The sequence below is a fragment of the Lathyrus oleraceus genome, chromosome 2 (assembly GCF_024323335.1).
Source record: "Lathyrus oleraceus cultivar Zhongwan6 chromosome 2, CAAS_Psat_ZW6_1.0, whole genome shotgun sequence".
Lineage (NCBI taxonomy): Eukaryota > Viridiplantae > Streptophyta > Magnoliopsida > Fabales > Fabaceae > Lathyrus > Lathyrus oleraceus.
This window is the reverse complement of record NC_066580.1, coordinates 408,009,302-408,081,390: the sequence shown is the minus strand read 5'-3', so window position 1 is coordinate 408,081,390 and position 72,089 is coordinate 408,009,302. Positions and strand designations below refer to the sequence as shown.

Below are 72,089 nucleotides of genomic sequence, written 5' to 3'. Positions count from 1 at the left end.
CATGGTAGCTTGCTTCATAAGAAAAGAGAAAAGAGGAACGAGTATCAACAATAATTTCCCGAGTGTTGATGCGTATCCAACTCCAATTTTCCAATTTCCAAAGTCCTATGAGTTTTTGGTGTATTTGGTGCCCAAAGTTGGTGTCTAATCGTTGTCGCGCCACGAAAAATACAGAGTTGCCACCAGATTTTATTTATTCCAAAGGAAAGGGAAAATAACGATAAACCCACAAAAGAATGGTCTTCGCAACCAAGAGCGGATTCTGGAGTCGGTTATGCAAGGGAAAGGTATTAGCACCTCTTACATATGTTGTACTCAACATGAACCACTTTGCTTGTTCTTCGTGTGTATGGATGTTGTTATCTGAAGGTTAGTACTTTTATAAATAAAAATGGAAGAAAGCGTATGAATAACATGACTATATTTTAGAAGAAGAAGAAAGATAAAGAAGAAACAACATTGAACTTGATTATCTTTTAGTGTGAAGAAGAAGAAAAACAAGTTATGTGAAAGAAGAAGAGAAACAAGTACACTAGATGTGGAAGAGAGAGATGTTAGGGTTTTGTGTTTTGAACGGGGCGAGTATTCTTTGCTGACAACTTGATAACTTCGTTTATATATATATATATATATATATATATATATATATATATATATATATATATATATATTATATATATATATATATATATATATATATATATATATATATATATATATATATATATATATATATAAAAGAAAAACTGTGATAAAATGTTAGTACTATTCACAACGATTTTTGATACTAACCTTGATGATAGGTATTTAAATTTTAATATATTTATAAGAGTATATAGACAAACCCTTTTGATAACGAAAAAAAATGTTGGTGTTGGGATTCAAAACATATAACATTTATTACTACGGTTTCTTAAACGACTGTAGTAATATGTTATCACTACGGTTGTTTAAACGGCCGTAGTAACATGATGTTACCAAAGATATATTTTGTAGTAGTCTATGAGACTACTCTGACATGGTGGTTGTTAAAACAACATAAACGCAAGCAAACATAATAATAATAATAATAATAATAATAATAATAATAATAATAATAATAATAATAATAATAATAATAATGATAAATTAAAACTTGAATAAGTAGAAAATTATTTGAATATAAGGATATGTGGAGTCTTTGATTCGATATTGCAACAACACGAAATCGAAAGCAAAATGCAGGAAGATAAAGTACTAAAATTATAATACTAAATTCTAAGATGATGTATGTTGATTATCTCCAAACCCTAAGCCTTTATAGGCCTTCAAGCATACCGGGAACCTTCAATTCGAGTTATTTTCATTCAATAATCATTTCCTTAAGCATTTGGACATTTTGAATGGGAAAATGCAGCAAAAACATTTCAGAAACAGTAAAGTTCGTAACAACTACTGGGAAGGAAAGTATCTTTTGGATGTGCCATCTCAATTAAAGTTTTACCACTTCTCAGATGCATAAACACTCCGACATTGAAAGTGTTTTATGTACAAAGAACAAAAGTTTAATAAAAAATGCACAACTTTTCTTCAAAAATTTTAAATTTCTTGCTGAAAGGGCTCCCATTATGCGTTCAAATTTGTTTGCCTTTATTTTTGGTAAATTAACTCATAAATTTTTGTTCACTTACATGATTAAACTCGAAAAAATCTTAGGACATATTGTACAAAAGTTTTGAGAAAAAAATTTTGTGTTTTGAATATTGATTTTTGAATGTTGAAAGTTTGAATATAAACTCTAACTAAAAATGATGCATAATTGCTTTGAAATAAAAAATAAACAAGGAACATAAAAGATCATTCAAGTAAAAAATACTTCAAATTTAAAGATTAAGAGAAAAGGACACAAATCCTCACATCTTTTCACAAACTATTTTCTCTATATAACTTGGATACTTAAGTTATATAGAGAGTGGATAATGAATTTTGCAACCCTTGTTTACATGAATGAACATATCTTATATACTATTACAATATTAACCATTGATAGCAGTTATTTTCATAACATTCAACACATACTCCCTTAGGTGGGCTTCAACCTTCTAATCTACTTCCATGTGCCTTCTTGAATTATTTTAAAATGATCTTTTAAATCTTCTAACCACTCATGTCGAAAGTGTCTTCTGTCGAACCTTGAGCGTAACGTCGAAATGCTCAGTTAATTGTACTTAGCCAAAGAATTTATCTCATTTCTACTTCTATCAAATATGCTAAATCACCATAACCTTTTTCGAGGTTCTGGATATCTTTTGAAGAAAGAGTGATCATAATTTCGTGGATCTGTTTCTGAGACTCTTCCAAACCAAGTTGGACAAGTTTCTAGGTTATCTAACCCTTGAACCCAAAATAGACTAAGTCCCAAACATTTGATAAATGAACCAAACTCACATTTTCAATCAAAGTTGGGTAAAATGTCGTAACCATTACTAATTTAGTTATACTTAGCAATCTCAGAGAAATATTAAACCAAAATTCTCAAGTTAACACCATTTGACTCCACATCTATAATATCTTCATTGTAGTCTTGCAAGAGAATATGAAATTGAGACAAGTAAATATGTTTTTAAGACTTATTAGATAGTTGATTTGATGAAGCTTTACTAGATGATCTCTTGGTCGTTTGACTTCCTGATGAGGCATCAACATACTCCCAACGTGAAGGATCATGATACACATCAATCTCTTTCCCAATTTTACTTTTCTTAACTCTGTCTTCTTGCCTTGTACTTATTGGTGATGTACAAATAAAAGTTGTGAATGGATGTGTAAGTTCATGTACCTTTTTCTTCATCTCCCCTGACCAAAATTATCCAAGGTAATGAAATACCTCTTCAACTCTTCACATTCTTTGTCTAAGCCCAATCATGTGTAACTCCCTTCTTCAATGACTTCATACTCTTCAATGTGTAATTTCCTTTAAAACAAATGAATGCATTCCAATTGAATAAAATAATCTTGTGTTTGAAGATTTGCAAGTTCACACACATAAGGTAACTCATGTGTTGTCCTAATGAAACATACATATACAACTTTGTCAGCATCAATTCTCTTTACTCTTTTTAACTCAGTCTTGATATGTTGTATACATTATTTTGAGACAAAGTCGTGCAATCTTGAGTAAAATGGAGTGTTATATCGATGTTTAACATTGACAATACTTTTTGAAACGATGCTCTAATTACACCTAGTTGTAGCTTCAACATGGTGTTGACTACACCTCAACATCTGCACAAATCTCATAGACTAATATGCAACATGTTATTGAGTCTTCAATAAGAAGATTGTACCCTATAAAATAACATTAGAGAAAAAATCAATAAATAAATAGATTAAATTTTGTAGTTTCCTTCCTTCTCACAACCCATTATCAATTTGTCCCTCCCGCCTCTTTGTTGTACTAGAACGAATGGTAACAACAATAATACTATGTTGTCTCCTAATAGATTATGCTCATTAATAATACTTCGTCTGAGAGGGAAATATTTGTCAATTAAAACATATACTAAATTACTCATAAATTCCATAACTCGATTAAAAAATTTAAAATTCATATTAAATCAATGGTAAAGAACAATATAAAATCTGTAGGAGAATTATCCATCTCGTATATTTTTTTTTGTTGAGAAATTATACATATAAATACCCATTTCAAGTGCATTTTTGGAGAGCCTTTTATGCAATTTAACAAAAATGTAAATTTTGAGTGAGATAAATATTACTTCCTCCTTTTTAAAATGACTGTTGTTTTAGTAAATTAATTTTGTTTCAAAATATATGTGATTCTCACTTTTTAATGTAGATTTTTTTTAATTATGACATTTAATTATTATTCTGTACACTATATATTTATTGTAAAATTAATTTAATAAAAATGTAATATCTTATAACAATATTATTATAATTCTTACTAATTTATATGTAAAAACTTTAAACAAAAGTCAATTTGAAAGTAAAATAGATACTTTTGGTATTAGTGAATTAAGTAAGAATGCCCCGTACGTATAAAAGGGTATTTGGTAAAAAATTGTAGAAAAACTCAAATTTTGCACAGACAAGGATTTACTACATTTGAATTTGCTAGCGACCTTCTCTCTAGCATTCCCGGTCAATTATCAAAATTGTATATTTTAATCACTCATTTTTCTTAGATACCCCTGCATCCATATGGTTAAATTTATTTAATACCGTATAAAATATATTTTGATACATAATTATTAAGTGATATTTTGATACATAATTATTAAGTGATGTTTAATTTGATATAATATAAAATGTTTTTAGATATAAATGTCAATTTATAATGTGTTACTTAATTGTAAAATGAATAAGGATTATATAAGTTTAATTTTATTAAATAATCATATAAAAAAATAGATCTGTGAAATTGAGAAAGAACAAAATATCACATTTAAAAATAAAAAAAAAACATTTTTTAAATAAAGATAATTGTTGATTAAAATAAAATATATATTGTCCTGATAGTGATATGTGAAATTGAAAGTTAGTTATGTGTAATATTATTGAGTGATATCCAATTTAATACAATATAAAATATATTTAAATACACATTTTAATATTATATGAATTATTTAATTATAAAACAAATATAAAATATAAATTAATTTGAAAATTGTGTTCTTTTTAATTAAATTAAAAAGAGGTACAAATTTTGTTATTTATACCTTAAAAAAATAAAATAAAGAAAATGGAGAAGAATGAACGTAAAAAAAATGCGAGTAAAAGAAATGTTGAAGAAATTTGAAATTTGAATTAAGAAAAGAAAAAAAAAGTAAGAAACTTAAAAAATAAAAATGAATGAATGTGGTGATAAAAGGATGTAATTTCAAATTTTTAATATTTATTAATTATAAATATGTCTAGTACAATTTAAAAAAAATGAGAAAAAAAAGACTGTACAATAAAAGTGTAAAATATTTTTACACTATCAACCAATCAAATACGTGTATCTTGTCAAATCATACGTTTAATTTTAAAATACGCACGTAACTAAACCTTATAATTCTAATGGATGATGATGTAAAAAAAGTTTACATTATGCACTATCTTTAATCTCAAAAAATATATTAAAAAATTTGATATAATATACACCAAAAATACCAAAGACACCAAATAGTAAAGTTAGCTAATCCTCTACCTTCAGGTACACCCAAACTTGTCATTCCCTATCGTATGTCGGAGCGAACACGTGTGTTGTGGGTCCATGCAAACGTGGCGGCAAGGAGTGAAAACGAAGCTAAAAGTGTTCTTTCATCCCCGGTACGGTACGCATGCAACACCACCCTCACTCGATCGTCTTCACCATCACTACCAACTTTCTCTCTTTCCTCAATTTCCGATACTTCCAATTTCATCAAATTTCCGATTCCTCTTTCCACCCCCAAACTTCCTTATCCAATCACCAACTTCCCTTCTCTCTCTCTCTCTCGCCGATATTCTCGTGTAAGTTAGGGATACGCTCACATCAGAATGAGTTTTCAAGACTTAGAATCCGGCCGGCGCAACCTAATCAACGGCAAACAAAACCCGACGCAGGCAGTTGCTTCCGGCGTATTTCAGATCAACACCGCCGTCTCCACTTTTCAGAGACTCGTCAACACACTCGGAACCCCCAAAGACACGCCAGAACTCCGCGAGAAACTGTGAGAGATCACTGCACCACTCTCTCACTATATGAATCGGAAATTTTGTTTGTTACTTCTATTTTAAGATACTGATTGTATTGATTCCTTCTCTGTTTTTGTAACTTACAGACACAAGACCAGACTCCACATTGGACAATTGGTGAAGGATACGTCGGATAAACTTAAACAAGCTAGTGAAATTGATCATCATGTTGATGTTAATGTGAGTTTGAAGTTCTATTATCTATTTCGATTGCATGCGCAAACAAATCAGTTTATTGGTATTTTATGATCTATTTTTAAAAACCATGAGTTTCTTTAAATGAATCTTATGATCGAGTTTTTTATTTACTGTTACAGTAGTGGTTGCATTTGCATTGTAATTCTAGTCTTATGAACAATTGTGGATAAAATATGGCTGAGACTGCAAATGCAATTAAGATGTAATCGTGCTGATTGCCATTGCGGTTTTAAACTGCAATAATACCAAAACCATGCTTGTATTATGAATGTTTGTTGTATGGTTATCAAATCAAATAGTGAATTGGAGACCTATTGAATCGGAATCAAATCTTGTTATGAATCATAAGATGTACTAACAATAAAAATGACATTTTAAAGTTAAAACAAGTGACGTAGAAAAATTATAAGATGATATATCATATATGAAACTAAATATTCGGTTCATAAACTAAATGATGAATAACAGTGGCTCACTATACAAAGTTGAGAAAAAGAGCTGTGCACTATGCTTAGTTTAGGAAGCAATTCATTATCATAGACCATGATTTATATTAGCAAATCTAATTGATCATGATGAATCAGAATTCAGGAAGAGATTCGTGTCCATAATAGATACACACTAGAGCTTTGTATCGATTGGGTAAAGTTTTGTATTGAATTGAGATACGATTTGTATGTATGACAAGATACTAATAACCATGTTTGCTGTAGTTATTTATTGATGTACTAGTGACTTGATCTCAAACTCTTTTTACTTGAAATTAAATAAGAAGAGATTTTCAAAAAAATTTTTGTATCTGCAGGCAACCAAGAAGATAGCAGATGCTAAATTGGCCAAAGATTTTCAGGCAGTGTTGAAAGAATTTCAGAAGGCACAGCGTCTTGCAGCCGAGAGGGAGACAGCTTACACTCCTTTTGTTCCGCAAGATGCTCAGCCATCCAGGTGACTGACCAATGTCATTGGAGTTTTAGTTGAAGGGGCATAATTGCTAATGTGCTGTTGTTATTGAATTCTATTATGCACACAACTGTACAATACTTATAGCATGGGCTTTTCTTTCTGCCCTGCAGCTATACAGTCAGTGGAGTAGGTGTCAGTTCTGATAAAAGTCAAGAACAGCGTGCCCTTGTGGAATCCAAAAGGTAATTTCTTGTATTTTATTTTCTAGTAAATGATTTGCAGTATTTCTTTTTTGTGCTTCAAGAGGGCCAAAGCCCAAAGAGAAAACTAAACAACCAACCTACTCACAGTTTTACCTCTAATATCATCTAGAAATAAATTATACATAAAATTTGGGCACCTTATAGTAAAGAATTCCTCCACGAAGACTGATGCCAACCTTTGCAAGAGTGTCCGCCGCACACTTGTTTGCTCACGATAAACATTCATAAATCTGATTTCCGGAACTTGCGTGATAATGATTTTGATTTTTCGAATTATGCTCAGCCCCGTCCCTTTTCTGAAGTTTGTATTCATTATAGCATCAACTACTTCTTTATTTTGCGTCATAATGATTTACAGTATTTATATACTCCGTGTAAGTTATATTAAACTGGAATGGAATTGATCCAAAAGGCGTGTCTTCTTCTTTGTAAGTTTTCTGGGTGGTGCCAAATCTTTGTGAAATGATCACCGGCGACATTCTTCCATGGGAAATTAAATTGTTGAAAAATTGAACTTGCATCTATATTATCCTAAGGCTACTTTTCAAATTTAGCCATTTGCATCTTTTTTGTTGCTTAGCTCTTAAATTATTCATGCTGCAGACAGGAGGTAATATCCTTAGATAATGAGATTTCCTTCAATGAGGCTATCATCGAGGAAAGAGAACAAGGTATTCAAGAAGTCCAGCAGCAGATTGGGGAAGTAAATGAGATCTTCAAAGATCTTGCCGTGCTTGTTCATGAGCAAGGAGCAATGATTGGTAACTAGTTCCCCCTAACCCCCACCCTTCATTTACTTTTGTTATTTATGCATCCTCTATCAAGTCGTTTTATATGTCTAGACTGGTTTATAGTAGTTGATGTTGAGAATTTCCATTTTGCAGATGATATTGGATCCAACATTGAGCATTCCCATGAAGCCACTGTCCAAGCAAAATCAGAACTTGTGAAAGCTTCTAAGACACAACGATCAAGTTCATCTTTGGTATATAGTATAAGTTTTTATTTTATGATTGAATTGTTGATTTTGAAGTGTCCTCTTCGTCCTGTCACTTTAATTTAGATGTGGCAATTTTTGATTAAATATAAATGCCATGGCTTAGTGGATTTAAACCTTCCTCACATTTTATTGTTAACACCAACGAGATTCAAACCTTCCTCACATATTGTACTGAACTTAACTTAATATTACCGTGTCTTGTTCTTTTATCTCTTAAAACATCATGTAACTTTTCTCTGTCAATCTCAAATGTTCACACATCTATGTAGGTGTGCTTGCTTTTGGTGATATTTGGAATCGTGCTTCTCATCATCATCATTGTTGTTGCTGCTTAGTCCATTATAAATCAAAAGTAGTATTTACTGAGCTGCAGAATCTCTCTTGCTAATACTTCCACTGAATGGTGTTTTACCTGATCTCATGCATGACTGGGTTTTGTCACTGGCTCATCTGGTTTCAGTACATGGCGCTGAAATTGCTTACTCTATCGTGTCTTTGTTGTTTAAGGTGGTATGTTCTCCTCTTTATGTTGGTGTTTGGAATTTTAAGGATATGTCACAACCTGCGTGTTGTGTAAGTCATGTTCATGTTTATATTTAATAAAATAAATATTTAATTCATTCTTTACCTGTAAATATGCAATTCAAAAAGGGGCATTTCCAATTCTTAGCAATATCTCGATTTAGGAATGTCAGTTTTCCTCCTCTTGAATTTGTGATCATCTTTTCCAAAAACTGAATGAGTCTGCCTGTGTAGGTCTTACCTAGTAAAGATCCCCTGCAAGTTTGCATGTATGTAAGCAGGACTGAGTCAAAAAAATTTAGAATGGGGGGCAAATATAATATTAAATATAAGTTTAAGATAAGTAAATTCTTTAATACCCATAAATATTGATTATGGACCGGTATCTTTAGTGTAAATAAATTTTAAAATATAATTTTTTAAAATAAAATAATATTAAAAATATAATATATCATTAAATTTCATAATTTATTAGATGAAGATACTAATATTCAATAAAATTCAAAGGTAAGTGTTCATCTTTAAGGTATATGTGTTTTTAATGTAAAATAATTTTATATTTATTAAATTAATTCTCATCATTATGTCACTTTGTTATAATATTTCTAAAAGAAATTATCAACCATCTATATTGTGAGACATAATTAAATGTATATATAATTGTTTTTACTATAATAATATACATATCAACTTAATTATATATTTAAAATATAATAAATTATTTTTTAATATAAAATATTTATTACTTTAATAGTAGTCTAATTAGATGTTCAGTTTAATAGTAATGGCGGATCTTGATCTCTCTCAGGATATTTGATTTTGGGGGTATTTAGATTAGATGATAAAGAGAATGAATTTTTCATCTAAATGGAAGAAATGAATTATGGAGTGTGTTAGTTCGGGGAGCTGGTGCGTTAGTACTTGTTATAAGAAGTCATGCTGGCAAATTTCTTTGCTGAAAGGATTATGATATGAGTTCCTCTTTCTATTTCTGTATTATTAGGTCTTAGTTACATGTTGCTGTAGAAGGTGGCAGTTTCTTGGAGTTTTCCATTTGTAATGCAAGAGGTACCTTCAATATCTAATTCAAGTGTTCATTTTGATGTATAGATGTCAACCAATTAAATCCTCTTCTAGTAGTATATTTACCATTAAGATTTTCACTCCACATTTAGAAATCTTAGTAAAGAAAATTGAAGTAACAACTTTTAGGACAACAAAAGATTTAAGACTCTCAATTCATAGGTCTTTGATCTTCAACTATATAAGTTGAGGAGGGATGTCCTGAATATTCTCAAAGAAATGATTTTTTTTCTTAGAGTTAGTGGTTGAAACTAAACATTCCTTTTTTTGAATTTTTTTTTTAGAGTTGTGTTTGAAATCAAACATTAATATCCTGGGAAACCACATTTCAACATATCATGAATCTTAATAACTTTTCCACGTAAGTGAGCCATTTTTCTTCTTCTTATTTAGAATCATATTACATTCAAAGAGATATTTGTCTTTTAAAAGTGAAACTCAAATTTTCTTTCTGGTTGCAATAAGTTCCAAACAAACTTGCCTAATAAAGAAGTGTTTTGCTATATGGCAAGACGAATCCCTAAGTCACTTAAAAGGCTTAATAATCTTGTTCCAATTGACCATATGCATGACCTATCCGTCTTAAAACATTCTTCAAAATTTTATCCAAGGACTTACAAAAACATATTGAAAAAATAACGCAAACTAAATTCTTCAAAGTTTTATCGAAGGACTTACAAAACATATTGAGAAAATCAACAAACCTACACACTATAAGTAGGTAAAAGAAGTAATAAAGATATTGGCAAGAGTGACATGTCCTTACTTGTTTCAAGAGTATACATTTCTAAGATTTTTTTTTTAAAGTTACCTTATCATAGATTTTCAAGAAATCAGTTTTTCGCGTGCGTATTACTTATTTTTCTAACTAATACTAGTGAGTTGCATCATATCATATTTAGTGGCTTAACTGACACTTGTAAAGGTACAAACTCCTGACATTTTATACTCATTTTTGTGACTTGAAAAAGAACAAAAATTATTCAAAAGACTAACAATGAACTGTGCTTGATAGTACTTTGTCTTTGCAAACAGTAACACGTCATCCACAAAGAACAAGTGAGACATTTTAAGACCATCTTAATGATATGTAAAGGAGAAATTAAATAATCTCTTTGTATGAGACCACAAAAAGGTTTAAAGTGTTCCTTCTACTCCTCAACAAATTGACACGAGACATTGCTCATGATCAAAGAGAGGATTTATGTTCTGGGCCGACCTGAAGGACCCCGACAAATCAAAGTCAATCATGACTTTATAACCTCCAGATTCATTAAAGGTTTTAGACCTTCAAGAATCTTCCCGATCGTTGAAACAAGTCACTCTCAAGGTCCTAAAAGATATCAATCGTAAAGCACATCTAACAGTCACTCGCGAAGAGCGACACATAAATAACTAATTCGTTGTTTTTCCCCTCTCTATAAATATAAAGTAGACGTTAATCGAGGTGAAATTTTGAAACACAATCTCAATTCACTCTTATTCTTCATATACTGATTTGAACGTTGAAGTGTTAACTTTATAGGTACCCCTACTCCATCCCATCGGAGGTCGTGATCCACCGTCACCTCTGGTCAAACATTCAATTCCTAGTTTCAGGAAGGAACAATGGCACCTTCTGTGAGAATCGATTCTTAATTTTTACGGTTTTGAGGAATTCACGTTTGTTATTCAACTTCCTCAATTCATAACTCCTTTTGATTACCGAAACGAGTAATCATAATCGAACGCGAAGATCTATCAGGTTCCGATTCGAGTTATCGCAACTTCAATGTCACTTCTTTAAAAAAATTGGATCACCAATTTTTATCCTCAACAGATATGGATGAATCCAAGACTACCAGATCCACCGGCGCACGAAAAGTTGTCGTTGTTGCCTTAGCAGCAAGTAATCAAACATCTCTTCCCCCGCAACAGAATGTCATAAATCCTACATCGTTAGTTCGTTCACATATGGATCAAGTTCGAGCTTCACAAGTGGCAAGATCAATTCCGATCAATCTGATGGCGACTCCTGTTTCGATTCCAATATGTAACATGAAACCTTACCTGGATTCCACATGCTGCAACTAAGCTTCGGCGTACAAGGTATCAATGAGTTAATGAGCAGTGTGTTCAATATTGTTCGACAATAAAATTCAAATGTTGTTGAATGAAGGCTCCAATGCATTGAAGAGAGCCTCTACAATGCTCCTTCCTGCTAGAACATGATTCAAGAATCTGTTTCATGAAAAACTCGTGCCGCGATCCTAGAACCAGCCAGAGAAAAAGGACACAAGATGCCCCGGTCAAAGGAGAAGTGTAGAAGTAAAAAACATCAGACTCCACCTCCGAGTCCCGAAGGAGACTGAGGAGTTTATGCTCCAACTCCAATTCAAGCGGAAATTCACTCGGATATAGTGCAGCTGGAACACCCAATGTTTATACGAATTTTGGAAATTAGGATCCCAAAGTCTATGGAGAAACCGCCAAAGCTAACCGATTATGACAGAAAGGGAGTTCCTGACGAACATGTGCAGCTGGTAGACGGATAATTGAGCTACTTTGGTGCCAACGACCCTTCAAAATGCATGTTGTTCGCGCTAACCTTGGTCGGACCAACTCGGTTATGGTTCAACGACTTACTTAATGGATGCATTAATTCTTGGATGGAATTTTGTAAGAGTTATTCCAACACAATTCACAACTCGGAAGCAACGCCCTACCATTGAGGCGTCTCTAACAGGAACAATTCAAAGGAATCAAATAAAGCTTCCGACTGTATATCGATCAATTTACTCAAGTCTCGATTGAAGTAGATAGAGTTCAAGAAGGTTTATAATGTTGAATTTTTTAGAACAAGCTTCTGACTGATCATTCTTTTAGGAAAAATCTGGGGAAAAGGAAGGTCAAATTTATTCAAGATATGTTGACCATGGTCGAAACTTTTATGACTTTAGAAGAAAATTTGACCACATGTTTTGGTAACTCCACGTCTAGCGATTCTCACTTCAGTCGTCTGTTGAGAAAAGAACCTTACAAACGTTGGGATGACTCTAACCGGAACATACAAGGGAAGTATGCCCCTTTGGAGGTCTCTCATGAGATGATCTATCAAGAATGTATGAATATTGGATTTCGAAAGGCAGGAACACAACCATCATATCCGATCAGAGAGACATCTCCGACTGACAGATTAAAATATTGTCGATTTCATAAAAGTCACGGCTACAACACTGATGTTGGATGCCATCGAACAATTGATAAAGAGAGGTCTTCTAAATGAATACGTGAAGGGAGGAAAGCGATAAAGGGAAGAATCTTCTAGTGGTAAATCTCCCATAAATACCGTCACAGTTAGGACAAGTGAGGAGAACAACAAAGGAAAACACTCTTATATTGTCACTATTACAATAGAGGCATCTTGGGCGAACCTCCCTTCCAAAGGGACGATGAAGAGGAAGATTGTAAAAATGATGGTTGTCTACCATAAAGAAGGAAATGTGTCTGTGAAAATATAGGCCATCCTATGATGGAGTTCTGGGACTCAATAAAATTCAGAGGTATTCTGAATGAGATTTCACTTAGTGATCATCACCATAATTGGGAAATTTGATGTGTCTCAGATCTTCATCGATGGCAGCAGTTCCTACGACATCATTTATACAAAGTTATTCAATAAAGTAAACCTGGATCAAAGCAGATTGTTGGCATACGAAGGCTCTGATCTCCAAGTGTTCAATGGAAACACAACTCATCCCTATAGATATGTGGAACTAATAGTTTCCATCAACATCGAAGAAGACATTTGGGAAATAAATTCTCAATTTGATGTTGTTCCTTGCTAGAGCATGTGCATGTACATCTTGGAACAACCCTTTGTGTACATGCTAGACGATGTTACTTCACCGGTCTATCTTAAACTTAAATACCATAATCTATAGGGAGAATCGACTACCAATCATACTGATCTTGATTGAGCAAATGGAATATACCAAGCTCTCCAAAAATAATAAGGATAATACATAACCATGGAGCTCAACGTCACTTCCCTCATCGGACAAATCAACAGGATGGGTATCAACCCCTAAGAAATGGCTAAAAAAGCCATAAATAGCTAATGAATAAGCGGCGGTCACCCTGCATGGTTATGTTTTTTATTTCTCCATCATACAAAATGTTATGTTTAAGTCATTTACAATTTATATGTTTGCATTGATGTACAATCGCAAGATAAATGATGTTTTCAAAGATATTTTTTTCCCTACAAATGTGCATAGAAACACGTCATCTAGGGTACAACCAAAGAAATTGATACTCATCACACGTAAATTATATGGTGCTGTCGGAGACACTTTGTACGCTCGGTTAAAGTAATAAAGCCCCACATAAAGCCAGAGACACTATCGAAGACGCTTTATACACCCGACTAAAGTAATCAATCCCAACCATGAAGTCATGGGTTTCGTCAGATACGTTTTATACACTCGGCTAAAGCAATCAATATCCACCTAAAGTTAGGGGTGTTGTCGGAGACAATTTGTACATCTGGATAAATCAATTAATCCCCCATAGGCAATAACAGCCCACTCCCCTTTTGTAGCTAGCCACTCCTGATGTTGTGGTGGGTTGTCATACGTCTACCTCTAACTGAGTTATTATATGGTATGGGGAAGGGGAACCGACCCGACCCTAGTGACATCCAATAAATTTTGGGGGAAGACCTCGCAAGTTCATAAGGATATGAAGCCGCGCACTCGGGATCACGTCGAATACCTCAAAACAGGTACTAAAAAGTAATAAAATTTAAATTCCTTCTTTGTAATAGTGGCGGCCAATAAACTTAGAAGATCTCATAAGTTCATAAATACCCATAGTTGTGCACCCGAGATAGTGACAAACTCCATAGAAAGCGACATCCAATACAATTCAATAAAAAAAATCATAGCTATGCATTCAGAGTCATACAAAAATACTTTAAACAGGTAACAAAGGCATTTCATTCAAAAAAGAAGTATCTCATATATACTTTTCCATTACAAAGTACTAAAAAAACTCACCAGACTAGTGACCCATCAGACTTACTTCCGTAGGAAAAATGATCTCCTCGTTCAAAATGGATCAATCCGACCGAATTTGTTTCCTGGAAAGGGAAATTGGGTGGTGGAAATACTCTACTTGATCCAGAGCATTTTCAAATGATTGTGGAACCTCCTCGGGGGTGGAGCTCGTACAGTCAGCCAGTTTCCTAGCTAATAAATAATTTTGGGAACATAAAGACTTTATTTCCTTATGAGAAGCCCCGTGACTTCCCCCGAACAATAGCTAAAGCTCGATGATTCATGACCATGGTCCTCACTAGTTAAGCCATCTGGTCGGAAAGAGAATCGACGAGCTTCAAGGGAAGCAAAACATCCTTAACTCATGAGAGAGAGGTAAAAGCTTCCTTTGCCTCATGCAGGTATCTGTCTCGCTGAAGCTCTAAGTCACAAATGATATCCTTTATCTTATTTTTTCAATACATTATTAGTCATACCATAAATCATCTCAATGGTAGGATGCACCTAAGGATAGAGCATCTAAGGCATGCCGAGCATACTTGACATGTTTACCCATTTATTCCTCCAAAACGGCCTCAGAGAGGCCAACCAAGTAAGCACAATCCTCGTCTAGAGGAGGGAGTTGATGAATTTCAGCAGAATAAGAGCCATATCCCATCAGTAAGGGGCAAGCAGTCTGAACCAAGACATTCGGTAAAGACGACGGGTTTTCCGCGAAAACATTATTTAAGGTCAGCCATTCTCTCCACCTTAGAAGTTAGAACTTCTCTTCATTTCCCATTCACTATGCACAAAAATAAAATAAATAGTATATATTAGAGGCCTCTAGAGTAAAAATCTTATAGAACTCAAAAATTTCAAAGTTTACTAAAAATAATCATTCTAACTTCCCGAGAGCGGGCTTTCGCCAACAGCAGGATGTCGATGAGACGATTTAAACGCTTATTATCCAATTCTGTCATTGGGGAATATCTCTACATATATCCCATTTTATTTATGAACTTCACCAACCGACTTTTTTGAAATTGAGACTCTTCAGAAAGACCGTTCTCACTGTATGCAAAATAGCTACTCCCTAGCAAAAAAAATGACCTTCAGTCTAATACTTGGGAATCGGGTGAGTGTACCAGCCTTTCACCCAATACTAATATTACAAGTCATATAGTGAGCTTCCGGGCGGATGGGAGTCACCAAGAAAAAGCGGTCCAAAAAAGGTGAGAGCTCTAGAAGAGGTTCGAAACCATGAATGATCGGCTTGAAGCGGAGCAATCCTATACCCATAGACGGAGATATCGGGTCGCGAAGATATCTAAAAAGGTGGAGAAAAAGGAACACCCAGGGTCATCCTTTCATATACTCACACAAATGCTGGTAGAATCTCATATTAGCCTAGCATGACGAGTGAAGTTGCGAAGGAGTCATGACCAGATGATTCAATACTTTTACTTCGAAAGTAGTAAATGGAAGACAAAAACCCATGGTATAAAAATCACATTCGTGAAAAGGAATAATTCAGGCGCCATACTTGTCACGCACCCTTTCGTCTTCAGAAAGAAGCTGTTATACATCGACAAGAGCTTGGAGGGAAACTGTTATGGAACGACCTGAAGGACCCCGAAAAATCTAAGTCGATCATTACCGTATAACCTAGTGATTCATTAGAGGTACCTAAACTTCAAGAATCTTTTAGATCATTGAAGGAAGTCACTCTCAATGTCCCAAGAGATCTCATCCACAAAAGGCATCCAACGATCACTTGCGAATAGAGACGCATAAATAGTTAATTCGTTATTTTTCCTCTCTCTAAAAATATAGAGTAAGCCTAATCGAGGTAAAGATTTGAAACACAATCTCTATTCACTCTTATTCTTCATATACTGACTTGAAAGTTGGAGTGCTAACCTTACAGTTACCCCCCACTCCATGACCTCAGAGGTAGTGATCCACCGTAATATTCGATCAGGCATTCCATTTTTAGTTCCAGGAAGGAAAATTGTAAAAAGGAAATCCAAATAAATGAAGGGTGTCACCGAGCAAATTCCAACCTACTTTGTTACAAGCCTTCTCAAGATCAAAATTATATATAACATCACCTTATTTCTTAGACTTACACATATGGTAAATGAATTCTTGGAGAATAATATCATAATTAAATCTACATCTACTTTGAATGAAGCTACTATGTAAATTGCTCATGATATCACTAAGAATTGACCTACCATAACTCATAGACCAACTTACAAGTCACGTTACACAAGATAATATGTCGAAATTCCTTGAAAGTGGGCGGGTTATCAACTTTGGAATCAGAATAATAAGAGGTTTAGTCACCTGAGAATCCATATAACCTTTGTAAAAAGTAGTCCTCTCAAAATTCTAAATAGCATCCCCAATATCCTCCAAACCCTTTAAAGCAAATGGGTTAGAATCAACCTGAACCAAGGGCTTTATAAGGGCTTTATAAGATTTCATGTCTATAAGAGCATGACAGACTTCTTGAAATTGCTTCTAGGGTAACTTGTGCAATTAGGGTGTTTTGTTATTTGTCTTTTATGTTTGTTTTATTGAAATTGAGTCTCTCACAACAAAATGACCCTTCCCCCTCTTTTGATTTATATTTTACATGCATAAAACAAAATTTTGACCAAAGTCAACGTAGTTGACTCGAGTCATAAAGAAGCTTGAATTGAATCATGGAATTGTAGTAAGTTTGACTCAACTCATGAAAAGCTTGAATCGATTTATTTTTAAAAAAAAATCGAGTTTTGTGACTCGATTCACGACTTCATTTTTGTGTGAAATAAAGAGGTGTTGCATCTAACCAATCTAACCCATTTATCTCTAGATTTTTTTTACAAAAGGGTTTATTCCTGGAAGAAAACTTCTTCATATTCTTAAGAACTTTACTTTGAAGGACAAGAAGTGAAATTGGATCAACATACTCAAACGAATTTTGGACTCCTTTGAGCCTAACTTCATATTCTCTTTCTGTTTTGAATATATTACAAAAAATATCATTTATTGAAAACAAGAGATAAATAGACACTTCAACTTTCTTTTTCCAATTTGTCTTCAAAGTTGTAGGATAAGCCTCATGGGCACACCAGGTTGTTCAAAACATAAGTGGTCTACCTACTCTGGATGCAATTCCAGTACTACATCATTGTAAAATGAGAATGTGATCAGATGGGTGTCGAACTAGGTGTTCAAGTGAGGTGTTTAGAAACTACTTACGTAAATCTATCATCTTTGCGACATTAAGTGACCATCGAGCTTGCCAAATGATTCTCTTCCAAAGAAATTCATATCCATCAAGTTACATTTGACTATCATCTCAACAAACTTACTTGTTAAAGGTTGAAAAAAGTTGTCTCCTCGTTGGTCTGAAGAGATTAAAATATCATTAAAATCACCTAATAACATCAATATTTTAACAATATAACTAAATTTTCAAGGACAAACTCACAAGTATTATTTTATCGAAGGTGCGAGACTCACATGAACTCCTGAACAAATCCAAGACATATTGCCTTATGTCACTTTAAAAGTAATACATAGAGTTACATTCTCGATCACTGAAAAGAGAGTATGATCTAAAGCCGTTATTTAAGATCCACATACCACATGAGTGTACCCGACGCTCCTTCCATTAACTATAACATAACCTCCATTCTCCCAATATTTGTTAGAAGAATTAAAATTTTATGATTTTCATATACAACACACTCATCAGTCTTAAAATGACTAAGAATTTATCGCATATGGTAGTGTGGCTTTTGCAACTATCAAAGCCCCTCACGTTCCACACTGAAATTTTAAAGTCGTAAAAACAAGACATGAGAACAAAAAGAGTGATACACAACCAAAGGAAAGGCCTTAATCATGAGGTGTCTTAGCAACAAAGTCTATCATATCTTCTTCCATATCTTTACTATTCTTTTGAGAGGATTTATTCATATTCATATTGATATTTCTTATATTAGCCATGTCGTAGGATGGATCAAGATGATTAGGTCGTAATACTCTAGATGCCATGGTGGATTTTATTTCATGAGAAAGTTCATAACTTGAGATATCCTCAAAAAGTGTGTATTGTTTTTAAAATGATTCTGATAATTGAGAATCATTACAAATTTATTGTAGGATGGAACTTGCATGATTATTGAGTGGCTACCCTTTAAACACGATAGTGAATGTGAGAGTTTGAAGAGAGTTGTGTATGTTTAATCAATAAAGGAAGTACCTTTTCAAAGATTCTTCTAATTGAAAACTTTGCAAATGTTTTGTTACCTAAGTATCTGATTTTGCAAAATTAACAGTTTAATTTGGGGTTGAGATGACCTTCGTTATAACTGATATTTTGTATGTATTTTTATTATGTTTTATAAAAATTATTATTTATATTTATTGAATTTTAGTTTATTTCTTTTTATAAATAAATTTAGTACAAATTATATATATCAAATGTGATTAATCCGAGAAATTGGCAAATTTATTCATGATTTTTATTATTCGGCAGATATGCCTAATGACATAAAGGATCGATAAAAAAAGTCAAGGAGACCATGACATAGTTCTAGGTAGTTAAGAAGGAAGATCAATGCAAATTGGAGAAAGTTTGGCCTAAAATAACATTTGAAAAGCCCAAAAACGTGCATGGTATAGTCCAAAAGAACTTGGAATTTTGCATAGCAGAACGTATCTAAGGAAAAAAGGAAAACGCAAGACGTTTCTTTGTAAAAAAATTTAAAACAATTGAGAATTTCATAATCCATTTAATATGTTACTTACGGATCATAAAAAATTACAAAAATACCCTTTAGATTCAGGAGATGAATATTCGGACGCATCATGCACCAACGTCATGGCGCACCAAACGAGTGTCACCTTAGATGAATACTAAAAAAATCCGGAGATATATCTCTAGAATTTTCAACAAATATGTTGATAGTTGATCAATCCAGTGGACATTCCGGAGATGCGTCTTCGGAAGTTTGAAGCGGGATTTTGAAATTTTTTATCATCTTTGCATGTCAGATATTTCTGGAGACACATCTCCAGAATAATTTGATAAAACACAGAGTTCTATGATCACACAACCATACTTGTTTTTTTACTCAAAACCCTCACCGAAAATCCTTCTATTCTCAATCCACATTTTCACTCCAAATTTTCAATCTTGTCCTTCATCACATCAAAGAAAGCAAAAGAAGTTGGAATTTCAAGTAAAGATCATTTATTTCAAGCCTCATTGCTCACATTAATCTTGTTTTTTGTCCGAAAAACTACCGTTTTTTCCGGAGATACATTTCCAAAACGAGTATGAACTTACCCGAAAATGCATTTCTGGTATATGTTTGTGTTCAATTTTTCAACTCTGTTTACAACATTAGCGCTTATTTACTGTTCAGTGGTAATTTTTTTCATTAGATATGATACACTCCGATGTTTTCCCCAAACAAGTTGTGTCTCCCCCTGTTAAAGGTGTTGTGAAGACATTAGATATTGACAACCAATTTAAAAATGAGCAAGAGTTTGAATCTCATGATGGCATGCTTCAATGGATTCGTACGGAGGCCTCCAAACTGGTATTTGGTGTGGTTATCGGAAGGTCCGATTTGAATAGAAGATGTGCTTTTGTGACAATGATATGCGAAAGAAGCGAGAAATATATACCTCAGTTCTAGAATTTTAAACGAGACGACACTGGTTCAAGAAAATGTGAGTGTTCCTTTAAGATGCATGGTTATATATTGGCAAAAAATAATTGGAGATTTAATGTCATATGTGTTTTGCATAACCATGATTTATGTGAAAAGTTAGTCGGACATCCAATTGTGTGTCGCCTCATGCCAGAAGAGAAGGAATGTGTTGTTGACATGACATTGAATTTGGTTCAACCGAAAAATATACTTGCCAAAAGAGTTCGAGAAATTGAGCAACATTGAAAGAGAATCAAATGCACAAAAGTCAAAGGGGGTACCACCCATAGATTTAGCCGGTGACAAATGTTTCGATTTGTTTCAATTTCCTATTTAGCCGGACAAATAAGTGTATGTAATTGTGTCTAAATATTAATGAAGTGTAAATATTCAATTTCTTAATGTTTTAATATATTTTTTATTTTTTCCATAACATTTGTTCATTTGTCAAAAAAATCTTCAATTAAGTTATGTTTTCAAAGGTTCTATTTTCTGCCTGTTCAAAAGAGGTTTTATGGATGTATCTTTGAAACAAGATAATAGGATGGGGATCCGGAGATATATCTCTGGAATCAGCATGCCAGATTTTGAATGATCCACATTTATCTATAACTTCTATAACTTAAGGTGCTTTTGTTTTTTTATTTCACACAAATTGAAAATGTCTCAAATGTCACAAATAAACATTATCTGGTATATCGCAAATGTCTCCTTCTCCAGTGCGACACCCAGGCGAAAGTTTAAGCTCAACAAGCACACCTTTCCTGCAGATATTAAATATAAAATCCATAATCTCATACGTTATGGAGACAATCAAAGAATTGTGAAGCTCGAGTTCCGTTCACCATCGATTGACAACGAGGACAGATTGAGTTCAACAACTTTAAGCTCAAGACGGATGCAGATGTAAAGGCTATGTGGAATACATATTTCCATTTCGAAACAAAAGTTTCGCTCGAGTTGGAAGCGACGATTTCAATATCGGTCGAAGATATTGTGAAGATGTTGAAGCGTCCACCTGGATATTGAAGTGTAATGTTGCATTTTATGTTGAAATCATCTATGTAATGCTTATTTTATTTTATGAATGTCAATTTTATTTTGTCAAATTACAAGTTTTTGATTTTTGTCTCTGCTACTACTGTGTATACGTTACGGAAATGCATATACAGAAATATACAAGAGATGCATCTCCGGTATTAATAAAACCCAGCTAATATGATGTCACTCAGAATGACCTACGTTGAGTGTGTATTGGATGCATTCGAAATGAATCTCTGAAATCTGAAGAGCATTTTAGTATTTTCGCGTTGTGTGTAAATAACATATAAGATACATTAAGAAATTCTCAAACTTTTTTTTCAATCATCACACATTTTTCATCATTACTACCAAAAATAAAATCCTCAATACCACTATTTAAGGAAAGACCAACAAAGATACCAAATCACCATATTTTAGAGAAAAATGTAAATGTAGAGAAAAAAATATATCGAAGATAAAGAGAAGGATGAATCAATGAAACCTACGTATTAATTGTAATTTGCTAAGAAATTAAGGGGTTTATTTAAAGGTTTAATAGCTATTCCCTCGGTTTCACAATAGATGTCTTCTTTGAGATTTTTACACTTTTTTAAACAATAATTAATTATATTAATTTTAATGATTAAAAAAATATTATTTACTAAAATAATGTTATAAATAATAAGTAGTAGGAGACAAATAATTTGACACAACTTAAAACACAATATGAGACAAGAGAATATAAATTAGAATTATATAAAGTTAAAAATAAGAAATAACATTGGAAAATAACTTTAATTGACCGTCAAAATTCAAGTCAACCTCATTCTAACATATTTTAATCGCTAATCCCTTCTAAAGCTAAGGTGTTCGGATGGAGAGCAATGCTTAAGAGTCTGCCCACGAAATCTGAACTGATTAAAAGAGGAATGGATTTTAATAATCATGAATGTATTTGTGGTTTCTATCTTACAACACAAGAAAACCTGCAACATATACTAATTTCTTGTTAAAGTGTTAAAGTTACATCATGGACTCAACCTGTAATAGAAAGTAAAAATAGTCATTGTAGAACTTTTTATGATTGATGGAGAAATCCAATAGACTACCTAAAATTGTAATTTCCTTTATAATTGGGCTGGATATTTCTTGTATTCATTCAATTATTTTGCTTATAAAAATATTAATTAATCTTTTACACAATTTACTATTTTATCATAAAATACAACCTCATACACTTTTTGTTCAATCAATAAAATATTAAAATTCAATTCCACCATAGTTATAATCATTGGGCTTGATATTTGTTTAAACAAAATAGGCTTTAGCTCAGTATATTAAAAAAAATATTAAGTATAAAAATTAAGGGAAATAAAGTTAAAATTTCAAATTTATCTAATTCTGAAATTAAAGATTCTTAGTTTGTTTCGATTGAAGTTAAGTGTTACATCAGCGTGTATATCAGACCACCATGTAAAATTAGAAACTAAATATTTTAAGTTAGTCAATTTTTTTGCACATTGATTCCCTTCCTTGTAAATATGAGTAGGGAACAATTGAAATCTCTAATCTTGATCATACAGTTGTCTCATTTGTTTCTTAATTTTTAAGGCACTATAGATGGTTTATTATAGGCTTTAACAAGTAACACTGAATGTGTCTCTAACCACAAATTATACCAGTTACAACTAACAACATATTTTATTGTGAGAATGGTTTCTGACATCCCAGAAACTCTTAGAAGCTAAGTAATCTAGTAATCTGTCACCGAATTGCTAGGTCGGGCACTTATGAAAAGTAAATGAATAACGAGTTACCACATGCAATTCAAATAGGAATTCGAGTTGTATGGTCTTCGGAGGGACGACGATGTGTGTGGTCGGTATAACGACTATGGGGCAACTTCATGGTTGCATGGACGTTACAAAAGGTGATAAATGAGACGTTATCATCATCATTTAATCAATAGAAGTGAAGTGACACTTCTTAAATGATCTTTGGAAGTGAGATGGATATAAAAATGACTCTTTAGTGGAGAAAAAAAGAAAGCAAAGTAACATCCAATTCACAGTACATTTATGATCTCACCTGATAAGGGAGATGATCAAAAAGTGTTTATCAGAAACAACTCTCATTATCTCCACGTAAAACGGATTATTCATAGGCGAATTGCATGCAAAACTACCTAAATGCTCGCCAAAATAATTTCTAAATATTCCACCAAAAGCTACTTTAAGAAAAATGCCACATGAGACACCAAAATTTCAAAAGAAATTGGGGTTAGGTGGGTGAATTATTTGCAATTATTATCTGCCATATTAATATAACTATTAAACAAATCCCATCAAATAATAACATTACAAACAAAATTATTTAATATACATTTTTGTCTTAAATATATATCGGTCAATCTTGATATATAATAAAAATATAAAAGATGAAAAAGAAACTAAAACATATTTATCATCAAAGTTAAATTAAAACTATCTCAAAGATATTATTCTTTTAACAATATGTAAGTTAGTGAGTAAAATCATAAAATTATAAGTTCACATCAATGACTTAAAATTAGAAGAATTTCTTGGTATTTAAAATTTTAGTTGGATATCCATATTACAAGACAAAGTTTATTGAAAAATAAATAAATTTGCTTTTAAATGAGTGTAACTTGTTGTTTAAAATTTTGATTTTTTAATTTAAAATAATCTTTTTTTAATTTAAATACTAAAATAACCTATTTTTCAAATTAATTACCGAAATACTAATGCGCCAGTTGAACTGGCGTATCTAATTAGCATTCAAATGAGGCGTCCCATGCATTGACGCATACATGTAGGCATGTGAGTGTGCGCCACATGCATTGGCACATGCATGTGCTATGTGTGTGGCGCCTAGGGAAATGACGCATGCATGTGTATGTGCTGGTCTATAAATACAATGCGCATCTCCCATAATTTTGCACACAATTTCTTACCCTCCTTCCATTTTCCTTCATTTTCCTTCAATCTCCTTCAATTTTCTTTTCTTTAACCATGTCTGAATACTCATATATTCACAAGACAAAAATCGATTTAATCTTTTCAATAGTGCAGTCTCCGATAAAGATCCGACTTTGAAATATAGAAACGTTCGAACGTCTTACTAGGATGTTGAACTGTTGGTTAGATGGAGAAATTGCAGAGGATGAAAGGATTAGAAGAATTCAATGGCTTGAGTCCACGTTCAACCAAAATGGAGAAATTCATGTATGGGTGGATATTAAGACTGACAGAGACGTTCACAGGATGATGTATACTATGTTCAAAATTGTTTTGATGGTTGTAATCACATATTTATGTTGTTGTAATCACATAGTTATGTTGTTTATGTGTTTTATTTGTTAGTAATAGTATTTTATTTGTTGTAGTTTGTTGTGTTGTTGTTTATGTGTTATATGTGTTGTATTTGTTTGTGATGGTATTTCTTCACAAAGTTATCATAGAAATAAATGTTGTTTTTAATATAAAGCAAAAGAGTTACAATTAAAATTATCTTGTTGTGTTTGTTCCAACACTGGAACAATTAGTACGATTATGACCGGGCTGATAACATGAACTACATAGTCTAACCATTTTGTTCGCAGTATCTATTTCGGTTCGAATACGGATGTTGTTTGGGCGGCCCTTTTTCTTTCTTCGCATTATTTCATTGTGCCAGAGAATGTTCCATTGATATGCAGGTCAGTAATCCTCTTTTGCTACCACTGAAAAGCTAATTTTGTAAACACTAAAAAGGCTTATGACTTTGTAAACGTCAGATAGTAAGTAGGATGGATCTCTTCGAACATTTGAACATGCCGCTATGACATGGGAGCAGAGCATACGAAAGGATTGAAACTTTCCACAGTCACACCAAACTTTATCTAGTTTCACTCTATAGTGTCTCATCGACATGCCTTCATTGTGATCCATTGACTCAGCAACACTGTACCAACCTTTAGTATGGTCAAACACCGTGACCACATGTGTGTTAGCTTTGACAGCTTCCTCTCTAATGAATTTCATTGAAGCATTAATGAACAACTGCCCAAATGTAACATTGAACTCCATTTGAAACGTCTGGTCTCAAACAGCGCCCCTAGCCTGCTTGCACTAAAGCGGTTTTATGTAGGTTTCTGATGCCTTCGAAGACAAAGTTCATTGATTCCACAAGATTTGTTGTTATATGGCCCCAACGTTGACCGTTGTCGCATGCCCTAGTCCACTTCTCCAATGGAATATTGTCGATCCACCGTACTGCATCTGCGTTTGACAATCTGATATTTTCGCTGTAGTGTTTGAAAGAAGGTTCTATTAATGCATACCCTGCGTTGACAACCTTCTTCCGCAACATTTTGCCTTTGATCTCCCGCATGAAATTTTGAGCGATATGTCTAATGTAGTAGACATGCATCGACGGAGGATCCTGCCAGCCATTATCAATGTTTTTGTAGGCACTCATTATTGAAGGGTGTCGGTCTGAGATCAAATATAAGTTAGACTGATGAGCAACGTGCAATCGAAGATTTTTTAGGAAAAAACACCATCCCTCAGCAGTTTCCCCTTCAACAAGGGCAAAGACGATTGGAAAATTTTTGTTTTTGCCATCTTGTGCCACTGCAATTAGTAGTGTTCCTTTATATTTCTCGTACAACCATGTACCATCAATTTGTATAATAGGTTTACAGAAAGCAAAACCTTTGATGCATGGTTGGTACGCCTGGAAGATTCGGTAGAATATTCCATTACCAATAGCACAAGTCTCGTCTGGGGTATACGCCGACAACATTTTCAAATTGACAATAGTCCCTGAAGCATAATTTTTAAGAGCCACCGAGTATTTTGGATAATAGTCCCTGGACCATACGATGTAATACTACTACACAACTCTACATTTGATTTTTAAATTTTTTTTCAATTACATATCATCTAATCATGTCATATTCTTGTACAGTTTATCTGGAGCCCATATCCGGGTCTTGATCATCAGGTTAACCATGATGATGATGCAGTTTGGACAACAAAAACATCAATTATATGGTTCACTACTATGGAGATGCACCAAACTGATCGTGTCAAACTGCAGTTCGACATGCAACAACAAATTCCAGAACCTCCAACGTGTTTGGGAGATTGGCATCAACAAAGTGTCGATGGCCAATAAGATTATTATGACTGGAGATACTTTGCAAAGAGACGTGTCATCATTGGAGGAATCGACGACAACACATCTTAAACGAACCAGACATACATGGTGCTAGACCAACTCAACATTATATGTCATGGTTTAGGTCAGTTACAACGCTATAATTTGTGTTTGAGCCAAGGTATTTGATTGATCAACGCCAACGAACTTCGTCATCAACCGCCCAACAATAAATCTCCATCCAACAACAATGTCAACCCACCCAAACCCAACGATCAACCTCACACCATCACTCTACCATATACACCCAACCACCAAACACCCAACCTCGCAACTAATTCATGCTACACACCCAAACTCAAAACCAAGAATCAAATCCTAACCACCAACAACCATACGCAGCCACCACAACAGTCTATAGGCCAGATGATTCATACGTTTCAGCGTCATGCCATCGTAGTCCCCCATCAATGAACACTCAAACATCACATCGCCACAACACCTAACCATTGTTTGACTTTAGTACACCACATGAGTCATTGCTTTGTTTCCCAAATGATTCAGTGTCCCAATTCGGGCAACCATACCGCCCACAATTCACCCAACCACAATGACCCAACTACGACAACATGAACACGAACTCAATTACTGAAGTGTCGTTGGCGACAATCCCCCCAGCTACTGGAGACAAATGATGACAAATCTATCAAATATCGTTGGACCTTCCACCGGACCTTCACACCAGCCACATTGCGCCATGTCAGCATTCAAAGACCCCAAACACCCCAGGGAAATCGTGGGAGACCTCGAAGACAAGCTAACGCACCTGGATGTGAAATACAAGGGCGTTTCAATCGGGCGGGTCATTGATTTTCTTGTCAATTTTATGTATTTTTACTTTATAATATAATATAATTTTTAATTTAAGTATTTAATTTAATTAATTATAAATATAAAATATAAAATTTAATTAAAAAATAGAAAGTGTATGCGCCACATGCAGTGACGCATACACTGATGTAGTATATGCATGCACCAATGCATGTGGCTTCAAGGCATGCATGCACCTAGGCCATTGGCGCCTAAGCTCATTTGCATTGCATGCATGCGCCAATGACTTGAACGCCTCCTATGAATGTTAATTAGATGCGCCAGTTCAATTGACGTCAACAATAAAAGGTGGTTATTTCGGTAATTAATTTGAAAAAAAAATTATTAATATATTTAAGTATCAATATAATTAAGTTATTTATATTTATAAATCAAGTTAATAAAAATATAATACTGTGCAAATAGATTCAACAAAATTTTAGAATATCATACTATTTACCTTATAGATTTAATTGATAAATATATTTAAATATTTGTATACTATCAATAAATCATAAAGACTCTTGTTTTGGAAAAAAATCAATCACAATAGTTTAACTATTTAACTTTAATATATACTTTTAAAATTATACAAAAGAGAATTTATGATTGAAAGTTATTAGTAGTTTCATAATTTCATACACACATGTGATTTTTTTACGAAAATAACCCTGTTTTAAAAGAAAATTCTCAAAATAACCATGGTTTCAAAAAAAATCCCAAAGTACCCCACTTTTAGGAGGAGGCGTCAATCCAATTGACGACTCCTCTTAAAAATTGAATGGAGGCGCCAATTGGATTGGCTAGGGCACATGCCCTAGCCAATCCAATTGGCGCCCATGTGTATCAGTTGAGATGAGGCGTCAATAGGGCACATGTCCTAGCCAATCCAATTGGCGCCCATGTGTATCAGTTGAGAGGAGGCGCCAATAGGGCACATGCCCTAGCCAATCCAATTGGCGCCCATGTGTATCAGTTGAGAGGAGGCGCCAATTGGATTGACGCCTCAGTGTAAAATTCAATTTTTTTTTGCTAAATGGTCTACGTGATAGATAATTTTGAAATAGGACCAATTGATATTAATAAAATTTTCCGTTCACACAAAAAATCCTAATGGTGATGACCGGGATCACCTAACCGGCATCCGGTCCCACATCCCCTAGCTACCCTAACATATGGCACTAACCCACGTTGATGATTTACTATTGGTGTTTGAGCATCTGAGGGACCAGGAGCGTCACTACCAACTACAGGAGATGGCCTGTTAAGATAGTCAGACAAATCGACATAGTCTTCAGTCTGCATCGAGGGTGTACTGCCGTAGTTGAGTTCATGACTCATGTTAGAGTAGTTGGGTTGTGTTTGACTCATTGGTCGGTGACCGAGACGATTGAAGGGAGACATGAGTGTGAATGATGCATCGAGGAAAGGTTGGAAAGATTGTTGGGGTGTTTGGTAGAGATAGGGTTGTTGGAGGTTTTGGTTTTGTGAGGTTTGGGCTTCTTGGCTATGGTAGGAGGAGGGGCGGTTGGTGTTGAATGATCGTTGGGTGTTCTGGCTAAGGCGGCTTTGGTAGGGTGATATGTTGGGTGCGAAGCGATGTTGGGTCTCAGGTTGATGATCAATTTGTTGGTGGTGGTATGGGGTATGCTTTTGGTATTGAGGTTGGATGTATGGGATGTTTTGGTTGTATGTTTGTGTGTTAGTGGAATGGAAAGTTTGACGGACAAGGGGTTGTGTATATCCGGTCTGACAATGTTGTTAGGGGTTAGATGTTGAGGTGTCTGGTGTGTAACTTTGTTGGTGTGGGTCGTATAGGTACATATCCTCGACGATGAACTGAAAACCAATCAATCTGTACTAAGCCATATAAGCATGACTTGGTTTTTCTTCATTTGGCATGACTGCGTCAGTTAAAACATGGTCATGACGGTGCTTCCATTTGCGACACTCCGATCTTGCGAAGCTTTGCCATGGATTGAAGTTCCATTGATCGTTAACTTTGCGTAGATGCCATTCTCCTAGGCTTGCTGGGGGGTCTGGAATGTTTTGGGGCATACCGAACTGAAACTTCACGCGATCACTGTTGTGCGTCTCCATAGTTGTGAATCGTATTATCGGTGTGCATGCAGTCCATACGGTCGCGTCTTCAACGTTGACCTCATGGTCATGATCCAAATTTAGGTATGGACGCCAAATGAACTGAAATGTGAAAGAAAATTGGATTATAATCTTGGTAGAAGAAGTTAACAAATTATAACGAAATAATGAGGTTATTATCCTTACGTATGTCGGTCAAAGGTGATCCAACAGATTGTGATACTGAGTAATACAATGTCTAGGACATTTGTTATAACTCATACCACGTGTAGACCATCTGCACCAAAAAGGTAAAAATATTAGTTAGAGATAATAATCTTTAAAGAAGTAAGTAAATATATAGCAATTTAAACAACTTACTTTTGTGCATACAAGAATGTGAAAGGGTTTTTGTTGACGGGTGCTAGGGACGGTAGTCTTGACCAACCCCATGCTTGGAGAAAAATAGCACATCCAAAAAAGGTAGATGTGTCTTTGTGTGAGTTTTTGCACAAAGAGCTATAGAGATAGGCCATACAAGCAGATCCCCAACTGTAACTTCCTATTCTATCTACATGTCTAAGTAAAGGTAAATAAATAATATGCATGCTAGAACCACTACCTTCAGAAAATAAAAAAGAACCAATTAAAAACATAATATAACACCTAGTTTTTATTATTCAAGCATCTTCGGTAGAATGTTCATCTAAGTATAAACTATTATAGTATGACTTAAGGCATGCAAGTAGTATACCTTGACCTCTTGAGTTATCATCTAACAAATCAGTCTCCAAGAGGTCCATGCAAATTGAATTTGCATAGCTGGTTTTACCATTTACAGCCTTACCTTCAATGGGCAGTCCCAAAAGCATGTAGACGTCTTCTAACGTCACGGTACACTCACCGGTTGGGAACCAGAATGTGTGTGTCTCGGGACGCCATCTTTCGCATAAAGCAAGAATGAATTTGTTATCTACCGACCAAGATAAAATCTTGCTTATATGATGAGTTCAACATAAGGTTGAATCATCGGGTCCATGTGGACATATTCGTGGACTCGAGTCCGGAACCTTGAAACATCCTATAAAAGAAAGAACAAAAAGCTTTACTAAGTTGATATGTTATTAAAAGGGACTCTATTAAAACAAATAACAAAATAATAAAACGCTTACATAAGTTGATATGTTTGCAACTATTCCTCTATGCGATTCGCCCATTGTGAGGATAGACATTTTGTCGGGGATGAAAGCGGTTGGTGCGGATGAAACTATAAGAAGTTGTCGCAGATGAAATTGTAGAATAAGTAGTGAGTGATGGTGTGGAAGAAGTGTTGATGGTGTGGATGAATTTATGGGCAAATTAATTGGAGCATAGAAAATTGTGTTTGCATGTGGTTTCCAATTGAATTGGCGCCCATGTGCATTTTGTACATGGTGTCGCCATTCAAATTGGCGCCTCCATATGGACATGCATGACACACCTAGGTCTGATTGCTTGGTTTCGAGGTCTGCATGCATGCAAGACAAGGTGTCGCCGAATGGATTGGCGTCCATGTGCAAAGAATGAAAGGGGGCGCCAATTCATTTGGAGTGTGTCTTTGCATGTGTGACACGTGGTTGTCCTCTCTCTTGCATGATGGACATGTCACTTCTGAGTAGCTTGCATGGTTGATACATTATTTCGGACTAGCTTGCATGTGAGACAAATCACTCACCTATTTAAGTGTTTTACTATCAACATCCAAGACTGAATCCACATTCATCTGCAGCAAAAAAATAGTTTTCATCTCCACAATGTCATATTCACCAAAATACAGTGTCAACATTCACTGCAACGGTGAAACATACGAGTCTGAGTTATACGGTTTTTGTTTTCGAAACACCGATACCATTCGACTTACGATCAAGAGAAATGCAACCTTCTTGCATTTTGAAAAAAAGAATACAATCCTGTATAGGATCGGGTATTGTGTCAAAGATCATGTATCAAAATCCAATATTTTTTTAGAACAGTCAATGCAAGTTTTTCCCTCTTAAGGTACGGGATGATGAAGATGTTGAATACATGTTTGTTAGTCATGAACATTCAGGATGCAATTGTATTGTGTTGTATATTACTCTTCAACCATGTATACTATCTCAGCAGTCTCAAATAACCAGTCAGGATGAATCTGGTGAATTTGATCCATAATTGTCAGATGACGTTAACCCAGAAGCAGAAGCAGAAGCAGAAGTGAATGTCATTGATGAAGAAGAAGAGGAGACCGAGATACAAGTTGATCACATGCTGAACAACGACATTGAAGATGATGATTAACCACCGTCAATACCTCCTAGTCATGTCTGTAATCTGCCTCAACATATGACAAACATGGATCTGCATGACGATGAAACATCCAACAGTGTTTTCTATAACCCATATCCACTATCAGAAGGCGAATTAAAGGTGGGAGACATGTTTCGTACCAAAGAAGAATGTGTGCGAGCTATCAAAAACTCCACATGACCAACTCTGTTGATTTTACAGTGAAACGCACTAATTCGAGAAGGTATGTCATCGAATGTCGTAACATCCTTTATAATTTTTGGTTGGTTGCGTCTTATAAAAAGAAAAACGACTCTTGGGAGATCGTTTCAATAGACCCACCTCACAGTTGCATTGCAACTAACGTTGAACAAGATCACCGTAAATTAAGCGTTACATTGATATGTCAAAACATTCTGTCGTTGGTTAATAAAGACTCATCAGTGAAGGTGAGTATAATTATATCCCATATCAGAACAACATATAATTATACTCCATCTTACAAGAAATCCTGGATTGCGAGGACAAATGTTGTTGAACAGGTATTCGACAACTTGGAGGATTCATACAAAGAATTGCCACGGTTTTTATGGGCACTAAAAACATATGTCCCAGGAACTGTGGCAATTATGGAGACATTGCCAGCAATGATGCCAGACGGAACATGTGTTACAAGTAATAGAATCTTTCACCGTCTCTTTTGGGTGTTTGACCCATGCATCAAAGGTTTCGCATTCTGCAAACCTATTATTCAAATTGATCGCACTTGGTTATACGGCAAATACAATGGTACTTTACTTATGGCGGTTGCACAAGACGGCAACAACAATGTCTTTCACATTGCCTTTGCTCTGGTTGAAGGTGAAACGGCTAGTGGATGGGGTTTCTTTCTTCGATATCTCAGAACGCATGTGGCTCCACAAGCCAATCTCTATTTGATTTATGATAGACATGTTGCCATTGAGAGTGCCTACAACAACCATGACAACGGATGGAATGATCCTCCTTCTACCCATGTCTATTGCATTAGACATATTGCACAAAACTTCATGCATGCAATAAAAGATAAGAATCTTCGCAAGAAGGTGGTGAATGTTGGGTATGCTCTAACTCAACCTTCATTTCAATATTATCATGATAAAATTAGACTGTCTAATGAAGACGCTGGAAGATGGTTGAATAACATACCAGTAAAGCAGTGGACAAGGTCATTTGACGGAGGTTGTGGATGGGGCCACATGACAACAAACCTTGTGGAATGCATGAACGGGGTATTCAAAGAAATTAGAAATCTGTCAATAACCGCCTTGGTAAGATCGACCTATTATAGGTTGGCTTCTACGTTCGCAACCAGAGGTGAAAAATGGAGTGCAGTGTTAATGTTTGAGCAAGTATTCAGTGAGTGTTGCATGAAAGTCATGAAAGAGGAGAGCATCAAAGCTAGCACACACGTTGTAATAGTCTTTGACCGTCATAGGAAAAATTTCAGCGTCCACGAAACAATGGACCACAACGAGGGGAGACCAAATTTAGTCTATGCTGTTAAACTAAACAGAAGTTGGTGCGAATGCGGAAAATTCCAGGCCTTCCGCATTCCTTGCTCCCATGTCATTGCAGCATGCGCATATACTCGTCAAGACGCTTACAGTCATTTATCTGATGTGTACAAGGTCGTCACCGTCATGAATGTATATAATAAAAGCTTCTCGGTACTACCAATGGAGGAATACTGGTCTCCATACGAAGGTGATATAGTTTGGCACAACGACGAGATGCATAGAAAGAAAAAAGGAAGGTCAAACAGCAGACGTATCAGGACAGAAATGAATTCGACAGATAAAATGATAAGATTATGTAGTATCTATCGTCAACCAGGAGACAACAAGAACAACTGTCCCAATCGAGGAGCATCATCTGGGTCATAAGCTTTTTGTAACATTGTATTTTTGTAACCTTCAATCATTATATATCATAAAGTTTTTGTTACAACGGAGTTCACAACAAACATCAGTACAAAATAAGCTAATTAAAAACAGAAATATTTCTAACTGATTACAACAATCAAATTAATGTCATCTCGACCGAACATCATTTCCCTAACATCCTTATCAGTTTTCATTCGCACCCAACCAAAGATAATGTCGAGTCTCTCAATACTTCTAATTTTTTTCCCTTCTGGTATTTTCCCATCTAACCAACGAACCAGACCCTCTTCAATTGATCGAACGTAGTGATGTTCTAGAACAACATCAGCATCTGAGATTTGTCTCTCGCATAAATCATCTTTCTGTATCAGCGACGAACACCAAACATGATTGTCAAATGATGAAATGAGAATGTGGAACAATGATTCACACAACACATCTATTTATAACAAAAAAAATGCATTTTACATTGAGGCGTCAATTGACGTCTCCCTTGTAAAAATACACATGGGCACCTGCATTTTACTTTGAGAATTTTTTTGAAACGAATATTATTTTGGAAATTTCCTTAAAAAATTGGGTTATTTTCCTAAAAAATTCAAACACTTATATAAATAATTTAAAATCAAATGTTCAACGCCGTTGGTATATTCTCATGTAACGAAAGAAAATTTAGGGCTTGTTTGATTCAATTTCAATTTTTTGTTTTTAAAAACTGTTTTATAAATTAGTTTTAAGAATTGTTTTTAGGATGAAAACAAAATAAAAATTTATTTGAAAGTTTTGTTTTGTAAAACTATTTTAAGATGATAAAAGAAAAAACTTGTTTGGTTGATTTGTTTTTAAAAACTAATTCAAATATTGTTTGATTTTTATTTTTCTAAATGATAAAATATTATCTATATTAAATAGTTATTAAAAAAATATAAAATTATTTCACTAATTAATTAACCTAATTTATTTTTTTAATTTAAAATTTTAAACTATTATTTTACAATTGAGAAAATGGAAGATACATTGATAGTGTAAATTAATTTTTACACTTTCGATCATTAACGGTTATATCCCGCTAAATCATATTAATTTTTTTAAAATTATTTATATGATATAGCAAAATGATATATTTTTATTGAATGATCGTGTAATTGTTTTTTACTAGGTTAGTACATCTCCATTAATCTCTTTATAATTTATTTTAATTTGTTGTAAAATACTATTTACAAGTTAATTTTATTCCAATCATATCATTTGACTGTGTTTTGTTAATTTAATTTTCTTAAAAAAGATAAAATTTATAAATTATTATGTTACAATTTTACAAATTTTTATTTATTTTCTATAAGTTAAATATTTTTGAATGTAATTTCACGGAATGTTCATGTAAAAAACATAAACAATCACATAATGAATATATAAAAGAATGATAATTAAATTTTATTAAAAAATAAAAAGTAGATAAATATATAATGTACATGTTATAAACATGAAAAAATAAAAAGTAGATAAATATAAAATGTACATGTTATAAAGATGAATATATAAAAGATTCTGTAATAACTTTTGAATGAATTTTACCTTTTGTTGGAGTTTAAAAACAAATGCTTGTTTGGAATTAATGAATCATTTTATTACATTTAGCAAAATGTAGATACTAAGGGTCTGTTTGGATCTCTTCTCAATTTTAGTTTTTAAAATCTGTTTTACAAATCTATTTTGTAAATTTGTTTTTGAGAAAATAAAATAAAAAGAATCCATTTGGTTATTCAATTTTTGAAAACTGTTTTAAAAATTAAAAAGTGAAAAAATATATTTGATAGTATAATTTGTAAAAACTGTTTTTTTAAAATAGGACAATATGGCTTGTTTGATAATCTATATTTTAAAAATCTATTTTACTAAATAAAAATAATTGTGATATATTTTTTGAAAATATTAAAATTCAGCTAATATACATTTAAGTTTATTAAAATATTTTTAATAATTAATGATAAAATATACAATTCACTTAATGTATAAAAATTATATTTTAGTGTTGGTTTGAATATATATGCATAATTCATTTAATGTATAAAAATATACTATTCACTTAATGATGATTAATTAAAGAGAGAATAATTGAGACTGAGAATTTTAATTTTCATTAACAATATATGAGGATTAACAATAGATTGAGAGTGAAATATTACAATTAAAAAATCTTGCAAGTAATTACTATAATCCGATTAATGAAACCGTATTTTTTTTCCAGCTTACCTCAATTGAAAATTAAAAAGTAAAAGTGAAAATTGAAAATCAAAACATATTTTGATAGTTTCAGTTTTTTAGATTTTAAAACACTAAGGGTTTGTTTGACTCAATTTCAACTTTTTGTTTTTAAAAACTGTTTTATAAATTAGTTTTAAGAATTGTTTTTAGGATGAAAGCAAAATAAAAATTTATTTGGAAGCTTTGTTTTGTAAAACTATTTTTGAGTTAATAAAAGAAAAAACTTGTTTGGTTGATTTGTTTTTAAAAACTAATTTAAATATTGTTTGATTTTTACTTTTAGAAATAGTGTGATTATAAGTAAATGATAAAATATTATATATATTAAAGAGTTATTAAAAAAAGTATAAAATTATTTCAGTAATTAATTAAACTAATTTATTTTTTTAATTTAAAATTTTAAACAATTATTTTGCAATTGAGAAAATGGATGATACGTTGATAGTGTAAATTAATTTTACACTTTCGATCAATAACGATTATATCTTACTAAATAATATTAATTTTTTTTAAAATTATTTATATGATATAGCAAAATGATATATTTTTATTGAATGATCGTGTAAATTGTTTTTACTAGGTTAGTACATCTCCAAAAATCTCTTTATAATTTATTTTAATTTATTGTAAAATACTATTTGCAAATTAATTTTATTCCAATCATATCATTTTCTTAAAAGAGATAAAATTTACAAATTATTATCTTACGATTTTACAAATTTTCATTTGTTTTCTATAAGTTAAATATTTTTTAATGTAATTTTACGGAATGTTCATGTAAAAATATAAACAATCACATAATGAATACATAAAAGAATGATAACTAAATTTTATTAAAAAATAAAAAGTAGATAAATATATAATGTATATGTTATAAACATGAAAATATCCGACCAATTAAAATGTGTTCTCTTGTGCAAACGTAATATTTTTTATTTGTTGAGTTTTTCCGATACAAATAATTATCTTACGCATATGAGTATAACAAAAACATATTTTCTATTCTAAATTCATATTTAAGAAATCAACGTAATTACTATTAATAATAAAAATTTATAAATTTTTCATGTATTTTCAGTTTTTGTGTTTTAAAAATTCAAAAGTAAAACAGCTTTTAGTAGTTTTGGTTTTTTAGTTTTTAAAATTAGAAAACAAAAACAATTTTCAAAACCACTTTTTTAAAAACTATTTATCAAATAAATTTTTAATTTTTAAATTTTCAAAAATTAAAAAACTGTTTTTAAAAAGGAAATCAAACATGCCCTTAGTATTTCAAATTTGTTACTTTCTGTTACCCATATCGTCGAACGCTTGATAGGCGCTTGTTGTTGTTGTAGTGTTCGATTCTACTGACAGTGTAAGATATTCAGATTCAGAATAACGAACAATGAATAGTTCATCTCCGGCCCATTCATCGATTTCCACCACGGCGGTTGTCGGCGGCGGTGTCGGAGGTATTAGCAACGCCGCCGTTTCCGTTGATGATTTTCATTTTCCTTATGATCACATCTCAACGGAAGAACGAAAAGATGAGGCCATGCTAGGTTACAGCTCTTCTCTTCACCAATCACATCTTTTATGTTATGCTTATGTGTTATTTTTTGTGGGCTTTATTCAATTCACTTGCTTTCTTGTCTATTTGGATTGATCTTCATTAAAAATTGAAACTTTGCGATTATCTCCAAATTGGTATTAATATGATGGTGTATCTCTACATTTGAAATGCTGTTTTATATTGACAAGAGGCTAGAAGTAACGAGAAAAGTTTTTATCGAATTTGGGTACTAACTAGAAGAGAGTGGTTGAATTGAGGATTTATTGTTTTAAACACCAATGTCAGTAATTAGTTATTAGTAATGTTTGTAGGAGATATGAATCATCCCCGATTCGTCCAACTTTTTTGTTCCTCTTCGTGTTATCAACTGCGGATTGTTATAACAGTTCTTCAAATTCTTTCTATGTTACAATGCTATAGCATCATTGACCGTTGTAGCCGTTATTTGACAGCACTTTATACTAAATTGTGAATCGCTGAACAATAGCAATTTGGTTAAATTCTGCTAAACTATACTAAATTGGGTTCCTCTCTCAAACCACCTAATCACCTGATCGCTCTTATGATACTATATTATTTGTTATGGTGAAATTCATGGATGGCTCTCTTTCAGGCCATTTAGGTTTTGTCTGGGAGTTTCAATGTAAAGGGAAAGCAAAGGTTTAAGGGGAACAAAGGAGAAGGAAAAGGAAGACTTTAACCTTGAGGAGTTTTCTGAAAAATTATTGTTAGCAGCTACTTGAGTTTAAGCGTTCAATACAGATTAGTTGTTTCTTGATGTTCTTAGTTTGGGTTTCTCAGCTTTGAACTATTATTATGTTATGTAACCTTAAAATTCTGTTTTGGATATAGCTCATATTTTTGAATTGTCTTGTGTGTTGAATACACTATGCCATATCATGGTTACTTAACAATGTAGGACGAAGATTAGTTTTTTGTTTGAGGTTCTATGGTAGCATTTATGTGGGTTTGGAACCAAATCATAATGTATTTGTTTGTCTGGTCTTCCTCTATTTGCCCATATCATGTGTATTTATACATTCTAATATCCTATTTTTGCAGTGCTAAAATCGGATCTTATGGCTGCACTTGACAAGGAGGTTAAATCCTTGGATGAAGATAACTGGAAGTTTGAAGGACCTCGTTCTCGAATCCACCGCGTGTCACGTCGAGGCGGTTAGTATATATCAATTGGTCAACTGCCTTATTGTTGTATCTTAAATATCTCCTGGGTTGTTATTAAAAAAAAACTTCAATGTTCCTTAAACAGTTTACAGCATTATTTTGATGCATTTTGTTTCCACTGATTTAAACATGAGACACTAAATCTTACATGATTCTGGCATTAAGCTAATTGATGCTATTTATTTTAGTCCTTGCTCATAACCAAATATTTAATGGTGTTGAAACTAAACGAACGTATTCTAAATGTGGTCGAAAAACTATATATGGCGTGCACTTTTTATCATATTTATGCAGTTTCTCATTGGTATGATACTATGATAGTAAAACTAAACATATAGTATTCTATGAATCATAAGTCAAATTTGACAATTATCAACTCTAGTATCTTTCCTAAACACTTACTGTTTTGTCACGTGTTTCTATTTTGCTGCTTATTTCTTCACTGCCTTCCTAATCTATGAACAAACAAAACTCAACTCGGTGCCTTTGGTTGTGCCATTTTAATTGTTATTTCATCTAATCTAATGAAAAATTCACCTTGGTACATAGTTGAAATCTAGTTTGGTCAAGCAAGCCACGAGATCTCTAGGCATTAATTTTTCCATGGAGAAAAGTAAAAATGGCTCAAGGATGTTATTCTACCTGTACTGTCATATTTAGTAAGCTTCCAGTGCGGTTCACATGTATACCCGTTCGACATGAATAGAATGATACAAAATTGAGTATAACTCTTTTTATGGTCATCACATTATGGTTTCTTTGACTTGTCTCTTAGATTAGACTGACATGTTCTTTCTTTACATTGACCTTGGAGGCCTGAAACACTTTAGCTTTGTTTCTTCTGAATGTTTTGGTGCAGGTGGTCATCTCCATAGGCCCACAGAAATTTCAAAGAATTGGAGTTTAGCCCCACCAAAATAGTTAGACTCTGTTACATCGAAGTACCAGGCCTCTGTTTAATTATCAAGTAATTATGGTTATGTTCTACAGATAAAAGTTATTAGGCTGCATTGATAGAAAGCATTGCGGTTATGCTACAACTTCTGGTGATATATATAGTTCTGGAAGAACATGATGAAGTGAAGATTGTTTTTGTAAAGATGTTGTGTCCTTTATTGTTTGCAGTATCATTGCTTCAGTTTTGAGAGATCAGTGATTAATTGCTCTTGATTGTTCCAAATTTATGTATTTTAATGTAGCGAGAATCATTAAAAACCTGAGATAAGTTAAAGTGTTGGTTGGTTTGTATTTTTATATTTAATCTGTTTATTTTTTGACAGGATAATAATCTGTTTATAAACATTTGAGTACTCCATGATATATTCATTTGATATGTATATTTCTAATGATAGTTGTTTGGTATTAATAAAAGAAACAAAAACTGACGTGGGAATGTTTGTTTAACCCTTCCAACACACTCTTAGCCAAGACAAGAACTTCTTCAGGAAGCCTGTGATGTTACAATATTTCATGCAATGATCCTCCTTTCATATATTCCATAACAAAACTAAGGTCACCAGACACGCTTTTAGTCTGAAGTGTGTGGCAAAAAACGACCTTTTAGCCTATTCCACCATTTCAATGCATATAAGCAATTATTCTTCTTGTGATGAACTTTATAGGCTATTCCACCATTTCCATGACCAAGTACTGCTACTTTCTCAAAGTCTGAGAGGCTTCTAATGCCAAGAGAAGATGGTGATGAAATCAATGATGCCCATCATCTGCTCATCCTCTTTCGGTGTTAAATCGGCGACCAATTTAGTATATTCAATTGCAAAGATCTGTCTTTGAAGGTATAAATAGGGAGATTACAAATTTATATAAAAATAATAATAATTGAGTTGTCTAGAGACCACTTCTATATTTTATTCTTCAACAATAACTTATATAAATAGAGAGATTAGATATATTCTAAAAAAATATTAATATACTAAATTATTAAACATAATAAATAAATAAATAAATAAATAAATAAATAAATAGGAAAAATATATTTACTTTAACACCTCTCAAATTGGTACACAGATATTTGTCATGTCGAATTTCCTTACAAAATGTTCAAATGTGGGGCTAGGTTAATTTTTGGTAAAGATGTCTACGGTCTTTGTTGACTTAGAAGTTACAAATGATAGACATATGAGATCGGTATCTAATTTCTCTTTTATAAAGTGATGGTCTATCTCAACATGTTTGATCATGTCACGTTGAATTGGATTATGAGACATGTTGATGGTTGCTTTACTGTTAGAGGATAATTTTAGCAAAAGTTCAATCTTTACTTTCAGTTCTTCTAAAATTCTATAGATCCATAGTTCTTCATAAATACCTTGAGCCATAACTCTAAATCTGACTTCTGCACTACTTCTTGCTATCCGTCTTTATTTAAATACAATATTCAGAGGTATGTCTTTGATTTGTTATTGATCCTCTCCAATCAACATCCATGAATATAGAGACATTCTTTTCATTAGTCTTCTTTAAAAAAACATCATTTTCTAGATTAGTTTTTAGAAACCATAAGATTTTGTAAACAAACTCAAGATGTTCCTTAAAAGGAGAATGCTTTAATTGACTTATCACACTAAGTTGGAAGGCAATGTCCGATATGGTATGAGATAAATAAATTAGTTTACCAACCAATCGTTGATACATATGATCCGTAGGTCGACACATAGAAGAATTTTTGTGCCTATGTGTTGACACATACGACTTACAGATCAGCACGGGTGATGCGTTTTTAAAGCCTGTACTTTCTGACTCATGTGCCGCTTGCATGCGTCGACTCATGACCTTCATAGGTCGACACATGACATTTATAGGTCGACCATCTAAAAAATTAGGTTTTTGACCATCTAAACACTCTCAAATGCCCCAAAAACTCATACCACGAAAACCCATCAATTACAACTCATGTTTCTATGGTTATAGCTTCTTACTTCATCATCTTACTCATAATTTTCAAGACTCAACATCATGTTACCACACATCATCACACATCATCATCTTTAATTCATCAAGAACACAATCCAGGTTAAAAATCTTCAAAACATCAATCAATGGCATATCATGATCAACAACATCAAAATAGAATATACACACATATAATACACAAATTTCACCCTAATTCATCATACAATCAAAAGTGATAATACAACATCAGAATTTAGGTCTATAAATACTCAATCCTAAAGAGGTTAAGGGTTCCTCCATCTACCTCATATGTTCTAACACCCATTAAATAAGCACATATCTCCCCTTACCTGATTTCCAAGAGTTTTTCAAACTTAAGCCTTTGCTCTTCCTCTTTGCCTCTTTTGATCCAACTCCTAAAAACACGTTATGACTCTCTAGGTTTCCAATTCTCTATTTTGTTCCAAGACTTCTTTCCTTCCAAAATATACTCTTCCTATAATAACCTCCAACTTACCATTGTATTCCCCATTATACCCTTCATATCTTCCTTATTCCCAACCTAGCCCCTACTGCTTCTACACATCTAATTTCCTTATCATTTTAATTATAAATATAAATATTATTCTAAAATTCCTTAAAACTCTTAATAATTCTAAACACCAATGCATAACTCATACTATCCATATACCTTTATCTTAAGGACATTTACCCCATAACTACATCATAAACAATTTGACAGGACAATCAATTCGAATAAATCTTAAATAACTCGATTAAATCAAATAATTGAACTCGGGATGTTACAACTCTCCCCTACTTAGAAGAATTTTCTCCCTCGAAAATTACCTGAAGAAAATAGAGTTGGATACGACTCTCTCATCTGACTCTCCATCTCCCAAGTTATGCTCCCACCAACCGGTACTCCCCACACTACCTTCACCAAGGCAATTTCCTTACCACACAACTGCTTCATTTCCCGATCCTCTATCTCCATGGGTGACGTCTCCACAATCAGGTTCTCTCTCACTTGTATATTGTCCATTTGGATCACATGAGATGGATCCGGAATGTATCTCTTCAACTGAGACACATGAAACACATCATGAAGATTAGCAAGCGACGGTGGCAAGGAAATCCGATATGTCACCTCTCATATCCTCTGTAAGATCTGGTAAGGACCAATAATACGTAGTGCGAGCTTCCAAGACTTCAAAGCTCGACCAACACCGGTTACCGGGGTAACCCTCCAAAACACATGATCCCCCTTTTGGAACTCAAGTCATTTCCTCCTCTTATCATGGTAACTCTTTTGACGACTTTGTGAATCCTTCATCTTCTCTTGATTCGAATTGTTTTTTTCAGATGTCTGTTGCACAATCTCTGGTCCAATTACCACACTCTCACCAAATTTGTACCAACACATGGATGTCCTACACCTCCTGCCATACAACGCCTCGAACGAGGTCATCTCAATACTCGAATGGAAACTATTATTGTAAGTGAACTGAATCAACGACAAGTAGTTATCCCAAGCACTTCCTTGTTCTAGCACACAAGCCCTCAACAAATCCTCAAAGGATTAGATAGTCCTCTTTGTTTGCCCATCAATCTACGGGTGATAAGCGGAACTCAACTTCAGCTTAGTACCCAAGGTTTCTTGCAACCTCTGCCAAAACCTTGACGTGAACCTCAGATGTCTATCTGACACAATGCTTGACGGAATATCGTGCAAACTAACAATCTTCTCAACATACAACTCAACTAACTTCTGTAAGTTGTCATTGATCCTAATTTTTATGAAATGGGCTGACTCAGTCAGCCTAACCACAACCACCCAAATAGAATCACATTCTTTCGTCGTCCTTGGTAAATTTGTTACAAAATCCATGGAAAATGCTATCACACTTCCATTATGATATACTCAAAGGTTGCATCAGTCCTGACGGTCTCTGATGTTCAATCTTCGACTTCTGACAAGTCAAACAAGCATACACAAACCCATCTACTTCCTTTTTCATTCTTGCCCACCAAAATAATTTCTTTAAGTCCAGATACATCTTAGTGGCACCGGGGTGAATACTAAATCTACTTTTATGACCCTCCTATATAATACTCCTCTTATGCTCGAATACATCTGGAACAAAAACCCTGTCTCTGAACCTCATCACGCCATTTTCATCAATTTTGAAATTGTCACCTTTATTCTGGTTGATTGACATAAGTCGGTCAACCAGTCCCACATCGGTCTTCTGCCCCTCTATGATCTCTTTAAGTATGCCACTTGTCAGCTTCAACATACCCAGTTTCACACTATTAGAGGTTATACTAAACTTGTGTCTCTGAATTGCTCGAACAACTCTAGTTCTCGAACCATCAACATTGACATATGTAAGGATTTCCTGCTCAAAGTGTCAGTCACAACGTTAGCCTTACCCGGATGGTAACTTAAGTCAAAATCGTAATCTTTCAGAAACTGGAGCCACCTCCTCTATCTCATATTCAATTCCTTCTGATCAAACAAATATTTCAAACTCTTACGGTCACTGAACACTTTAAATATGGATCCAGACAGGTAGTGCCTCCAAACGTTTAACACAAAACCACAACTTCCAACTCAAGATCATGCGTAGGATAAATCCTTTCATGAACTCTCAACTGCCTCGACGCATAAGCCACAACCTGACCATTCTGCATCAACACACCGCCCAGACCCATCTTTGAAGCATCACAATAAACCACAAAGGACTCACTTGGATTCGATAAAATCAAATTGGAGCATACGCTAACTTCTTCTTAAGTTCTTGGAAACTCTCTTCATAATGCACATCCCACAAATAGGCCTGACCCTCTCGAGTCAACCGAGTCAACGACAACGCTAACTTTGAGAAACCTTCAATGAACTTCCTGTAGTAACTGTCTAATCCAAGAAAACTTTTAATCTTAGTGACAGACTTCAAACTCTACCATTGCAACACAACAGCTATCTTCGGCGGATCCACCGCTATACCACCACTAGAAATAACATGACCAAGGAAACTCACTTCTCTTAACCAAAACTCATACTTGGAAAACTTCGCGTACAACTGGTTCTCTTTCAATGTTTGCAATACAATCCTCATATGTTCCACACATAGCCTCATAGTACATTTCTTCTTCTTCACTAACAACACCGACACACCACACGGCAAAACACTCGGACGAGCAGACTTCTTCTCAGGCAGATCTTCAAGTTGCTTCTTCAATTCACCCAACTCTGAAGTAGACATCCTATAAGGATCCATCGAGACCAGACTAGTACTAGGTACTAGGTCAATAGTAAACTCAATTTCTCTCTCTGGTGGCAAATCACTGATGTATTCAGGAAACACTTCCGAAAATTCACACTCTGCAGGAAGATCACGAACTACTCCCTTTCCTCTTGCTTCTATCGAAGCTAACATCACAAACACTTGCGCCCTATCCTTTACGGAATCTCTCTCGCTTGCTTAGCTGATACAAACGTCAACTTTTCACCTCCATCAAACTCAGATTTACGCTCTAGAGGCAAGTCGCGAATATCTTCAGGAAAACATCAAAAATCAAACACCATTGGCATAACACTAGTTGTCACATTGCTCTTTACTCTACGAGAATAAACATCAATAATACCTAGCCGTTTTCCCTAAAGACATCCCAACTTGACCGGTAGACAGGAATCTCGAATCCATAGCAACTTCAATGTCAGGAACAACACAACTTCGACATTGCCTGAGCTCTTGCAATAATCCTCACACTGCACCAACTTATCAAAACAACTGGTAAACATTTGGTTTAACTCCTATCAATTCATTCCAAGAATAACATTAACTATTTCCAACAAAATACAAACCGTACACATCCTTAGGGAACACGTCTGGATATTCAACACACCACTGACTCATCTCTAGCCAAAACATCGCCTTCCCCCTCACAAGGAAACAGCCAACAAGAACACTTGACCGTCTTCCTTCAAGGATCACACCATTTTCTAATTGACACCAACCTCAAATCCGACCTCTTTTCGGGTTCAGGAAAAGCATAACATTCTCAAAATAGTTGAACTAGCCAACACTGCACTCTCGCATGAAGCAACATGATGTTCAAGCTCTCTATAGTTGGAACATCCAAGAGAAGCAGGTGCTTCTCTCCCACTTGTTTCATTCCCAACCTGCAAATTGAAAACAAACAAGCATCGACAGTGTTCTTACACACATGTCGCATACTGGAGATCAAACATAATTAAATAACCTGTCTGGACGGACCGACCTGCTCTGATACCACTAATGTAACACCCTAAACCCCACGTATAACTTTAACGCATAATTTAATTGAAAATACAACTACAAGGGTGTCACACACATCTTTAATCAATCCTGCTCCGTAACACATGTTACAAAACTCATCACACAACACTTGCCATCGTCTTCTCACTTTCACTTAGGGTATCATTATAGTGGAATCAATCAAACAATTTATAATTTTCAATTCAAGGTATGAAATCTCATAACTTCAAACTTCGTAATACGATAACAAATATCATGATGTTCACATCATCACCATTTAAACCTCGTCGGAAAAAAACAATAACAAAAGAAATTAAAACAAAATGTTCCCAGTTTGATGTTACATTGATCAGAGCAAGACTCTACTATAAGAAACGACAACTACGAGAGGCCACTTCGAGAGCTACCCTCCACTTAATGCAGCAAAACTACTCATGAGTATCTGCATGATGCCTATGTAAAGGCAACATTCAAACTGAAGGGGTGAGAATACACTTCAATAATCAACGGTGAAAAACAAGTGGAAGTAAACTATTTGATAACATCAACATACACAATGCTCAATCAACAATAACACACCAAGTATTCTCACCCAATAACACATCATCAACAATCAACCCAATGCAACACTTATGCAATGCACACAACACCGACTCGACATGCATGTGGTACCAAATATGAACACTCATGTTTATTTCACTCCATGATCCCCATCATAGGATTGATTCCCTCTTGGAATCGGAGCACACCAAAATTGCTATCATCACTCTAGTTAATGCTTCGCTAACCCCCCATAATAAGAATTAACTACTCGCACTCTCAAATAACATGCAATTAACACATCAACTTTCACCACAAAGGATTCCCTCACACACATCTCATCATTCATGTATCACACCATTCTTCATGCAATCATCAATTCATGTTATAATGTTATTAACATCAACAAACAACAACAACTCATCACACATTATTACATGGTATTCATTCATATCGCTTTACTCAAGAATAACATTACACCATCGCATTCACTATAAAGATTCACTAATTAACCAAACAAATCATCATAAACCTGTCTACGATTGATAATTGACTATTATGAGTGCAACTTAGCCTTAGGAAGCCTAAAGCCCTTTGAAATATGTTAGAAAAGGTTTCGTACTAAAAAAATAAGTTTTTAAGCGAAAAATTAGTTTATGTATCGACACATGCGATCCATAGATTGACACGTAGAAGAATTTTTTTGCCTATGTGTCGACACATACGACTTACAGGTCGACACATGTGTTGCATTTTTAAAGCCTATACGTTTTGACTCATGTGCCGCTTGTATGTGTCGACTCATGACCTTCATAGATCGACACATGACATTTATAGGTCGAGACGTGACCTTCATAGATCGACACATGACCTTTATAGGCCGACACATATTGCAAAATTTTCCAAAAATCAACTTTTTGACCATCTAAACACTCTCAAATGCACCAAAAACTCATACCACGAAAACCCATAAACTACAACTCATTTTTCTATGGTTATATCTTCCTAATTCATCATCTTACATATAGTTTTCAATAGTCAACATCATGTTACCACACATCATCATCTTTATATCATCAAGAACACAATCCAAGTTAAAACCCTTCAAAATATCAATCAATGGTATATCATGATCAACAACATATAATCCATAAATTTCACCCTAATTCATCATACATTCAAAAGTGATAACACAACATCAAAATTTAGGTCTACAAATACCCAATCCTAAGGAGGTTAAGGATTCCTCCACTACCCACATGTTCTAACACCCATATAAGAAGCACATTTTCCTCTTACCTGATTTTCAGTCAAAAGCCCCTTTGGAATTCCTAGAGTTCTTCAACCTTAAGCATTTGCTTTTCCTCTTTGCATCTTTTGATCCAACTCCCAAACACACGTTTTGACTCTCTAGGTTCCCAATTCTCTATTTTGTTCCAAGACTTCTTTCCTTCCCAAATATACTCTTCCTATAATACCCTCCAACTTACCATTGTATTCCTCATTCTATCCTTCATATATTCTTTATTCCCAACCTGGTCCTCACTTCTTCTACACATCTAATTTCCTTATCATTTTAAATATAAAATAAATATAAAAATATAAATATAAAAATATAAATATTATTCTAAAATTCCTTAAAACTCTTAATAATTCTAAACACAAATGTCCAGCTCATACTCTCCTTATACCTCTATCTTAAGGACACTTACCCCATAACTACTCATAAATAATTTAACATGATAATCAATTCGAATAAAATCTTAAACAACTCGATTAAATCAAATAATTGAACTCGAGGTGTTAGACTTAGTGCAAGACGTGACATATTTTCTAATAGTTATTGACTTATAATCTCAAGATATATGATACGAAGATCCGACACTTCAATAGATTTAGCTTCCTTTTTTTAGGAGACAAATCATCCCCTAGTTCAGATTCATGACAATGTTGGGTTGTTGACTCGTCATTTTTCTTGTTATTTTTCTCACAAAGACCATTCTTTTCCAAATTATAATTTCCGCTTCGAATCTATTTTTTATAAGTGTTTCATTATTATGGGGCGTTTTAATTAGATCATCATTATCATTACTGAAAAATGTAGGCTCAAATCTTACCAAATACCTCACTCATAGTAGAAGTAGGTTCAATAGGTTAATCATGACCATTTGTTGTTGGTGTTGAAGTGCAAGTCTCCAAATTTTATGATATTGGCAAAGATAAATTAAAAGAACTTACTTTCCTTCCTTAAAATTCCCCCTTCGTAGTTATAAATATTATTTCTTCTTTTGATCATTTCTATCATTTTTGTGTGGGAGAATATGAAGAAGAAAAAACATAGTTTATAACATGTTGTTCTAAATTTCCAACATTTTTTGTGTTCATGAACAAAAGATGTGCAACCAAAAACTTTTAAAAGCAAATTATTTATAACATGATTATTAGGAAAACATACTTTAACAATATTAATCAGATCAAAATTAAAGATTTTAAAATACATTTTGTTAACCAAATATGAAGCAGGTAAAACAATTTCCTCATAAATAATTTGGCACATTATTTATAAAAAAGTAAATCACGAGCTACTTCTAATAAAAAAAAATCTTTCTACAACTCTGTTTTGTTGGAGGATGTTAGGACATCAAAAATTCATTCAAATTAGTGTTGAAATGTTTTCTGTTATTATCACTTCTAAAAACTTGAATATTTATTTAGAATTAATTTTGCATAATATAAAAAAATCATCAACAACCTGACAAGCATCTATAAATACAATAAACTACTTTTCTTTTTGAGAGAAAGTGTATTCGTATAATTGAGGTCTTACACATCACTATGAATAATAAGAAAAAAAGTTTTGAAGGTTTGTAAGACGGTAGAAAATGAGAACGACAATGGTTTTCGAATTCACATGTCTCTCGCTTAAATAGAGACAAATTTATATTAATAAATAGTTTTATAAATGTATACAAAATGAAACGACGGTGGTTTTCAAATCCACAAGTCTCAAGTTCAAATAAAAATAATGTATTAATAAATAATTTTAGAAACAAGTGTTCCAAATAAAAAAAACTAAAATGTACCCTAAATATCATAACATAATGTTATCATCATTATTTAAAAAAGAAAAACTCATCTAAAACTTATTTATTTGGAAGATTGTAGATATTCATCTTTAAAGTAGAAGTAATAGAATCTTCAACTTTCCTTAACACTACCAATCGTATTCCTCATATTCAAATTCTAAAAGATACAATGAATACGAAAAAAGTTAGTTTGACAATATTTCTCGAGATAACTTAGTGACTGCCATCATACATTTGGGATATGAAGGTCTCTCCAAAGGTTATACTTAGAGACAACATAAAAGAACTTGGAATGACTGAAAAAGAGTCAAAACCGTCTGCAATTTTTATCTTAATTACCTGCGCATAGACTATACGAAGAAAAAAAATATAGATTCATCGGTCATGATCAATAGCATCAAAATCTACTATTCACCGAATCTACTGAAAGAAGAAAAATGATAAGGAAGGTTGTGCACTTCGGACTAGTAATTCCAATTAATGGCAGGAGTCATCCTCAACTCAGCTGCCACACATCAGCACATTTAATAGCCAAACTTAACAATAGAATTGAAAGGTTTTCTAGATATTTTGAAGACAAAATGGACCAATGCATACTAATTTAAAGATCAACAAGTTTATTCACTGTTTGGCTATATTTTGCTTATGGGATGTTTATATTGTTGTATTCTCACAAACTTACCATACCTACTGCAATATTTAGAAGCTACAAAATGTAGCATTAGCTTGGACGTCCGGTGGCAGAGTCTAGCGGAAATGGCAACTATCATGGCGTGACTACCTATAGTTCGAGTCCTAATACGAAGAAATATTCATGTTTGGCGTACGTCACAAGAAGAAATATTCATATTATTATATGTCACACCTCAAATAGTATTACGCCCAAAAAAATATTTGTGACAATCAATTCCATTATCTTCTATTTCATTTTTTTATCAATTGAAACATAACCCGAGGAAAAATCGGTTACATAAGAACAAACAGCCCAAGCTAAATGGCAAGTAATGTTAAAAGCAAGAATCACTGATATCCAATGTTCCTGTCTTTGTTCAGAAAGTAAATCTCCAAAGCAATGTGCACTTCATTTCAGACACCTTGAGTAATCATTACAAATGTCTTCTCTTTTTCCCATTTTCCCCCTCACCCAGGAAACATCAAGTTGGGGAGAAAACTGCACTGTATAATTCACATATGTTCAACTCCAAAGATTTCCTATAACATTGAAAGAATTGATCAGGTATCACATAAAACACTCTCTAAACATTACAAGGTCAAAAAGTTCATAACTCGTTTACAACATGTAAAGGAAGGAACTATCAATGCCACAGATGAAAGTATGCGCAAGTTAAACATACAGAAGACCAAATGATAAGCCTCTCAGGGAGCAAGTGGAGGGTGTAATTATATTATAGACATCATTACTTGTGTCTTTTATGGGTGAGGATTACCTTGGACAGTATGAAAGATTGATACAAATTTGATAGCCGGTTATATTCTTTTGACCTCAGAAGAAAGAAGACCCATCTGCTCTGTTAGTTGATCCAGGTGTTGAGTATTTTCCCATCCATTTTCTGGTGGCTGCGGCTCATTTCCTCTGGATATTTCGTCAACGCTGGTCTCAAGATCCTCTGGAAGGGGAGTTTGCAAAAGATCCTCCCAAATAGAAGGATTGTTTAACAAATCATCAATGTCTGCACCGGGTGAAAGAGCTTCAAAATCAATGGGAAATGACCCGAGTGAAGTTGGATCCATAAATCCATCATCTGTCTCAGGAGCCATATAATTGTCTTCCGGAATATCGAGAATACTTCTTGGCACAGTCTCTGGTATTGAAGGTATATCAGGCATGATAACATCTGCTTGAGAATTCGGGATAGTCGGTACTGTATGTGCTCCATCCAACATAACATTTTCAGATGCTGCAGCTTGAGGTACATCTGGAGAAGGTATGTGTCCTTGAGCTCCTGTTGCAGCTGGAATGTGAGAAGACTGCACTGAAGATGGAGGAACTTCTTGAAGAGTTACTCCGGAATTCCAGTTTGAAGAGCTACTACTGTCCATTGCATTGGATGGGGATGTACCGTCACCAATCAAGTAATTATCAGGATTTTTATTGAAAGATTCTACACGAGGAGTATCCCATTTCATGATCTTCCTTAGCATTGCTTTTGCTGTTTCATTCATCTGAGGCTGATATTTAATAATTTGTCCATCAGAAGGGGCAGCTCGCTCTGTTGTTTCAGCAATACCTTCCTGTTTGAGCCTACGCTTTTTGTTGACTTCAGTTATGCGCCTATTGCTGTCATTTTGCTGTTGCACAAACTGAGCAAAGAAGCCAGGACTCTGGACAGCTTTGGCAAGGAATGACATCATTTGCTGTTGTCGTTGCTCCATTCCTTGAAGGCGCTGAACCATTGTTTGCAGCTGGTTATCAGTGGTTTGTTGCTGCTGTCTCAACCTCACAAGCTCTTGCATCAGAACATTCTTGTCTCTTTTCAGCCGCTCAACCTCTTCCTCAAGCCCAAATTTCCCGACTTCTACACATGCCCCTACTGATGAACTCTGTCCAGGTGGTTGCTGAGCTGGTTGATGATTATTGCCATGGGCAGGTTTCCGTCGAGTTATACTCTTAAGCAAGTGTTTTTGACCCCTCAAAAAACCCTCATTTGCAAATTCCCAGCGATCTGGGTCGACCTTCCTGAAACCCTGTTTGATAATAGAAAGGAAAAAGAAACAGGAGTTAGGTCACACACACACGGTAAAAAAAAAACACTGCTTTCTAGTTTTATAAAACACTAAAATACTCATACGTTGCCAAACAAAAAAAATTACAGATGATTAAGGATGTACAACAATATGGCAAAGAAATGCATGAAACTTCAATCAAGGTCAACTGGATGCATTCCACAAAAGCACCAATAAGCAATCATTGACAGAAAGCTGTAATATTACACACTCAATTCCTGCGAGGTTTAAAGGGGGAAGAAGCTAGGGATGCAAACGTTTTAAGCCAACCCGTAAAGGATGTACATCAGCCTGACAACTAAAGTGAGTGCTGATTTTTTTACTCAAGTAAACCGCAGAAATGACATTCCAAAAAGTCCATGTCAACAAATTGAGCCTGAGGACAAACTCAACTTATTTAAGGTTCAAAAGACTAATGGAAAATGAAGTTATGGAGCTCATGTCAATTAGCTAAGTGTTTGAAGTATTTTAACCAGAAGTTGAATCTAAGACAGATTAATTTCCATATAAAAGTTATAATACATGTTACACTGATCTGCCAAAAAGGAATTAAACTTAAAAATAAAATGTTCATTCTACAACCAATAATATAGTTCAGGAAACTAGAAGTAGATTATAATCCTAAATGAATGCCAATAACAAAATAAACTGGGCTTTGGTTCACACGGAAAACAGAACTTATGCTGTTCTAGTGTTTTGATACAATCAATTACCATTAATTCATAGCAAGAGGCTACATTGCATTTCTATTATCGCCTAATTATAAGAAACTTACTGGCTTCAAAGTAAAGAATGAAAGAGCCTCATACTACATAAAACTTAAAAGCATGCATTTCTATGCAACTATGGCAACTGATTAATTCCACATCACCACAAAGTTTAAATCACCTTCCTTGGAAGCAGTTAATTATAAAAGCAGAGTTTCCTGTGTTGTTATATACACATCCTAACGTATCATAAACTATATTTTTCAAGAAAAAATATAAATAATATATTCGTTATACTGATAGCAGTGATTTAAATGTTCCTACTTCATAGAATTTAACTAAGTTTCTGTGCAGTCATAATACAGGGCCAATACCAGCTTCATAGCAAACATTTCTCCAAGAACCCTAAAATCCTCTTCATAACACTTCACTATCTAATGCCTTATTTAAGTTAGGTATATTACCTTACATAATACAGTGTATATATGCCTATGACATTAAATATATAATGCATGCGTTAGTAAACCATAATCAAGTAACATATTAACCTGAGAATGGCTTTCTTTGTCAAATTTCGCTCTTCTGCTCCATTTAGTTGCTGACAGAATGCAGGAGGGTAAAATATCAAATTTAAATTTTACAAGTCTATCCATTCTTTAGAAACAAGGAAACAAAATTAACAAACCTCACCCTAGCTCTTTCATTTTAATTGACGGATAAAGTACTCTATGGTTTCAGTTGAGGCCATTCCGACAAACTTGATTAGTCCTAATCCAACCTTACAAAATTGGTTTGTAAGGCAAAGGTTGTCTTGTCACACACTTATAACCACTATCCAGATTCAGACCACATCACTATCAAAATGTGTGACACTAAAATGCCACCAGATGATAAAAGAGGAACTAAGGATGTAGGGCATAACAATTCCCCTAAAAAATAATTGGGGGAAGGTGTGGAGTGTGGAATGGAACTGTACATTCTATCCACTCACTCCTCACTAATTTCACCAAAACAAACTTTATCCACAATAGATCAAATTTTGCATACATCACACTAGATCAAATCAACACCCACCGTATAATCATAGATCAAACTTTATCCACAATAGATAAAAACATCAAAAAGTTCAAAACAAAATCCCATAAAGTAAAGTACACACTTCATTCCAAGACAGATTAAAATTCAAACGCATCAAAAGGTTACTAATTCAAATAAAATAAAACACCAAGAATCAGTAATCACTTCCATTCCAATATTCAATCAGGCAAAATGCAAAAACTGTTAATAAAATAAGAAAAAAAGATAGAGAAGGAAGAGAACACACATATGTATTCAACTGTCTAACAAAGCTTGAGAAGTTGTTGTGTTTGAAGTACTTGGGCAAAAGGTCCCGAGCGAATTCCGGTGGGTCCCAAACGACAAAACTGTTGTTCGTTGCGCTCCATGAAACAATCGCGTCAGTGGAAGGGTCGTCAACCATGTCATACGTCTTGCTCAAAAAGGGAGGCGGCGAGTTAGAGTTTTGCATCGGTGTCGGCGCCGGTAATTGGGCAGAGCCTTCACCGCCGCCAGTGACGCCGCTGGCTCCATCCATGACGGAGGATTTTGATATTTGAATAACAACAATGAGGAGTGCTGAGAAATTGAAAACCCTAATAGGGTAGTTTTAGAATGATGAGAGATGAAATTAGGGGTTGAAGGAAAAAGAGGCGACAGGAGATGATGGATTTAATTTATTGTGTGTGGTGTGGGGATGGGATTATGGACGACACTCCCCTTTTCTTTTTGGCTTTTTGCCCTTTATTTGTGTCAAAATATTACCAATTTACCATTATGGAATAAATATTTTAAAATTAAATACTAATATATGACTTAGTATAATACGCGTGATTGAATAATAATATTATATTGTCAGTGTATTTTTTTTCTTTTAAAATAAATGTTGAATATAATATTTAAAATTTAAAGGTTACGCCTTATTTTTAAAGTTTGAAGATTAAGATAAAATATATGAATTAATTTTTTGGTGTAAAAAATTTAAAAAAAATTCTTATTTATATATTATTATAAGTAAATTATTAATTATTATAAATTAATAATTTTTTGACTTAATTGAAAATCTATAACTTGTATACATGAATAATAAACTTTCTAAACTATGTTTAATCAAGTTATTTAATATGTGCAAACAAAATTACATCATCAATGGTGATAAATAATCTTACAATAAACCGAAACACTACATATATGCTTTTTGTGATATTTAAGGTAAAGTACAAAAAATTTAAGTGTTACTTAGTTATAATTTAAGTGTTTAATTGGTATGAGTGTTCTTTACTTAGAGCTAGTTAGTGTGACTAACTTCTTGATCTATGTGACCATCTACCTACTTAATTAGAATGTGAATTGTATAAATATATCAATATAAGTGATGATAACTCAATCACTTTCAGAACTTCATTTATCTATATTCTCTCATGCATGAATTAGAATGTTCTAGCAAATTGGCATGAATAGATCTTTTGGTTTCGATCTAGGGAGATTGAAAAACAAGAGTGATTCTAGTGAGAATACACTACTATAAAAGGGGAGCATTGGTTCCAATAACAATATTCCCACTGAATTACCAAAATTTGATGGCAATAATTGGGAGAATGGAACGTTGTGATGGGGGCACTCGTTGGTTGTTTTTAATAATGGTCATCCAACATTTGTTTGAGGGGCAATTGATGTCGAAAGAGTTGCATTCAAGAAGAAGAGTAAAAGCAGATATTGCAAGACTATGTTTCTCATTCATCAATGTCTGAATGATGCCAATTTTGATAAAGTTTATGTTGCAATAAATTCAAAATAGGTCTAAAAAACATTGGTGAAAGGTCACGCAAGTGATGCTCAAGTTAAGAAGCCGAAATTTTAATCATTAAGAGGAAGTATAAACTTCTGCAAATGGAAGAACATGAAAAGGTGACAAAATTCTTTTTCAAGATCAAAAGTATTACAAACTCTATGGCAACGGATTGTGAACTTCTCACTAATCAACAAATTTGTCACACAAACATGTGTTTCTAACATAGCAAGTTTGATTATATTGGGTGTGTTATTGAGGAATCCAATAATATTTCTTCCATCGGTATAGATGAATTATAAAGCACATTAGAGGCAAAGGAGTTGAGATTAACAAACAAAAGTAAAAAACACATATTAGTTGATGAAACATTGGAAGTGAATGCTTCCATGAATGGCGGTTATTCCAAACATAAGTGAAAGAAATGTGGCTTCAAAAAACAATTCAAGAATGATGACAATGATGAAGAATGTTTTGTTTTAGAATTAGAAATAGAGTGAGATGCAGAAGTTGTGACGGACTAGAGCTTCTAATGTGGTGGAGTATGGATGTACTTGTAAGATTAGTACTCCGACATTCAAATGAATATGTGAAAGAGTATAAAGTATTCATATTGTGTTTGAAACTTGTTATCTGAAATGATGTGATCCATATATATCATAGGAGGAATAACGATTTCGCTATCTTTTAGGCGTGGAATTCGGAAGACCATCAGATGTACTTGAGGTGTAAATCCCCTATAGCAAGGTACATGATAGTCCAATGGACAAAGGAAGTTACCAGAAGCCCAGTCGTGTACTCGGTTGGCTCAAGTTTTATTTCGGGATGATCTTCTTCATAATGGTTGGATCGAACGAGATATGACTAACCCAAAACAGTTGCCCCTAAGACTAGCTAGGAGTCTCGGATACTGGGGAGTCTTTTAGTAGTTGCGGCCAGTTATATCGAAGGCTTATCTCGGCCCTTTTTTCTTTTAGAATTGAAACGTTCGGAGTACATCGCTAAAGCAATGAAGGATAATCGCATCTAATGATTTCTTATCATTGATTCATTGGAGCCTTTAATTACTAACATGTCACCTTAGGTATGCGAGTTAGGAACCGATTACCCTACCTAAGGTACTCAAATGTTTTCTGTCCCCGTGCGGATTGATGGGACGAGATGTTGGTTACCCTCTTATTTTCCCTTCATTACTCGATCTAAACCGTTGATTTTTGTCTTGCCCCCTCTCTACAAGAGTGTAGGCGTTGTCCCTCGATTCCTTATATATTCTCTCTATATCACTCTGCTTGGTTTAGTGAACTTAGGTCTTTGTTTAACCAATTAGTTTTATGGCAGCAATCGTGGAAGAATATTACTCTTGGGTCGAGCCAAAGTATTTTACCCATAAACCCGCTTTCATTATAGGGAAAGAACCCTTAAAAATAAGGGTTCCCCCCGATTAGGCCGTTATACTTATTTCTGTGACAAAAGGATATTCCACAAGTTTGAAGGGTGTTATATCCCTTTTTACTCCTGCATTTTTCAAGAGTTAGGCGTTTGTCTTTCGCTAACCTCTTTCGAGTGAGAGGTTCTGGACCATCTTCATGTTCCTCCCTCATAACTCCATCCATGTGCCTGAGTTTTCGTTCTAGTACTTAGTAGTGGTATGAGTACCAGGAAAAGGAGGCTTTAACTTCTCGAGATCTTTTTCTAAACCTTTTTAAAGTATTCCCCATTTTAATGGGTGATGTTGCTTACGGGCTCGAACCATTTCTAGAAGAAGAAAAGAAAGCCCATCGGATCCCCATCCTCACCAAAGAGTTTTCTCCTCTCAATACAATCGGGGGCACTAATTATCGCACATGTATCAATCATTTTCTTCTTTTACTGAGAAAAGGGTACTTCATCAAAACCAAATCCTTGCTCATAGCTGATCCCTTGATACCAGACACACAATTCTTATTTGATCTTCTTTTCCTCAAAGGATAGTGGACGCAACCTAGAGTGGTAAAAAGAAATAGTCTGGCGAAAGTGATCGCTACTTAAGTATTTCTAAAAACCCTCTTACAAGAATGGGCACATCCCACCGGGTTTGAAGATGAACAAAAGGCCAATTGAGATTCAAAAGTGACGAGTTTCACTAGCATGAAACATTCAAGAAAATTTCCCCAATCAGTGGCGAAAGGGCTAAAGCAAATCACTTGGAGGCGAAGGGAGACCAATACCTGATCACGGGTATCGTGTTGAGTGGTACGGGCAACAAAAAATTAACAAAAAAAGAGATCTGAAGAAGGTCTCCAAGACTTATAGTCAACACATAATCGAAACACCTTCATGAAAGCCTAACTTCAGGATGAAGCTGCGATGGGGCTAAACCAGGGCACCTGGGGGCGAAGGGAGACCAATCCCTAATCACGGGTAGTTTCCTGAGAGGTACGCTCCATAGAAAAAATATTGCAAAAGAGCTTCAGAGTAGGTGTCTAAGACTTATACTCAGGACAAAATTGGAATGCCTTCATAAAAGCCAAGCTCTGAGATGAAGCTACGAGGGGGAATCCCTCAAAGGGTCCATCACGACCACCTCAAAAGCCTAGAAAGGTAAACACATCCCCAACCTAATGATGAGGCATTCATATAGAGGAACCAAACAACCCTTAAAAGAGATGTATATCCTTTCCTTTAGGCCTACTGGGAGAACCGACGAATCTGAGGGGTTGTCGACCGTGATGACAACATTCGTTATAACCTCGACATTATTCAAGATGGAAAGGGTCCCAACCACCTCAGTAGCCACTTAGTGGTATCTATTGGTATTATTCGGCTCAACTAGTTGAAGTCCCTTGTTCGCCACTTCATCAGCTTTAAAATAAATTATCGAGACTAATCCAGGATAAATCATTAGACTGCCCTTGGAATTCCAAATGATGTGAGATTTCAGCATCGTTGGAATCATGAACATTCATTCACATATATATGTGGACTAGCGTGTTCCATCCTTTAACTAACAACTTCTATTTCAACCTCGGCGAAGATAGATAAGGGAATGGCTTTTCAATGGTACTATCACCCGACTAGCGTGTTCCATCCTTTGACTAACAACTTCTATTTCAACCTCGATGAAGATAGATAAGGGAATGGCTTTTCAATGGTACTATCACCCACATTGGCTCTATTTGAGAGTAAAGCCTCTCAAGACTCTCTATAAGGGGCTTCTTCTGAAAATGAGTCCTCGGATACTCCTTATGTTTTGGAATCCTTAACCAGAGAAGCAATCTTCTATACAGAGTCCCTACGAACATAAGGAAAGGAATGCAATGCTGGCTCCATCGCCCTATTCAAAGAAGAAGTACTACTCTCCAAATCACTCTTTATTATAATAGGTTTATCACTCATATTAAATGAAGAAACAATGAATGATTTAATGAAAAACTTAAGTGAAGATAAAATTCCTTGAAATATAAGGTCGAATGTAGTAAAGCAAAGAAAAAGGTTGAAAGTTGAAACCTTGAAGCTTTGAATGTATGGAGATGGTTACTCCTGTAAAAATGATCTCGAAGAAGAGAGAAAGACTTAAAGGAAACAAGGGAAACCCAGTCTACTAGATTGTGAAAAAGTTCCTTCATATTCCCTATATCCTTATATAGGCAAAAACAGTCGGGTGGATCAGATTGATAATAAGAAGCCATTATGGATCAATGGTCATATTTCATCTTGGAAATGCAACCAAACTCAAATTAACATTAAGCTACATCGTGCTACTCCATACCTTTTCAAGTCAACATCAAAGGAAAAAATAGTGAAACGTTTCAGTGATGGGACATGATTTAATGCTCATATTCCCCATTACACTTTGGAAAAACAAAGCATTGCATACCAAAATTTGACAATGTCGTTGATAGTTGTTGATTCTACAACAGAGGTCGAGTATATTCTTGCCTCAAATGCAACAAAGAAAGTTGTTTGGATCAAGAAGTTCATTATTAAAGTTGGCATATTCCCTAGCATTGTGGATCTCATTGATCTCTATTGTGATAACAATGGTGCTATCGCACAAGCTAAGGATCCTAGATCTCAGCAACAATCCAATTCGAGAGATAATAGATAGAGGATATGTAAAGATATGTGGAATATCAACATTTGACAATGTCGCTGACCCACTAACAAAGCCTCTTGTAAAACAGAAGCATGATACTAGATCTATGGGTATTATGGGTATGCTTGATTGGCTCTAGTGCTAGTGGGATATTATTGGTGTAAACCCTAAAGTGACTAGTTTGATTATAATTTGGTACTTGTATCGAATTATTTCTTAATAATTAAAATTCATTTATTTATTCTGTTTGTTTTTCCAAAATAATAAAGTCCATATAATAGCTAGTTCATTTATTGAAAAGTTAAGTGTGATTAATCATGAGATCTCATTAAACATAAGGACATTATTCTTAAATTATTTGTAGTCAAGCTTTATTCTGAAGTAGGATAACATTAAAGCATTGAGACTATTATATGGATAAACTAATGATCACATCTCATTGATCATGGGTAAATAGTTATCAAGTATTCATATAAGTATTAATATTATGAGTAATATTTATACTGGATTGACCCGCTATGAGAGTACTGTCGTGGCGCGAAAAACACTCTAGTACACGATCACTTGAAATACAATAGAGTTGCCACCTAAGTTTATTTTTGAAAGTGGAAGCATCGATAAAACCCTAAAAGAACAAAAAAAACATGGTCGTCGCAACCAAATTCAGGTTCGAGAGTCGATTATGCGTGGGAAAAGTATTAGTACTCCACACATTTGTTGTACTCAACGGGAACCGTTTAGTTAGTTTTGTGAATAAGAGTGTTAGCTTAAGTTATGTGTTTTCTTCAACTTATTCAAATGTTTATCTGAAAAGAAAAAGGACTAGATTTTTTTATTAGGGTGTTTTACAATATTGCGAGTTTCGCTCCTACGTATTCTCACGTGCGATGAGGAATTCAAAGTTATGCAGTTCTGGATAGCAAATGCTTATTGGTTGGTCGTTTTTAGTGAAAGGTATTTAGTTGCATTCGAGCAAAAACACTTCTTGTTGCCCAAAAATGGATAAATAAATTTTTGCGTTGCGTCAGAATGGAAACATAATTCAGAATCTCAGGGGTTTATGTTCTTATCGCATTCGAGCGGAAAATGTTACTTACTACTCGCGTATGGTAGGAGTGAAGCATTATTTGCATCGTCTCGGAATGGACTAAGCATCTTTCGTATATGAAAAAAAAATTGTCGTCAAAGTGAAAAAAGATAGATTTGATTCGTTGATATTATGTTTAGGTGGAAGACGAGTATTCGAACGACAATCTATTATGGCTTATATCCAAATACTTGGGGACTAGGATGGATATTATAACCAACTAATCCTTTTTCGTCCAAGTTAATTATGAAATTTGTGATGCAAATTAGGTCATGATTCCTTAATAGAAGACAAGCATTTGAACGACAAGCTATTACAACTTGTATCCAAATACTCGGGGACTAGGATGGATATTACAACCAACTAATCATTTTTCATCTGCTAAAGAACTGACTAAGTTCGGTTAGTTATTGTGTTTTAAACAGAAGATAAGTACTCAAGCAACATATTATTATGGCTTGTATCCAAATACTCGGGGACTAGGATGGATATTACGTCCGACTAATCCTATTTTATTCGGTTTTAATTAAGAAAGGGATTTTTGACGCGCTTGAAAGTGTTTGAAAATGGTATTTGATTTAATTGATTCTTTAAATGATGATGAACACTCGAACGTCGAGCTATTATGGATTGTATCCAAATGATCGGGGACTAGGATGGATATTACGTCTAACTAATCCTTTTTCATCCAAGGATATACTTGAGAAAAGAGCTTTCAATTTAAATTTGAAAACTATTTTTGGTTTGGTTTGTGAAAAAAAGTTTGATTTTATTTATTAAAAATGAAGGTGGAGGTTATTTAGTGAAAATAAATGACTTAATTTATTTTAATATTTATTAATCAAAATAACAATATAAAATCAAATAAGAGAAAAACAATAAATAAAATAAAATAAGGAGTTGGGAAGGGGGTGCACAAGTGGACAAGGGCATGTGAATAGTCTGGGCCCAAGAGGCCTAAGTCCATGGTTATACGTTACACCATCAATGGGTGTTAAATGAATAGGGGCGTGTGAATCAGCAAAGATGTATAGGCCCATACAAAAGGGCCCAACAAATCCAAACAAACAAAAAAACAGACCTAAACACTTTTACCTATTTGATGAGGATCAGACAGTCGGGGTCATATATCCACATGCAACTAAATCTATGCCATTGATCAAGATGAAATGACTATGATTCATGGAACTAATGGTGGACGATCCTGATTTGGCCATGTGGCCATTAGGGCGAGAGATAAAAAATTTCTCTCTCTCTCTCTCTCTCTCTCTCTCTCTCTCTCTCTCTCTCTCTCTCTCTCTCTCTCTCTCTCTCTCTCTCTCTCTCTCTCTCTCTCTCTCTCTCTCTCTCTCTCTCTCTCTCTCTCTCTCTCTCTCTCTCTCTCTCTCTCTCTATATATATATATATATATATATATATATATATATATATATATATATATAATATATATATATATATATATATATATATATATATATATATATATATATATATATATATATATATATATATATATATATATATATATATATATATATATATATATATATATATATATATATATATATGGACGCGTGTTCTTATTAATCCTTCTTCATGAATATGAACAAATTATCCATAAAATCAAAACAAACACTGCTAAATTTCCCTTACGCACTCATATTCACATTATTAATATAGACTAAACCCAACACACACACACATAATCAACACATATCTGGAAAAAGAAACTCATGATCAAAGAACCATAATTTTTATATTCATTCGATTGGTATGAATTATGGTGTTTTAATATTAACTATCATGGGGAAACAGTCCAAGACATGTGCAGTTAGGGCAAGAAAATTGAAAATCGAGCAAGAACAGGACAAGACAAATAAAAACGAGCAAGAAAATTGAAAATCGTACCAAGCCAGAATTCTGGAATTTCCAGACTCTGGTGGAGGATGAAGATTCCGACCAGTGATGAGGAATTTTCATAGCTCTACCCAGATTCTGGTCAACTAAAATTTTCAAGGTAAATTCGCTTCTGAGCTTTTATCTACTTGCCTTTGCTTCTTCTTTCCACTTCTGATCTCCTTCTACTCAAAATCCCTATGAACTATGACTCTAAAACAAATCCTTAATTCTCACTCTGTTTTCCGATTTTGAGGTGAAACAAGGAGGCAGGTTCAACTAACGGAAGGAGTGTGATTAGCTCAACAATGAAGCTGGAATTTCTTCACCATCAAGAAGAAATTCTCAGTTCAGGTAACTCTGAGTTTTTTTGTGAAGACAATGAAAGTTCTCACTATGATTTTCGAATGCTCTCTGAGTCTATCAATGTGTATCAATTGTGGATGATGAATAATGAATTGGAGCTTAGAACTTATAAGAGAAATTATGGTTCATTTAGGTGAGTGTGTGAGATTTTGCAAGTGTGTGAAATTGTGAAATATCTTATGACTTTGTTCAGAAACTCATGTGAGTTGTAACACCCAGTTTTTCATGTTACATTAATTGTGTTATTTTAATAAAAAAATTGATGTATTGGTGAATTGTTTTATTTTATGTGTTTAGGGGTAGATGACCTAAGATGAGAGAACACGCCCTTTAGAAATAAAATAAAAATTATCAATTTACCATTATGGAATAACTCTTTTTTATTTTTCAGAAAATATAGAGTTATTTTAAATATAGAATATGAAATTAAAGGTACAATATAAATTAATTTTATATTATCATTTAGGATTTAATTGAAATACACTGACCGTGTAAAATGATTTTACACCGTCAGTTAATCATAACAGTATTTTAAAAATAAAAGTGTGATGTGGCGGGATGCATGAGTGTCATTGGTTGATAGTGTAAAAATATTTTACATTGTCAGTGCATATTCCTTTTTCTCTAATTATATTATTATATTATTTCATATTAATATTTTAAAGTTAAATATTATATTATTAAATATTAATATTTTAAAATTAAATATATAACTTAGTAGGATATACGTTCGTAATTGATTAATAATATATATTTTATACATTTTTTAAAAAATAAATATCAAATGTAATATTTAAAATTTGGTTAATTTTTAAAGTTTGAAGATTGAGACAAAATATATGAATTAATTTTTTGCTGTAAAAAATTTAAAAATATTTTTTCTTTTAAAATCAAAGTCTTACTTTCATAAAAAAAATTGTGTTATGAATTTATATTACTTTTCAAATAAATTAAAATATACTGAAACTAAATTCTGAAAATATGTATGTCTTACATATTTTTCAGTAAATTGAATCAATATTCAAGTTATTCAAAACTACAATAAATAAATGGGTAGTGTAGTTCAACTAATTGTGCCTGTTAATTAAGTTAAATTCATTTAGTCTATAATTCAATTTTTAATTATAATATTTATTTATATTTATATATTATTGTAAGTAAATTATTAATATTTATAAATCGACTTAGTTATTAGTTAAAAATGTATAACTTGTATACATGAATAATAAACTTTTTAAACTATGTTTAATCAAATTATTTAATATGTGCAAACAAAATTACATCATCAATGGTGATAAATTAATCTTACAATAAACCGAAACACTACATATATGCTTTTTGTAATATTTAAGGTAAAGTACAAAAAATTTAAGTGTCACTTAGTTATAATTTAAGTGTTTAATTGGTATAAGTGTTCTTTACTTAGAGTTAGTTAGTGTGACTAACTTCTTTATCTATGTGACTATCTACCTACTTAATTAGAATGTGAATTGCATAAATATATCAATATAAGTGATGATAAATCAAACACTTTCATAACTTCACTTTATCTATATTCTCTCATGTATGAGTTAGAACGTGTGTAAGATGTAACCGTAAATGTTCTAACAAATTAGCATGAATAGATCATTTGGATTTGATACAGGGAGATTGGAAAACAAGAGTGATTCCGGTGAGAATACACTACTATAAAAGGGAGTTTTGGTTTCAATAACAATATTCTCACAAAATTTGATGGCAATAATTGGGAGAATGGAATGTGTTTTGGAAATTCCCCAAAATCTATAAAGAATTTCAATCAATCTAGATGAGCAAGATTGTTATTACTCAAGATTGTTATTACTCACACAATAGTAATGAAAAGAAAAGAACAATGGAGAAAGAAATAGTGTAAATAACGATGAAGGAGAAGAATAATTAAAATTCTGCTGAGTTTCTCCCTATCCACAAATTATGGAAAACATGTTATTCACTTTGCAACTGTGAAATATTATGAATACAATGTTATGAATACTCTATTCACCCCATTACAAAAATAAAGGTTACTCTCTCTATTTATAGATTTAGGTTAACTTGGACCTCAAGGCAAAGTCCAAAACTATAAAAGTCCAAAATAACTAACACTACTAAAATAGGCATAAGTCGAAATCCTGTGTGAAGCAACATGTTTCGATACTTCGACACACTAACACAACTCAACACACTAGGTGGTTCGACACTTCCTTATTCTTGTCGAGCAACCTGCTTCAACACGAGGAATTACAATTCAATATACCACCTAATTCATTGTGACTGAGTTATCTACATTCATCATAGCTCTTAGTCTTCTGAACACTTCGACCTACACTCCCTTTGTCATGATGTCTACAATCTGATTCTCAGTTCTACAGTGTTCCACATTCATCTTCCCATCTACTACCTGCTCTCGAAGATAATGGAACCTCATCTTGATGTGTTTGCTTCGACCATGTGCTATCGGATTCTTCGCTAGATTGATAGTTGACATGTTGTCGATCTTCATGGTAATTGCTCCATGACTCTTCGTTGTTATCTCTTTGACCAGATTCATCATCCACGTTGCTTGACATGCACAAAGAGAAGCAGCTATGTATTCTGCTTCGCATGACGATAATGCCATTACTGGCTATTTTCTCGAACTCCAAGAAATTGGTGCACCGCCAAGCATAAACACATAGCCAGCTGTGGATTTTCGATCCTCAACATCACTACACCAACTTGAGTCGGTGTATCCCATTAATTTGCATTCTTTTCCTTCATCAGCTGCAGGAAACAAAATGCTATAGTCGATAGTAACTTTCAGATACCTTAGTATCCTCTTCGCTGCTGCTAGATGTGATACCTTTGGCTTTTGCATGAACCTACTCACCGTACCTACATTGTATGTTAAGTCAGTCTTTGTATGACAAAGGTATCGAAGTGACCCAATAAGTCTTCTATATTGGGTTGGGTCGACATCATCTGAATCTGAATCTTTCGACAGTTGTAATCCGGGCTCAGCTGGAGTCGAAGTTGGGTTGAAATCTTGCATCTAAAATCTCTTGAGTATTTTGTCTATATACCTTCTTTGGTGCATCATCAAACCTCTACCACTCTTGTAGAATTTGATGTCAGGGAAATATGAAATGTCACCCAGATCTGACATTTCGAATTCCTTGTTGAGATCGCCTTTGAAGTCTTCAATCTCCTTTTTGCAGCTACCTGTTATCAACAGGTCATCGACATAGAGACATAGTATAAGTAATTCACTTTTGCTTCTTTTTACATATACTCCATGTTCACTTGTGCACTTCACAAATTCCTTCTCCCTTAGAAAGTCATCTATCTTCTTGTTCCAAGCTCTTTGAGCTTGTTTAAGTCTAATACAGGGCTTTATGCAGCATGTACACTTTTCTTTTTTCGCCTTGTTTCACAAATTCGTCTAGTTGTGCAATATAAAAAATTTCTTCTAATGGGTCATTAAGGAATTCACATTTCACATTCATCTGACACATTTGTCAGTTGTTCATGTTTGCTAGACCAACAACCAACCTGATTGTTTCGATCCTAGCAACAGGTGCAAAAACTTCGTCGAAGTCGATTCCTTCTTTCTGAATAAATCCTTTCGCCACAAGTCTCGCCTTATGTCGAGTCACTTCTGTTATGGGATTCAACTTCACCTTGTATACCCACTTCACATTAATTGCCTTCTTGTCTTGGGGCAATTCGACAAGTGACCAGGTGTTGTTGACTTCGATTGACTTCAGCTCTTTGTCCATTGCTTTCATCCACTTCGAATCTTTTAATGCCTCAGTTGCATTGACAGGTTCAACATCTGCGTAGAAAGCATAATGTACCAGCTCACCTTCTTCGTTGACCACATCATCTGATGTAATCATACAGTCTTGCAACCTTGCAGGCATGTGTCTTGTTCTTTGAGGTCTGCTTGTGCTTGCTTTACCTCTGACTTCTTCCTGTCGAACTTCTCTTTCGACTTCACTAGTTGATTCATCACAAAAGATTCTCACTGAATCTTTCTTGACATTTTCATTTCAATCCCACTCCTTAAGCTCATCTATGATCACATCTCTGCTCATCACCACTTGCTTATTCACTGGGTCGAACAACTTGTATCCTTCAGTCGAATGATATCCTATCAGGATCATCTGATTCAACTTGTCATCAAGTTTTCTTCTCAACTGATCTGGAACATGTCTATGTGCTATAAACCAAACACCTTCAGATGACTCAAGCTAGGCTTGACACCAGACCAACATTATTCTGGCGTGATTCCTTCTAGCTTCTTTGTGGGACATCTGTTCAGGATATATGTCGCAGTCTACATAGCTTCTCCTCATAATTCTTTGGGTAGATGCTTGTCTTTCAACATACTTCTAACCATATTCATGATGGTTCTATTCTTCCTTTCTGCAACTCCATTCTGCTGTGGAGTGTATGGTGGCACCACCTCATGCACAATCCCTTCTTTTACACATAATGCATCGAAGTCTTTCGACACATATTCTCCACCACCATCAGTTCTTAAAATCTTGATCATTTGACCGCTCTGTCTTTCGACCATAGATTTAAACTTGGCAAATACCTCGATCACTTCACTTTTCTTCTGGATCAGGTAAAACCATAGTTTTCGATTGAAATCATCTATTAATGTAACAAAGTATTTGTTACCTCCAATCGAATCCACACGGAGAGGACCACATACATCAGAGTATATGAATTCAAGAATTTCCTTCGACATGCTTCCTGCATTCTTACTGAAGTTGTTCTTATGCTGTTTTGCATGCACACATTCTTCACACACTTCGTTTGGAATGTCGATTTCTGGTAATCCTGAAACCATATTTCTTCTCTTCAAATCTCTGATGTCTTTGAAATTGAGATGGCCAAGTCTGTAATGCCATATCCATTCATCTCTGATAGCTATTGTTGCAAGGCACTTATGCTTCATCACATTTGGTTCAATCTTGAAGGTTCTATTCTGAGACGTTGGGGCCTTCAAGATCAACCTTCCATTTGAGTCGAGAACTCTCATCATCTTTTCTTTGATCGGCACCTTGTAGTTCTTTTTGACTAACTGTCTTATGGTGAGCAAATTTCTCTTCATGCCTGGTATGTACAACACATTTGAAATTACTGACCTCTTGCCATCTTTCCTCATAATTAGAACATCACCAACACCTTCAGATGCTAGAGTGTTGTCATTTGCAAATTTCACCATGTTCTTCACTGAGGGCTTTATGCTGACAACCCAATCTTTCCTTCCAGACATGTGTGATGAGCATCCTGAGTCCAAGTACCACTGGTCCTTGAATCTCTCTTCATGTCTTGTTGTAACCATCAACAATGTCTTTTCTTCTTCATGTTTCGCCAGCTTTGCATAAGTTTCTTGATTCTTTTGCTTTTTTGGACAATCACTAGAATAGTGCCTATACTTCTGACAATTGTAACACTGAATGTGACTCTTGTATGGCTTTTGACCATAACCTCTTCCTCTACTTGCAACACCACCTCTTTAGTTGCCTTGGTTCCAGGGTTTTTCTTATTCGACCAGTTTCTTTCTTGCTGATTTCGACCAATCAAATTGTTGTAGCCTCCTCTACCTTTGCTGCCATTCTAACTTCCTTTGCCTTTTCTTTCTTTTGCATATTGAGCCAGCAAAGCCATATCAATCTTCGACTTTCCTGCACCTCTTTCATACATTCTTTGTTCATGAGATTCAAGCGTCCCTTGAAGATCTTCCTTTGTCAATTTTGACAAATCTTTTGACTCTTTTATGGCTACTACCACGTGGTCGAACTTTGGAGCCAACGACCTCAAGATCTTTCCAACAACAGATCTTGATGTCAACACTTCTCCACATACCTTCATTTGATTCACCAGTTTCGTAACCTTGGTGAAGAAATCAGTTATGCTTTCATTGTCTTCCATCTGGAGCATTTCATACGTTCTTTGGTGAGTTTGTAACCTCACCTCTTTCACCTTCTTTGTGCCTCCAAACGATTTCTCCAGAACTTCCCATGCTTCTTTCGCTGACTCTGCATCACTAACCTTTTCAATGTTATCTACATAAACACATTGATGGATTATAAAGAGATCTTTATAATCTTTCTTCTTCAATTCTTTATGTGCAACCTTTTCTTGATATGTCACGTTTTCTGCAAATGTTGTTACTCATTTATCTGCTTGCACCAATTCTCATAATTTTTGTTCTTGAGAATCAGAAGATTTGCTGAAAAATGCCCATTTGGATGATTCGTTGCCATGGTGATTTTCTTCCCATGAATCGATTAAATCCGAGCTCTTGATACCAGATGTTGGAAATCCACCAAAACCTATGAAGAATTTCAATCAATCTTGATGAACAAGATTGTTATTATCCACACAATAGCAATGAAAAAAAAAAAGAATAATTGAGAAAGAAAGAGTATAAAGAATGATGAAGGAGAAGAAGAATCAAAATTCGACAGAGATTCTCGCTGCCCACAAACCGTGGAAAACTTTTTATTTACTTTACAACTGCAAAATACTGTGAATACAATGTTATGAATACTTTATTCACCTCATTATAAAAATAAGGGTTACTCCCTCTATTTATAGATTTAGGTTAACTTGGACCTCAAGCTAAAGCCCAAAACTATAAAAGCCCAAAATAGCTAATACTACTAAAATAGGCATAAGTTGAAATCCTGTGTGAAGCAACATGCTTTGACACTTCGACACACTAACACAAATCAACACACTAGGTGGTTTGACACTCCCTTGTTCCTGTCAAGCAATCTACTTCGACACAAGGAATTACAATTCAACAATATGGTGATGGGAGCACTCGTTGGTTGTTTTTAATAATGGAAATCCAACATTTGTTTGAGGTGAAATTGATGTCGAAAGAGTTGCATTCAAGAAGAATAGTAAAATAAAATATTGCAAGACTGTGTTTCTCATTCATCAATCTGTGAATGATACCAATTTTGATAAAGTTTATATTGCAATAAATTCAAAATAGGTCTAAAAAACATTTGTGAAATCTGATGCAAGAGATGATCAAGTTAAGAAGTCGAAACTTTAATCATTAAGAGAAAGTATAAACTTCTGCTAATGGAAGAACATGAAAAGGTGACAAAATTCTTTTTCAAGATCAAAAGTATTACAAACTTTATGTCAACGGATGGTGAACTTCTCACTAACCAACAAATTTGTGACACAAACACGTGTTTCTAACATAGCAAGTTTGATTAAATTGGGTGTGTTATTGAGGAATCCAATAATATTTCTTCCATCGATGTAGATGAATTATAAAGCACATTAGAGGTAAAGGAGTTGAAGTTAACAAACAAAAGTAAAAAACATTGCAAGTGAATGCTTACATGAATGGTGATGATTCCAAACATAAGTGAAAGAAATGTGACTTCAAAAAAAATTCAAGAATGATGACAATGATGAAGAGTGTTATGTTTTGGAACTAGAAATAGAGTGAGATGCAGAAGTTATGACGGAGTAGAGCTTCTGATGTGGTGGAGTAGGGGTGTACCTATAAGGTTAGTAATCCGACGTTCAAGTGAGTATGTGAAAGAGTAGAAAGTATTAAAATTGTGTTTAAAACTTGTTATCTGAAGTGACGTGATTCCCTATATATCAGAGGAGGAATAACAATTTCGCTATCTTTTAGGCGTGGAATTCGGAGGACCATCGGATGTACTTGTGGTGTAAATCCCATATAGTAGGGTACATGATAGTCCAGTGAACAGAGGAAGTTTCCAGAAGCCCGTCGTGTATTCGGTTGGCTCAAGTTTTATTCCGAGATGATCTTCTTCATAACGGTTGGATCGAACGAGATATGACCGACCCAAAATTGTTGCCCCTAAGACTAGTTAGGGTCTTGGATACTAGGGAATCTTTTAGTAGTTGTGGCCAATTATATTGAAGGCTTATCTCGTTCCCTTTTTTGTTTTAAAATTGAAATGTTCGGAGTACATCGCTAAAGCAATGAAGGATAAGCGTATTTAATGCTTTCTTATCACTGATTCACTGGCGCCTTTAATTGCTTACATGTCACCTTAGGTATACGAGTTAGGAATCGATTACCCTACCTAAGGTACTCAAGTGTTTTCTATCCCTGTGCTGATTGATGGGACGAGATGTTAGTTACCCTCATATTTTCCCTTTGTTACTCAATTTAAACCGTCGATTTTAGTCTTGGCCCTTTCTACAAGAGTGTAGGCGTTGCCCCTCGATTCCTTATCTATTCTCGTTGTATCAGCCTGTTTGGTTTAGTGAACTTAGATCTTTGTTTAACCAATTAGTTTTATGGAGGCGATCATGGAAGAAGATTACTCTTGGGTCGAGCCAGAGTATTTTTCCCATAAACCTGTTTTAATTATAGGGAAAGAACTTTAGAAATAGGGGCTCTCCCTGATTAGGCCGTTTTACCGATTTCTGTGAGAACAGGATATTCCACAAGTTTGAAGGGTGTTCTATCCCGTTTTACTCCTACATTTTTCAAGAGTTAGGCGTTCATCTTCCGCTAAACTCTTTCAAGTGGGAGCTTCTGGACTATCTTCATGTTCCTACCTCATAACTCCATCCATGTGCCTGGGTTTCGTTCTAGTACTTTAGTACTGGTATGAGTACCCGAGAAAGGCAAGTTTATCTTCTCAAGATCTTTTTTTAAACCTTTTAAAAGTATTCCCCATTTCAAAGTATGTTG

At 34.2% G+C, this 72,089-nt stretch overlaps 3 protein-coding genes across 3 annotated transcripts; 2 read left to right on the top strand and 1 right to left on the bottom strand.

Annotated features, from left to right (window-relative positions):
- The first annotated feature begins 5,259 nt into the window (after positions 1-5,259).
- LOC127119771 (syntaxin-22) lies at positions 5,260-8,708 on the top strand. Its single transcript, XM_051050088.1, has 7 exons — positions 5,260-5,699; positions 5,811-5,904; positions 6,728-6,867; positions 6,996-7,067; positions 7,692-7,849; positions 7,973-8,073; positions 8,358-8,708. The coding sequence occupies exons 1-7, from the start codon at positions 5,527-5,529 to the stop codon at positions 8,421-8,423; spliced, it is 804 nt and encodes a 267-aa protein (XP_050906045.1). The 5' UTR covers positions 5,260-5,526; the 3' UTR covers positions 8,424-8,708.
- Positions 8,709-34,439: 25,731 nt separating this feature from the next.
- Positions 34,440-40,149, top strand: LOC127119770 (protein SAMBA). Its single transcript, XM_051050086.1, has 4 exons — positions 34,440-34,474; positions 37,332-37,607; positions 38,681-38,794; positions 39,663-40,149. Exons 2-4 carry the CDS (start codon positions 37,451-37,453, stop codon positions 39,722-39,724), a joined length of 333 nt encoding a protein of 110 aa, XP_050906043.1. The 5' UTR covers positions 34,440-34,474; positions 37,332-37,450; the 3' UTR covers positions 39,725-40,149.
- Positions 40,150-50,470: 10,321 nt separating this feature from the next.
- LOC127119769 (heat shock factor protein HSF8) lies at positions 50,471-54,875 on the bottom strand. Its single transcript, XM_051050085.1, has 3 exons — positions 54,423-54,875; positions 51,095-52,352; positions 50,471-50,858 (listed from the first exon to the last, which is right to left on the bottom strand). Exons 1-2 carry the CDS (start codon positions 54,690-54,692, stop codon positions 51,135-51,137), a joined length of 1,488 nt encoding a protein of 495 aa, XP_050906042.1. The 5' UTR covers positions 54,693-54,875; the 3' UTR covers positions 50,471-50,858; positions 51,095-51,134.
- Positions 54,876-72,089: the final 17,214 nt, after the last annotated feature.

Excerpts from the sequence above, each read along its gene's own strand:
- LOC127119771 (XM_051050088.1), top strand. The coding sequence starts at position 5,527 with ATGAGTTTTCAAGACTTAGAATCCGGCCGGCGCAACCTAATCAACGGC. Across the intron at positions 5,905-6,727 it reads ATCATCATGTTGATGTTAAT|GCAACCAAGAAGATAGCAGA; the intron begins GTGAGTTTGAAG and ends TTGTATCTGCAG. Across the intron at positions 8,074-8,357 it reads AACGATCAAGTTCATCTTTG|GTGTGCTTGCTTTTGGTGAT; the intron begins GTATATAGTATA and ends ACATCTATGTAG.
- LOC127119770 (XM_051050086.1), top strand. The coding sequence starts at position 37,451 with ATGAATAGTTCATCTCCGGCCCATTCATCGATTTCCACCACGGCGGTT. Across the intron at positions 37,608-38,680 it reads AAAAGATGAGGCCATGCTAG|TGCTAAAATCGGATCTTATG; the intron begins GTTACAGCTCTT and ends CTATTTTTGCAG. Across the intron at positions 38,795-39,662 it reads CCGCGTGTCACGTCGAGGCG|GTGGTCATCTCCATAGGCCC; the intron begins GTTAGTATATAT and ends GTTTTGGTGCAG.
- LOC127119769 (XM_051050085.1), bottom strand. The coding sequence starts at position 54,692 with ATGGATGGAGCCAGCGGCGTCACTGGCGGCGGTGAAGGCTCTGCCCAA. Across the intron at positions 52,353-54,422 it reads TTAGACAGTTGAATACATAT|GGTTTCAGGAAGGTCGACCC; the intron begins GTGTGTTCTCTT and ends ATTATCAAACAG.